Raw genomic sequence first — 72,089 nt, 5'->3', positions numbered from 1 at the left:
TAACAAGCATTCTATTCTAACGCAACCGTATACAACCCGATTAGCATTTACATGTTTCTAAATCAATATGCAAGCTGAATTATATGGTCATCATCACATCGAGAACCATTCAGTATTCATACAAGTACACTAGTTATCACATAACATCATAGCAACAATACTCACATATAACAGCCGATTCATCAACAACATTCAAAATAACAACCAACATCTCAGGTACTAACCGGATTAGAGAAGAAACAAGAGTGATCCGAATAGAGGTCTTGTGCCGTCGGGTTCCAAGCAAACGAGAGAGAGAGGAGTAGCAACTAGGGTTCTTGTGTGAGTTATGTGTTTGTAACAAATGAGAAACAAAACCCCTCCCAAGGTTGTTTGTTCACGAGAAAGGGAAGTGGGCCGAACCCTCAATGGGCTGCCCTAATGGTCCGCGTACAAGAATGAGGCCCAAACGGCCTTGTGCGAGTGATGTGTATGTTGTGCGGTTTGACTACCTAGTGTTGTGCGATTCGAGTTATTAACATACGTACATACACAAAGCACACAATAATAAAACATTCATTAAATCCAAGCATATAATTTAGTTCACATATGCACATAGCGTTACACAAAGCAAGTCTAAAGTTCGAGTTGTCACATTATCCCCAACTAATTGGAAATTTCGTCCCGAAATTTGGTATGCACTCACTGAGGAAGCTAGATAAACTGTATTGTTCACTGATTTTCCTGGGGTGTCACAGTATGCACCTTTACCTAGGACTTCATGGATGATGTACGGTCCTTCCCATTTAGGTGCTAGTTTCCCTGGTTTTTTTGCGTTGGACGCTTCGTTGTCGCGAAGGACAAAATCTCTTGTAACGAAGGTGCACACGCGTACGCGCGCGTTATAGCATTTCTCTAATTTTGATTTATACCTGGCTTTTGCAATGGCTGCGTTCTCGCGCCTTTCTTGTAGAAGGTCCAGGTCATTTCTTCGTTCTCGTTCGTTATCTTGTTTTTCCATGGCGATCATACGCGGTGATGGGAGGCCAATTTCCGCTGGTATGACTGCTTCCGAACCATATACAAGGCTGTATGTGGTTTCGCATGTACTAGTTTTCGGCATGGTGCGATGGGCCCATAAGATACTAGGGAGTTCGTCTACCCATCCCCTACACGCAGTCCCCAACCTTGCCTTGATGCCATCCACTATTTGTTTATTCACGCTTTCAACCTACCCGTTTGCTTGTGGGTGTGCCACAGAGGCGAAGTTGTGCTCGATGTTCATTTCTTTAACCCATTTCTGGAAGTCTTCCGATGCAAAGTTTGTGCCGTTATCGGAAAGGATGCGTAATGGTAACCCGAATTGACAGATAATATGTTCCCATATGAACTTGCGGATTACCATTGTTGTAGTCGATGCTAATGCCTTAGCCTCCACCCATTTGGTGAAGTAGTCCACTGCTACTACGATGAATTTAACTGCGCCTGGCGCATCGGGGAAAGGACCGACGAGGTCGATACCCTATTATTGAAAAGGCCTGGCCGAGGTGACCGAAACTAGAGCATTTTTAGGACGGAGAGTCTTTGGTGCGTGGACATGCTGCGCATTTGCGTAATAGTTCTACTACGTCCACATGCATTCCTGGCCAATAATAGCCTGCATTCATGATCTTCGCCACTACCATGCGTGGTCCGACGTGAATCCCACATAATCCTTCGTGAATTTCTCTGACTAAGTATTGCGCATTCGTCTTATCAACACAGCGTAGAAGTGTACCCATGAATGATTTCCGGTATAAGATACCGTCCGCCATTTCGTAGTTAAGCGCTTTGTGTTGGATTTTCCTAGCCTCTGCTTTTCCTTTTGGAAGTTTGCCGTGTTGTAAGTATGTAATGATCGGGGACATCCAGGATGGATTCTCGACCTCGATGATGTTCACTTGTCTTAGGGGAACGGATGGGTTAGATAATACCTCAATGCAGACTTCCTTTGCGAGATGTTTGAAGCTGGTGGCGGCCAGTTTGCCCAGTGCGTCTGCATGTTTATTTTCACTTCTATTGATATGGACTATCTTGAATGTTTGGAACTGGTTGATAAGCATTCGTGCTTGCTCCAAATATAAAGCCATGGCTTCGCCTTTAGCTTCGTAATGACCATTGACTTGTTCCGCCACTAGCTTGGAATCGACATGTGCTTCGAGGTTCTTTGCTCCCATTTTAAGTGTCAGACGGAGGCCCGCAAGAAATGCTTCGTATTCTGCCTCATTGTTTGTACTTTTGAAATCTAGGCGTATTGCGTATGTGAGCTCGTGGTTGTCTGGGCTCACCAGCCGAAGGCCTGCGCCTGCCCCATCATCGTTGGAGGCACCGTCTGTGTGTAGCGTCCAAACCCTATCGTCGAAGACAGGAGTAGGGTTTTGAATTGCCTCGCATTCTTGTATTTTGTCAACAGGAACTTCGGTGGCAAAGTCTGCTAATACTTGCCCTGTAATTGCTGGTCGAGGTTTATACAGGATGTTGTATCCTCCTAGCTCGATAGCCCATTTGGCCAAACGCCCCGCGACATTGGGTTTGGAGAGAATTTGTTCTAGATGATAATTTGTGAGTACTGTGATAACGTGGCCAGAGAAATATCGGCGCAGTCTTCGTGATGCGTGTACCAGTGCGAGGACGAGTTTTTCTATCATAGAGTAGCCTGTCTCTGGGCCAATTAGCATCTTACTGATGTTGTATACCGGAGTTTGAAAGCCATCTCTTTCTACCATTAATACCGCGCCAACTGCTACTTCTGCTACGGATAGATATAAGATTAGCGGTTCCTCCTTTCGTCGTGCTGTTAAAGTTGGTAACTGGATCAGACACTCCTTCATTTGTTTGAAGGCTTTCTCCGCTTCTGGTGTCCATTGAAAATGGCTCTTCTTGGCGCAGTTGCGCAACATGTTAATGAACGGATAAGACTTCGCGGCGTGATTTGCCAAGAATCTGTTTACTGCTGCTAATTGACCCGCGAGTCGTTGCATTTCTTTAACTGTCGCTGGTGACGGCATTAGTTGGATGGCCTCTACTTTCTCTGGATTGACCTTGAAGCCGTCTCTGGTTACTATGAACCCTAGAAATTTGCCTTCCTCCATTCCGAAGGAGCACTTTGTTGGATTTAGTTTTAGATTGACGCTGCGCAAAGAGTCAAAGGTGCGCTGCATGTTCGCAAGCATGGTCTCTTCTTCTTGGCTCATGATGACGAGGTCATCCATGTAAACTTCCACTGTTACGCCAATGTCTTCCCCGAAAACTCTATCCATCAAGCGTTGGTAAGTAGCCCCTGCGTTGCGGAGACCAAAAGGCATTTTCGTATAGCAAAAGATACCTTTATCTGTACGGAAGGCCGTTTTGTCTTCATCTTCTTCTTTCATCTGTACTTGATGGTAGCCTCTATAGCAATCTAGAAAACACTTCCAGCGGAAGGATCCTAGAGAATCGACTTTCATGTCTATTTCCGGGAGTGCGTAACAGTCTTTCGGGCAGGCTTTGTTGAGGTCTTTGAAGTCGACACACATGCGCCACCCGCCATTGTGTTTTTGTACCATTACTGGGTTGGCTACCCAGGTTTGGTACTGTACTTCACGCAGGATCTCAGCGTTAACCAATTCTGTTACTTGTTCATTCATTGCTTCTGCTTTTTCTGCGCTGAGACTGCACCTTCCTTGCGTGACAGGTTTTGCTGAAGGTCGAACGTTTAAACAATGTTGCGCTATGTCGCGTGGTACTCCAGTCATGTCCGCCGGAGACCAGGCGAAGATGTCCATGTTGTTGGAGAGAAGTTCTTTCAACCTTATCCGGATTGCCGGGGAGATGGCGTGCCCTAACAAGATGGTTTGTTCCGGATGCTCCTCGATGAGAACCCATTTTTCTGGTTCATTTGATGTCGAAGGTTTGGCAACCTTTGCTAGTGGTTCATCGTCCTCATACATAACTTTCTTGCTGGAATACAAAATTGCTACCCCGGTTTCCGTCGGAAAACCACAAGCGGCGTGTGGTATGGAGGTAATCATGCTGATTTCTCTCTGGGATCGTCTCCCCAGTAGTAAATCATGATGCGACGTTGCTGGCATAATCATGAAATTAACTGTGACAGTGCGCGAGTGTTCGCCGTCTGAGAGAGTCACAGGAAAAGCGATTTGACCCCAGCGGAAATATAGCTTCGTTGCAGAAACCAGTGAGAGGAAAATCGACTGGTTTTAAGCGTGCCTTATCTTCTGGGTCAAGTTGCTTGAAACATTGTTCATAGATTATATCCATTGAACTTCCTGTATCTATGAACATATAATCAGTCCGGTAATGGCCGAAGATGCCGGTGATAATTACTGGACGTTCTTCTTGAGGACCTATGGGGACAACAGGGAAGATTACATGTTGCTCTCGCCAATGCTGATTATGCCTTCGTTTGTTTGGCCTTCGCGAGGGACCTCCTTATACCGTATTTATCTGTCTTGCTTTGACTTCCTGGTGATTGTTATCTTCTGAATTTTGTGCTATATCTCCTTGGCTACTGAATTGGATGTCCCACTGACGAGCTAACTGTGGGTCCAACGTTGCAGTGCTGCATTTTCCCTTGCTTACTTCTTGAGTATCAGATCTGTTGTATAGTAACTCAGATCTGACGTTTTGTGCAAAAATTTGGTTCATGGCGTTCTGGAACCTGGTGAACCAGTATTCTGGAGTTTCCTCCGAGAGTAGATCTGGACGATTATGAACCCCCGTTTGTACCACGGAGCCCTTTTCCTCTAGATAACTTCTGTTGATGTCCACGTTGCCCATGATTCCGTCGATCTGGATACCACGGGTTTCAGTACCCTTTATTTCAGATCGAGGACTTGATGGGTGAATTGTCGAGTTCTCTGCCATATGAAACAAAGAATGAAGAGAAAACGAATTGAAACGAGAAGAGATGAATAAAAACTGAGAAAACGGTGGGCGCCAATGAAGAAACACTGGTTTAATTGACCGGAATTAACTGAACCTGAATCTGCATAAAAAAGGTTAAATCTTCTCGTCCGATTCGTGGGTGAATGATCTTCTTCCTCTAATAATCACTGCAAAAACAACAGGCATTAGACTCGCCACGGGGAGAATGGAGGTTCTCTCCGTGACCACCCTCCAGCGTGAGAATAAGTACAGGTTTGATGAAGAAGAAGTGAAAGTGAAGTGAATGTAACTTGAGAATTATACCTGAATTATCCTTCTATTTATAGCTGAAGTTTGGGCGGGAAAATTGTGACGCCCAAAATTTTTCTTTTAAATTATTTAAATAACAACGCACTTTTTCTAACGAAATTTGGGCATGACCTATTCGTAATAGGAGCGGTCCCCTGTTTTTCACATTCAAAATATATGTTTAACACGACACTTTTAAAAGGACATAATATATACCATCAAACAACCTTGACACGCATACGAAATTCGTTAAGTTCAAAATACATAACAAGAACTAAGTTTTTAACTACTAGATATAGCCAAGCGACCAAAATATTAAGGGTTATCTTCTTTACATAATTAGCGGAACATGAGGCGGGCCTTGAAGTGTGTTCGAACCAGACGAAGCTTGAAAGCTAAACTTGAGATTTACCTACATAGCCATAACAAAGCAAACTCATTAAAACTAAATTTCTTTCTTTAAACTCAAGAATATAACTTACGGACTTGTAACCATTATGACATCCGCAACTTGTACACTCCTACATACTTTCATTCTTGCTCACAAGTATGTTCCAAATGGAACCTCATACCATTCCTTCTAATCATACAATCTCATCGTTCGACCCGTTTATAAAAGGGTCTACACATATACCATTTTCATACTCGATTCAATTGACACATCTCGTTAAACACAACAATATACTAAAATCATGAATTTTACAAGTAGCGTACCTCGATCTTGAATCCCTTGTTGCTTCGCTTGACTTGAACTCTCTTCCTTAACACCTATACATAACCATTCATACTTTTAATTTATGTCTCATACTCGTTTACACACACCAATGGATAAGACATCATAAACTTACACTTACTTCAAAATACATTCAATTCATATGGAGTTTATAACTAACAAGGCTGAAATCTTTGTTAAGGCATTTCATCAAGCACTTGGTGTGCATTACATCAACAATGCACATAGTACAAATATTCATAACATTATACACCATCTAGCCTAACAAGACTCAATCAAATTCATGTTTTTTTCATTCATCATACATTAGCTCATCTAATTTCTCTATCTCAATTCATGATCATAAAACAATTCTCATCTATTAACATTCATTTAAATCATTATGTTCTTCATACTTGTACAACAAATGGGTGTAGGGCTTAAATCAACTAAACAATCGCAATCAAGCTAATATTTCAACTATTATGAAATCCTAGCTCTGAATCACATAAGATTTCAACGAAAATTCATGATTAGGTTAAAACCCACTTTCTTCAAATCATTAAAATCAGAAATTTTTACTTACCAATCGTTGAGTTTATTCGATTTTTTGAGTTCATGCATCCACTTGGGCTCTTAATTCCCTTTTGATTTGAGAATTTCATGAAGTTAGGGTTCTTCCCTTTGGTCCCTTGCTCTGGTCGATCCACACAAACACACCAGAATGTGTGTTTGTGTTTTCCTTTTTCTTTTATTTGTTTTTATTAAAACATCCATCCTTTTTAACAAGTTTAGTCCCTCTAATTACTTAGATTGTTTATTTGTCATATATCCTTCCTTCTAATCAAGTTTCTAACATAAATACTTAACTAGGTTAAATATAACATGACTAGACATTTTAGGTAACATAAATAATTTGCATATTTTGGGGTGTTACAAAATTTGTTGATGAAAAGTTGACGGAAAGTGCCTTTTCTGTGAGCGGTTATTTTTTTCTCCCATTAATCGCTAACGATTTGTGTATGCACACGGATCGTGATTTTGATCAATGGTTAGGGTGTTGCCACGTGGAAAGCGGGCAAGTGTAGATCTTTATTCAATTTCATGCCATCATCGTGACTTTGAGGGAGCCTGGTATGACGCCACGTGGCCATTCGGTTATAACCGAATGGTGGTGCATGATAGAGTCTTCTAGAAGGATACAGCTGTAATCCTGTGCGACTCTTCCTCACGTTAACTTCGTGGTAACAGAGAAGTTATTTTTATACAAGTCTGGACATTATTTATGCGGAAGTGTTTGCTAGGATTTTTATCCTATCTGCTATGGAGATCAGCGCAAGGATTTGTTAGTTTCCGTTTGGCGCGCAGGTGTTGAACATCGTTTTTCTTTCTAAGTTCTCTTTATAGGACCAGTGCGCGGCCGTGCAAGGTCTATTAAAGAAAGCTTAAAGACGAGGTTGTGGTATGGTCTCAAGTACTTGAAGCAAGGTTTTTGGCACCTTACCCCTTCAACCTCGCACCATATCCGCTGCGGGTCAGGGTGTGACAAAAAGCGTTTATGATTTTTAAATAGACGGGTCATTCCTTAAGAACCAAGTATCTCTCATGTCCATAACCAATATGGGATTTGCCTACGTTAATCCTCTCAGTACTCGGTATCGCTGTAGGACCGGTTTTGACTCCAAAACGATTGCAAAACGAACGTATAACATGCGGAATCCGTAACACGTGATGTAATATAAACGTGATTCTATTAATCAAATCTGAAAACGTACAAGAACCTGAATCACGATGTCACTTTCTCTCTCTAGTTTCTCTCTCTAACTCTAGAAAGCTCCAAATGACAAATGTAGCAAAAGTTTTAATCTAAACGTAAAGCTCCCTATTTATAGTCCAAGGCATTTAATGAGATTTCTCATTAATTACAATTATGCCACCTTGCCTTTTGTCTAGTTATCACTAATATACCGACTTGTTTTCTTCTGTTTCTCGCTACGGCTCGGATTGACGAAAGCTATAGACATGAATGTACTAACAGACTCCCCCTTGGATATTGCCGCAGTCAATCTCGTAGCGTCTTGTCTTTCTCTTTGAGTCTTCTTGAAGCTTTAACACGTCTTCATCAATGTAGACTCTCTTTTGTTTGAACAGAATCCCCGTGGATCTGTTTTCAGCTTCAGCTCCCCCTTTCGGTAAACTCTTCAGGCTCCCCCTTTCGTCAAGCTTCCGTGCTTTGGGATCGACACCTAGCTTTCCAGTTACAAGCTCTTCCAGAAACGATACCTGGCTCTTTGCACGCTTCCGTTTGCGTTGAGCTCGTCTTCAGACTCCCCCTTAGACTCGACTTTCGGGATCGTAGTCTGGTATAACATCTGCAACACTCAGACATTTATAAGTAACAACGTTTTGAACATTCAACTCTCTAAATCACTCCCCCTATCAACAATCTTTACAGATTTGGCAGTGTTAAAGAATCCAACTCCCTCACAGTTAATCGTCCAATTCCAAACTAATGACCTTGGAGATATCACAAACTGTTTTTGAAATTTTTGATTTTAAATCAAGTATCAAATTAATGAACTTGTTTTATTTTCAGAAACACAATCAGCTTATTTAGATTTTGAAACTCAGCCAATCAGACATCGATTTATCGAAAATAAAGCAGAAATCAAAATCTTTTTGTATTTTCTGAAAATATAAAGCAGTAAAGAAATATATACAAACATATTTACAGACAATATTTTTGTTTGAGTATGCGTCAGAGGATCATATCAGTTTTTGACAAGTCACAAGTACCGTTGAGCTTAGTTACACACTAAGAATTAAACAATTCACTTAGATTGTCGATATACTGATCCACTTAAATTTTCATACAAATTTCAACTGATTCAGGATACGAATTAGATGTTTTAAGAACTTAACTCATTCATGTGTCCCACCTCTTGAATATACTCCCGTATCCAGAATCTCAATATTAAGACATACATGTGATTATACTAAAATGATGTTTGTACATAAATTAGGACATACTGAGGGATCTCAGGTCGATACTTCCGTATGCGCAGAGAGATATCGGTTTCGACTTTGGTATGTCCCCTTTAGAGGATCTTTTAGCTACAACAGGTGATTATCAATTTTATTGTCTAATCAACTGAGGGCTATAATGCTATGTTTCAAGTATTTGAGGCAAAGCATTATCCAAGGACTAGGTCAGAACTTCCGTTCAGCAAAAGTCCCGGAATAATACCCCAGACATCATCGAGTATAAAAACCTAATATATCAGAATACGAGACCTTTCAAACGAGATTTCAGGGGTTACCTATATATCCAAGAAGTGTTCCCCACAAAATAAGTAAGTGTTTGAACTTAGGTTTATATCCCGAAAAGTTTACTAAATGTATAAAAACCTATCGACATATCATCAGTGAGACTGTTTAATGCTATTTAATCATTTCAATTCTTTAGCATACTGTAACTGTCTACTGATGTACTATCATTTCCTCTTTTTACACAACAACTCGAATTTTTGAATTTTATCATGTTTTTGTATTTTTCAAATTTTCTAATGTTTCTGTATTTTCTGACAATTTTTCTCCCCCTAAAATGCAAAACCATTAAAAGAAATTTGACAAACCGATACTGATAGCTTTGTCTCGCTATCCATGTTCTACTAACTGTGCACTGAATTTCACTAAAAACAGTAATTACCCCCATGATTTACAACACATTGATTTTTACAGTTTGAAAACCGTTTTTCAATCTGGTGAATGTAATCATGTTTGTTCAGCCGTGAGGGTTTCGGCGTATTCAATCAACACATATTTTTGGTTTTTAATTTTCTAATTTTTAGAGTTTTTGAAATATTGTTTATTTATGTACAAAAAACACATAAACTCCCTGTTTCAACCAACACAGGGTCCAGCAGCCTCTGCTTCCTCTTCATGTGCCAGGCTGCTCCAACTTTCAATCTCACAATCTTCAGTATTCTTGAGCACCTGCACATTCAACTAATTGAATTACTTGAACAATTTAGCCCAGGTCTGTTGGACCTTAGGCATTTCAACACAATATTCATTCAATGCTGGAAATTCATTGTCATTTTTCATAAATACTTTCTCAATTTTAACGTTAACTCTCTCATCTTTTACCGAATCAACATGTTTCTTAACACTCCATGTTTGACCTTTTGGTGTTCCTCGTTTGTAAAAGTGTGAATCTTTTTGAACACTTTGGTTTTGAACAACAACTTTTAGTTTCCAAAACTCTTGGGGTTTTGTCATATCAACTGATGTTTTCCAACTTTGTGTTGTTCTGAATCTGGGTGTGTGAGAATTCCAGGTCTGTCTTAAATTGAACCTGTTAGGATTTGATTTCCAATTTTGATTTGAAGCAAACTTATTTGTGTTATACCTCCAAGTTTGGTTCGAATCAAATTTGGTTGACCTTTGTCTGACATTCTCAGATTGTTGTTTCTCAGCATCAATCTTCTTTTGAACAACATCCACAGGTATTAGATTTGGAACTTGCGTGCAAGATGTCCTTTTTTGATCACATTTGAAACATGTTCTCATGGACACAGCTTTGACCTGTGGTTGTTGCTTTATCTTTTGTGCCTCAAACTCAACATTACACTGTCGTCCAATTTTAAGTTCTTTTTCTTTTGCTAAACTATCTCCGTGAACAAAACTCATTTTTTCTTGATAATTTGGCGTCACATTTTTCTTCCAATTTTGTTTCCTTTTATAACCCAACCCAGCCTTCATGTTTTTCTTTTTGACACCCGGTTTGTTATAAAAAGTTTTGTGACCTTTACCAGCAAACTTTGAAATCTCAGATTTTTCAATCTCAACCATTTTGAAAACCTGATCAACCTTTTCTGAAATCACATTCTGAATCGGGAATACAACATCTAAGAACAATTTGTCTGATCCAATCATGGTATAAACCAATCCCTTTGAATCATCATTCAAATTTTTCTCGGATTTTGTGTTTTTCAGATATCCATCATGAAAATTTCCCTCATTTTCATATTGTGATTCAGTTTTACCTGTATCAACCGACTCTTCTTTGAAAACACTTTCAACAACCTTACCTACCACCTCTGAATCACTGATATCATCAGATTTGGTATAAGTCACATCGATGTTATCGGGTAACTGATCAACCATGTTGATTACTTTTTCCACTTTTTTGCCATCATAGAATGTATAATTATTCTCCAACGGTGGTGGAACTTGATGGTATTCAGACCCTATTCCCTTTTTGTTCTTTTCAGACTCTTTCTCATCGGGTGTGATATTGAAAATACGTTCCAGAATATATGAAGATGCATGATAGCTTTGCAATTTATTGACCAACTTTTCTTTGTCTGCCAATTCTTGTTTAAGCTTAGCAACATCATCAATATATTGGTTTAACACTCTTTGTTTATCTTCAAACCTAGCTTCAAGAAATTTAGTGTTTCTTTGACAAGCACACAATCTATCATCTAGACTTTTGACTTTACTTTTTAAAGTTTCATATGCTTCTTTTACAGTATCATATGACAATTTCATTACATCATATTCTTTTTGCAACTCTTGAATTTTGATGTCTTTTGGAACACATTCGTTGCAATCAGCTGAACACTTTTCTTTTAATTTCTTGTTTTCTGTTTCAAGATCATCACATTTTAATTTCAATTTTTCAATTTCTTGTTTCAAAAACTTTTCATTTTCAATCATCTCATGACATTTTTCTTTGAAAATTTTTTCTATTTTAGCGAATTCAATGTCTCTGTTGTTGAGTTTTTCATCTTTCTCAATACAAGAACTGCACGTTTCCATGCATTTCTGGCATTGTTGTTCAGCTTCATTATCAATTTTAATAGAAGTATCAGTTTGACTCATTACCTCAGTGACTGGCACTGTGGTTTCTTCTGCTTTCTGAATCTGATCTTCCTCAGTCACTTGCGTTTTCTCTTCAACAACTTCCTTGGCTTTCTCTTCAACCTTCTTCACTTCATTCACCATCTTCTCACTCTCAGTCACAATTTCTTCAGCTGTCTTCTTCTTTTTCTTCCCCAGACTTGCAAATATTACCTTCCGAATACCTTCTTCAACTGTCTTCGGATCAACCGTTGGAATCTCCCTAAGGCCTTTGCACCAAACACTCATAGTAGGTATAGCAGCAACTAATGCATCAAGATCAACTGTCTTCGGATCAACCGTTGGGTTTCCTTGAGGATCAACATAGCATTCTTTTTCTTTGCTCCACCTTCCTGCTCGTGTTGCTTCTTTGTAAGCATCATATACATCATCCAATCTCAGACGTGCATGTCTTTCTTCACGAGTAAGTGTTACTTCAGCAGTCATTGCTTTAGTCTTCAAACCTTGAATATCTCGAATTACCTTGAATCAAACACACAAACAAACACTTATCAGTTCAAACACTATCAAATAACTGAATCAAAATAATACTCGAACTAGTGAATATTCTGTGCGGACTGAAGGTTAACAGACTGTGTGGACTGAATTTGATGCGAACTGAGATTTAAGTTGTCAAACCGTATGAAGTGCTATGACCCGGATCAATATTCAAATGACCTTTTCCAATGACATGACAAGGTTCAAATGAACTGGACCACCTCTTTTGAACTGATATGCTTTGAACTTGGGCCAAAAACTGTTTATTTATTAATAAATGGGCCGCTTGTTAAGAGTTCACACACTATAGCATATTAGCACCTCATTGGATCGATGACTTTGACCAAAAAGTATTATTTGGTAGATAACACCTCTGAAACTTTAACAACAAGTATTATTGGGCCGCCAATTTATGTTGTAAAAATATGATAGGGTCGTTCACATGTTATTAATGATCACATATTTTGACAACTTTTAAGCATAACAACTGATTGGACCAAACAATCCACCCACTTTGACTTTTGTGAATCAATCAAGTAACTGAGCCATGGGACTGAGCCGCAATGTGATTAATGTACAATTTGTTCAATAAAAATGTGACTGTGCAGCAATGTAACTGGGCCTTCAAGAAATTTGATCAGTGTGCAACACAATGTAATTGGACCACCAAATTTAATCACATGGGCTAACTGACACCTTGTGACCTGTTCACATGCAATCTTGCAATCTTCTTCAACAATTGGACCAATTATGTCTGATGTCACTTGGGCTCACATGCAAACAAAATGGCAGTATTATTTGATTAGGCCGTATGTTATAAGATCACTGATTGGGCCGTTAAACCAAATGAACTGACATCCTTTTAAAGTTCAATTGTGATTTAATTGGACCAATATATTTTTGAACAACTAAAACCACAGAACCAACAACATTTATCACATTTAACTCTTGATTGGGCCTCTATGATCACTAAACCGACATCAAATATTCACAAGTCAGCTGATTTGGCCTCACTTCACGTGCAAAAGAAACAATAACCTAACAACTTTACTTGTTTTGATTTTTGATTGGATCACAAACTCACAACAAGTTCTGCTGATTGGGCCGAATAAGCGAACCTATTTATTGAAAGTATGAGCGGACCTTCAACTATTCTATAAGCGGACCTCACAAAGTGGTCGAATAAGCGGACCAACAATTGTTCATTCAAGCGGACTTAAACATATATACATGAGCGGACCATCAGTTGTTCACAAAAGCGGACCACGAATAATGTCACAATAAGCGAACCTAGCATGCAATATGGAGCGGACCTTTATTGAACCATAAAAGCGGACCTTACTGACAATGTTACTATGCGCGAACCATCCAGGTTCGTTTGAGCGGATCTCGCTTGTTCGTAAAAGCGAACCTGCAACTATGTCGCGAATTCGAACGGAAAAACTTCGATTTCTCCTAAACGGCTAGGAGTTTCGATCTGAAACTTGGTAGGGTTGTAGATCAGATGTTTACGCACAACATATCCAAAACTCAGCTGAAAGGGACCGTAAAAACCTGTTCGATTTGACGAAAATCAGTAAAAACCGTGAAAAATAGGTAGAAGATGAAGAAATAGATGAAATCGGATCTGAATCTGGCTGAAATCTGGTACGAATCAATGTGTTTGATCGTGCAATCGAGCTCCTAGCTTTGCTACCACTTGTAGGACCGGTTTTGACTCCGAAACAATTGCAAAACGAACGTATAACGTGCGGAATCCGTACACGAACGCGACCTAACACACATGATGTAATATAAACGTGATTCTATTAATCAAATCTGAAAACGTACAAGAACCTGAATCACGATGTCACTTTCTCTCTCTAGTTTCTCTCTCTAACTCTAGAAAGCTCCAAATGACAAATGTAGCAAAAGTTTTAATCTAAACATAAAGCTCCCTATTTATAGTCCAAGGCATTTAATGAGATTTCTCATTAATTACAATTATGCCACCTTGCCTTTTGTCTAGTTATCACTAATATAACGACTTGTTTTCTTCTGTTTCTCGCTACGGCTCGGATTGACGAAGGCTATAGACATGAATGTACTAACAATCGCTACATGTACAATTGCACGCTGAGTTGGAGGACACCATAGGCCCTCTTACCATTCTTTCTTGTATTCTCACATTAGTGTATAAATTCTAGCATAATGGGCTTTGTGGTATGTAAACTTTTTATCAGTGTAGCTCATTCAAGATATATATATACACCCATGATATGCAAGATAGTATTCTTTTATGTATTGTGTCTAGTTCGAAGTAATGTATGCGCATATAATGTATATATGTGTGGGTGTTCGGGGGGCAAAAGTGAAAGTGCACTAATTTTAACGTTATTTTACTAATTTTGTGAAAATAACGTTAAAAGAAGGGATGGTTAATCATGCATCATGTGGTGGCGTTGATAGCCGAAAGACAAGGGGGTACATGCACTAATCAGCAGTTGTCTCAATTGCGTATCTCAATTGCTGAGTGTTATGTGCCTTATGTCCAAGGCTTGATGCAAAACTACTATCGAGCCGGGGGTCTCACTGGAAGCAGCCTCTCTATTCCTACGGAGTAGAGGTAAGGCTGTCTACATCTTACTCTTCTCAGACCCTACCTTAGCTTTGCTGTTGGTGTGATTTATTGAGTATGATGATGATGATGTCTAGTTCGCAGTAAAATTGTAAGCACACGAACTACCATCTAAGACACGGAAGATTGATTGAGCATGTTGGTTGATGTTGTATTAATTATAATTCAATACTTTAATAGGGGATGGTTCAAATGTGTTTTTGCATCCGTCTGTCGAGTTCGTCTTGTATCGAGTCTTGTATAGAAATAGGTTGTTTAGGGCTCAGAATCCAAGAAAATGATATTAGCAGGTGATTCCGCTTGAAATGACAGTTGGTCATTTCAAGCGAAATATCATATCATGCTGATTCCGCTCGAGAGTGTAAGTAGTTGTTTTCGCTTGAGTTGAAACATTGTGATTCCGCTTGAAATGTGTTCAAGCGGAATAAGGACGCCTATAAATAGGTACTGTTGGAGCGAAATCAGGAGTGAAGTCTTCCGGTTTGCCACGAAGTGCTGCCGAAGTGTCGTCGTGATTGTAAAAGGCTTTTATATCAATAAAATCGACAAGTTAAAGTGAATACAGCTGAAATAACACCGAAACACTTGTTTCCGCCTCTTGTTTTGGTGAAAAACTCTTCTGATCGACTCGTTCGGGTCTGAAAACGATCCTACTAGTGGTATCAGAGCACAGGAGGAAGAGTTCTTGCCATTTCAGCTGTGTTTTCTATTTTCTACACCTTCTTCTTTAAAATTGAAAATTTTTCCACGGTAAAATTGGCTCAATTTTTCACATAACTCGCGCAATCATGTTTTGATAAATCCTTGAAAGTTTCAGAATTAAAATCGAAGTAAAACTTGATATTTTTGCTATTCCGCTTGAAATATGGTTCGAAATGATGACGTCATTGTGATTCCGCTTAGAATTTGCCTTGGTTCCGCTTGAAAATATCATTTCGCTTGAGTGATTTCGCTTGAGTGATTTCGCTTGAAACCAGGGTTCCGCTTGAGATTGTGACTGATTTCGCTTGAATCAACTTGATTCTGCTTCAAAGATTGATTCCACTTGAACTTACTTTGTGATTCCGCTTCAAGTGCATATTCCGCTTGAAAGTGTGGTTGTTGATTCCGCTTCAAAAAGAGATCTCGCTTGAAAGTGTACTCTTGCTATTTCGCTTGAACTTGGCAGTTTGTGAACTTTTGAAAATTGAATCATGGAGAACGAGTTTTATAACGCCTTTGCTGGTCCAATGAACATTACTCAGAGTACATTGCTTGAGAATGAAACGGGGACATCACAGAAACCACCTAAGCTTTTGGATATTGATGATTATAACGGTTGGTCCAAACGTTTTGGCAATTGGGTTGAAGCTTATCATTTAGATGCAGGGGAGCATACTGAAGTTCCATATGAAAGGCCAACAAAGAACGGTAATCAGTTAATGTCAATCAGAGAAATGAGTGCTGATGAGAAAAAGAAGTATAGAGATGAGAAATTGATGGTGAGTCTGTTACAGCAAGCGATTAAGGAGGACATCTTGGTTTTGCTTCAGCATGATGGAAGTGCATATTCGATTTGGAATGAATTGGAAGCAAAATTTCTGGGAAGTGATGATATGCTCAAGAACAAGATGTCTCTTATGAAGAAAGAATTTGATCTATTTCGGGGTTTGAAATCAGAAAACACCAAGCAAATTATTGAAAGATATTGTAACTTGGTGAGAAATATGACGAAATTAGGCATAAAAAAGGATACAGATGAGATGATTGAGAAACTAGCTGATGCTTTACCACATGATATTTGGGGAACTTATCTGATGATGTTGAGGAATAATAGAAAAGAATATAAAAAGTTGACACTGGGTGAGTTCATCAAACATCTGGAAGCTCAAGAGATGGAGCAAAGAAAGATTGCCAGGATGAAGAACTATGATGGAGAACAAGATATCGGTTTGTATTTTAAAAGTTGTGTTAGTGAAAAGACAAATTTCTCTCCCAAGGTTGAAACTGCTTTTAATGCAAAAGGTTCTTCTGAAAGTTCATCTCAGGGATCAAGCAGCACAACAGGATTTTCTTCATTTCCAACATATGATCCACAGTTTTCTACAAGAAAGAGTGGCAAAGTTCTTCAATGCAACATTGCCTTAAAACGTGAAAATGATCAGAATTATACTGAGGAAGTTGCTAAAAGTCACATGTCTTTGTTAGTGACAGTGCTTGAATCCTATGGAGGCTTAGTTGCAGGGAGGATCGGGAATCCAATGCTCACGAAAGAGGATTACGATCAAATTGATGCTGAGGAAATGGAATTGATGGATATAAAATGGTGCATGGATAGTGTGTTGAGACGGGCTGAAAAGTTCAAACAAATTACAGGCAGAGATGATTTTCGTGAGGCACATGTTTCAACTTTAGGCTTTGATAAGTCTAAAGTTACGTGTTTTCGTTGCAGGGAAAAAGGGCATTTCAAAAGAGAGTGTACAAATCGAGAAGCGAGTGGAGCTCAAAATCCTTTCGGAAACAACGACTACTACAAAAAGGCAATTTATCATCAAGTTACACAACAGCCATATCAACAACAACAGGCTCAAAACCAGGCACAAACTGCACATGATAGAAAAGAAATTGAAGACTCAAAGAGAGCATATCTGGTTAATCAGGGCAAGGATAGTGATTTCAGTTGGGATAAATACATTCCAAAGGATAGTTAAGTATGCTTGGCAGATCAAGAAGATGAAAAATTGCCAGAAGGTTTCAGTTGGGACAATTATTGTCCAGACAAAGAATTCATGGCGAAAGAGCTGTTAAATGCTAAAGCTTTTGTTGCTAATGCTTCTGATATATATTGGCAGAAAAATACAGAAAAACTAGGGAAGCTGAAGAGGAGAAATGGAGAAAAATTGAAGAAGAAGAAGAAGAAAGGAGAGAAGCTGAAGCTGAGAAGAAGAAAAGAACAGAAGAAGTTCCAGTGAGAATAATCAAAGAAGTCCCAGAATTTGAGATCAAAGCTGATACTGAAGCAGTCAAAGTTCCTGAGAAGTGTTTGAATTGTGATTCTTTGATCAAGCAAAACAACGAGTTGCTACATAACATAAAAAGGTTGAAAGAATCATATGATACATTGAACAGAGAAATGAACAAGTACAACGTTTCAAGTAGTGAACAAGCTGTAGCGATGAATACACTTAAAGGAGCATACATGAGACAGCTTGACAATGTCAACTACTACACAGAAAAGTGTGCTGAACTAGAATTGAAGTTGGTAACACAAAGAATTGAAACTGAAAGAGTTAACAATTTATTGAAAAACTACTCATGTTCTACTTTTGTTGTTGACAGGATTTATCCTATTGTGGAAAGAATGAAGACTTTTGAAGAAGAGAAGACTTTGGAAGAAAAGAAGTCCGAGACAAAAAAATAGGATGAAGTGAAAATTTGCAGTAAGAAACCAAGTGTTGTCTACAATAGATGTCCGCCCCCGGTCGAAAATGGATACTCTCCTCGAAATCCAAATTTCGAAAGAGTAAAAAAGGCAACTAATTTACAGTGGGAGTCAGGGTCGTCAGATAATTTGCCAGAAAATATTGATGTTGCGTTCACATCGTCTGACACTGATCATGAGTCCAAGTTGATAAAAAGTGTGGTCGATCAGGTGTTAGATAGAGATGACATTGAAGAGTCAAAAACAGAATCTAAATCCGAGTCAAAGTCTGAGTCCGATACGTCAAAGACAACAATCAAAAAGGACAAACGGGTTTATGATAAGGAATTTTTGCTATCAAAATCTAATTTGAATGACGAACCAGTCAAAGTAGCATATACTTTGAAAGATTCTGACAAATTATATTCTGATGAGATTTTTCCAATAAGGAGTGTTAAAATTGAAAAGATTCAAAAGGTTTTCAAAATCACAGAAATTAATATTTCTGAAATAAAAGATTTAAATCTTTCTGGAAAACCTAAACAATACACTTCAAGAGTTCAACAAAGAATTAACAAGAAAATGGGTTACAATTGTGGTTATAGTTTCCAAAAGAAACCAAACCATAATGATAATTTCAAAAAGAAAAGTCTTGGTTTTAATCAACCGAAAAATTATAAAAATGAAAAAGTTTATAAGCCAAAAACTGTGTTTGTTTCAGGAAAAACGACAGAGGCTGAAAAGGAGCAAGCATTCAGAAAGCAGACGAACAAAGAATTCCTTGCAAAGAAGCAAGAGGATATGAAGAAAAGTGTTGCTCAGAAGACTACAGAGACAAGAACCTGTTTTCAATGTAAAACAGTCGGTCATATTGCCAGGAATTGTCCAAAGGCAATACAGACAAAACAGGGAGTCTCTGGTAAACTAAAAGAAAAAGTTGTTGAGAAAACTGAACTTTCAACTAGAAAATTTACAGGCTTTGAAAATTCAACCTTTGAGGTTGGTGAATGTTCAAAGAATGTGATGAAAAGAAAAGAAAATCTGAAAAACCAAAAATGGGTGGTTAAGGGTTCAGGAAACAGTTATGGTAATGAATCTGATTCCACAAAATCAGAAGAGCCACGTGTTGAAGAAAAAGTTGAGAAATCAGTTCCAACTGTGAATGATGAAAATTTTCCACCTACAAGGGCTGAAAATTTTAGAAAGAAAATTGGGAAAGTTGAAACTTCAAATCAATTTTATTCTGAAAAGAATAAGTTTGATGTTGAAAAAGCTTTCAACGGAAATGTGAAACACATTTTCGGAAAAATGGTCAATGGTAAGGCCAAAGGAGTGAAAGAATTCCATGCTTCCAAAATGAATGTTCACAAGTCTGTTGAAAGTAATGGTGTAGAAGATGTTGTTACACCCAAGGATGGTCAGGCTTGGGTGGATATATTTTTCAAAGAGTAAAGACCTGAATTGCCGGAGCTCCCAAGTTGGTAATCGTGGAGCATGAATCGGCATCATTCTTGAAAATGTTTTTGAAAATTTAAAATTGAGAAGTTTGAATTGCCGGAACTCCCAGGTTGGTAAGTGTGGAGTAGGAATCGGCATCTTGAGAATTCAACCAACAAGTGGTAATTGGTTGAAAAGCATGTTTTCAAGTGTTTGATTTTTGATCTTACAAGTGGTTAATCAAGGTCATTAATTTTGAACTTGATTTAACTATCATTCAAAAGATTGGTAAAACAATGTGATGATTTGATCCCCATTTACTACAAGTGGTAAAATCAACAAAACTAATTTTTTGGAAAAACCATTTTGATTAAAACAAACTTAAGTGTTTTGAAATCATAATGGGAAAATAGTTTGTTGTGAGGGGGAGTTCTGATTGTTTATGCCAAGTGGATGGAGAATTGAGGTGATTCACATCAAGTTGTCATGTTCTTGTACAGTTTGTTTTAATTTTTTTTAAATGTGTTTGAATTTTAGGGGGAGTAAAAAATTTTCAGAAAATCCAAAAACATTAGAAAATTTGTAAAAGCCAAAAACATGATAAAATGAAAAATGAGTTTTTGTTGCATAAAAGAGGAAATGATAGTACATCAGTGGACTATCACAACATGCTAAAGAAATGTAAAGTAAAAATATGATAAACAATCTCACTACGGATGTGTCAGTAGGTTTTTATACATTTAGTAGATTGTGACGAGATATAAACCTAAATTTTAAACTTGCTTATCTCGTGGGGAACATTTCTTGGATATATGGGTAACCCCCGAAATCTTGTTTGAAAGGTCCCTTTTTTCTGAGATACTAGGTCTTTATACTCAGTATTATCTGGGGTATTATTCCGGGACTTCTGCTGAATGGAAATTCTGACCTAGTCCCCGTATAATACTTTCTGCAAATGCTTGAAACATAGCACAACCCTCAGCTTAAAAAAATGATGAAACATTGAAAAATGCTAATCATGGGCTGTTGAAGAAAAGATCCTCTAAAGGGGACACACCTAAAGTCGGGCCGTCATCTCTCTGCTGAACGGAAGTTCTGACCTGAGCTCTCACGGTTTCGCATCTAACCCCTTTTCAGATATCATCTGTGGTATACTCACCTGTAAGACTGAATATTGGGATCTGGATACGGGAGTATATTCAAGTGATGGGACACGCGAATAAGTTTAAGTTCTTAAGACATTAATCTCATATCTCGGAACAGTTGAAGTTTGTGTTAAAATTTAAGTGGACAAGTATACTGACAATCTAGGTGAAATGTTTAGAACTTAAAATGAAATCAAGCTTAACGGTGTTAGTGATTTGTCTCAAAAACTGATATGATTCTCTTGCACGAACTCACAAAAATATTGTCTGTAAATATTTCTTTATTGCGTTTTTAAATTCAAAAATCCAAAAAGATTTTCAGTGTGTTTTAGCATAAATTTTGAAAAATCCAAAAATATTTTAGACAACTGATGTTGAAAAGGTGGCTTTCAAAATCCCAAGTGCTAAACATGAAGTTTGGATAAAAAAAAGTGTGTGAAAATGATTGTATTTTTCAAATGGTTTTCAAAGAATAAATCATTTTTGAATGTTTTTTTGCAAATGGTTTCTAAATTTTAAAAGATTTAAACTTTGAGAAACTTATATGTGTTGTAGAGAGTTTGCAGGAATGAAGATTGACTTAAGCAAGATTTCGATATCTGAGCAGATGGTGATTTCCAGACTACGATCCCAGCACATTGAGAGGGGAAGTCTGAAGACATCAAGATAGAGATTGAGTAAGGATGCTTACAATGGAGAATACTTCGAAGAGAAGCACGAAGACTGATAAAGACTGAAGGTTTGACAACCGAAAACTCGACACTGAAGACTCCGTCAACATCCGAGGGGGAGTTTGTTGGTGCATCCGTCTGTCGACTTCGTCTTGTATCGAGTCTTGTATAGAAATAGGTTGTTTAGGGCTCGGAATCCAAGAAAATGATATTAGCAGGTGATTCCGCTTGAGAGTGTAAGTAGCTGTTTTCGCTTGAGTTGAAACATTGTGATTCCGCTTGAAATGTGTTCAAGCGGAATAAGGACGCCTATAAATAGGTACTGTTGGAGCGAAATCAGGAGTGAAGTCTTCCGGTTTGCCACGAAGTGCTGCCGAAGTGTCGTCGTGATTGTAAAAGGCTTTTATATCAATAAAATCGACAAGTTAAAGTGAATACAGCTGAAATAACACCGAAACACTTGTTTCCGCCTCTTGTTTTGGTGAAAAACTCTTCTGATCGACTCGTTCGGGTCTGAAAACGATCCTACAAAATGAAAACCACTTTTATTGTGAAAACTCGAAAACTAACTAAAAAAGCCTAAAAAACAAACCATTTTTTTTTTCAATTTTTTTTATAAAAATCGCTGGTTTTTTTATATAAAAAAAACTTTTTTTCAAATTTTTTTTTTGTAGTACACATGTGTAGTACACATACACATGTGTAGTATTACACATGTGCACTACAAAATAAATTTTTTTTTGAATTTTCTTTTTATATATTAAAAATGGCGAAAATTGGTATGCAAAAAAAAATATATATTTGGTATGTTTTTTTGGCTTTTTTAATTAGTTTTCGAGTTTTCACAATAACTAGTGGTTTTCATTTGAAACTTCCCCTACTTTAATATATTATAAATACTAGGTTATAACCCCGTGTATTACACGGGTTGAATAAATATAATTTTATATATTATGGGGTAACTTTGTAGAATATTAACCAAATTTTAAAAGTGTTCCAGTTAAGTAACTCAAGTTTCAAAAGTGTTCCAATCAGATCATTTAACATTCATTTTTCATTAAAATTAAAGGTTTTTTTTCATCTATTTCATAGGTAACCGTGGTGATATGAATTTTTATTTTCTTTTTTCCCTACATCTTTAAAAACGTGTATTGCAAGGGTTAAATAAACACGTGTATTACACGGTTTGATTAAATATAATATAATCGGTTAACACATATGGTCGTCAATATATGTTTTTGAAAAAAAAATGAACTTTGATGTATTATAACATTTTACTTTGTTTTTTATTTACTTATTATTAGGTTAGAAACTTGTGTATTACACAAGTTAACATTTTACTTTATTTTTTATTTATTTATTATAGGTTAGAAACTTAAGTATTACACATGGTTAAATCAATGAAATTTTAAATTAAATAGTTATTAATAAGCGGAAAAAGTAAAAGAAAACATTAAAAGAAAAAAATGTTATTTTTTTAATTTTCATTACCCGTCGGTTATTAGATAGTAAATAAAGATAAAGATTATAAATTTTTATATAAACAATTAAAACTATCTTTATCTTTATAAATAATATAAAAACGTTTCTTGTCATCAAAATCTTTTAACTTTAATAATTAATATATGGTTATCACTTATCTAAATCTTTATCATCAAATCTCTTCTAAAAATTTTAATTAAGACCACCTTATAAAGCGACATATGTCCCCAAAGTGGTTTCTTTTATTAGTTATATATATATATATATATATATATATCATGTTAGATGAGAGGCAAATATTTCTCACATGACCACGAGCGAGTGTGTAAAACCCAGGAAAAAAATAACTAAGTCAATCTCTAACTCGCGCATTGCGACAGACCTATCAAATGGGGAAAAATAGACGCACTGCGACGGGTCTGTCAAACGTGAAAAAAATAGACGAAAAAACGTTGAACCCCACACGCACGTTACGGCGCGTTAACTCGGAAATTTAGAATGACACGTTAAACGGAGAACTTGTGAAAGATGAAAAGTATAGGGACCAAAGTTGAAAGTAAAAAAAGGGTTGAGATTAAATTGCAATAGGTGAAAAGCTTTGGGTTAAAAAAAAATTAAAAGGGTTAAACTGAAAAAGATGAAAAATTTTGAATTAGAAGTTAAAAATCAAATTAATCAAAGGGATTAAATTACCAAAGATTGAAACTTTAGACTTAAATTGCCAAAAATTGAAACTTTAGAGTTAAAAAAGAAATCAATTTCAGATGTAGACTTAAATTGCCAAAGATTGAAACTTTAGAGTGGAAAAGAAAATCAATTTCAGATTATGAAAATAAAAGAGATAAATAGATTTAGTTAAATTGATGTTTATTATTATTATTATTATTATTATTATTATTATTATTATTATTATTATTATTATTATTATTATTTAACAGAAGAGATAAATAGAAAAATAAAGGTGAGAAATTACCAGATAATGACATGTTTTCAAAAAGGATTTTTGTTTATTAGTATAGGAAGATTTATAAATTTATTTTTATACATTAAATATATGTGTGTATAAAAATATTTAAAAAATCAAAACCCAATCCGACCCCATCCAACCCATCTCACCTCCCCCTCACCATGAACATGAGCCCTGCGTTCATCAACCCAGCACCCACAAATGCCGATGGAGTCTAATACTGCACAAACATGTTTCATGGATGCCCATTATGATATCCTTGATGTATAGTTCCTAGTTTCCATTATTGGTGTTACATATTTATAGTTTTTAATATATCCTTGATGCATAGTTTCCTAGTTTCCATTATTGGTGTTACATATTTATAGTTTTTAATATAAGTATAATTGTTGTTGGTGAGATGTTATATTTAGTTTTTATCATCTAAACACATTTTTCACTAATTCAAATTTCAACAAATTAATTTGAAATCATTAAAAAACTACTTACGAAATAATTTACATACGCCACATGTCACTTTGAATAAGTAGTGAATGTACATGCCATCTTTTAAGACTGTGAGGTGTAGTTTGATGTTCCCCAACCATCCTAAACGTCACATCACCTTCACTTCACACGACCTTGCCCTCTACAAGGGAGGTGGTGTTCCCGGTCGGCCATACTCCTTCCCATCCAATAAACAACTTCCAACTCATCATCATAGACGCACACAATCTTCATCGGGGAGATCGGTGCAATTTCCCCGTGGGTACCAAAATCACAGCAGCGGGGGGGGGGGGGGGGGCGTCGGGGAAGGAGGCCACGTCGGGTCCCTGCTCCCATACCCCACCGCCTAACTGATAAACTAAATATTATTTTTTAAGCTTGATTATTTTTTAAAAAAAAAGTATCATTTGTTTTTAAAATATCATTTATTTAGAAAAATGAACATTGCTATAGAATATCATTCTTTTTTTATATAAAAATGAATACTTTTTATAAAAAAAAAAACAATTTTCCTTAAATAAAACCATTTCTTGTATAATTTAAATTTGTATTTATTTTTTGTAGCAGGTACTCTTTTAGAAGTAAATTATCTGATTATAAAAAAAGTTACTTTTCAACTTTAAATTTCTAGATGTTTTATTAGTATTATTATTCAATAAATATCATTATCTATAATTTTCTTTGAATAGCATTTTCACACCAAAAATTGTAATAGCATGTAACTAATAGAACTTTTTGTCCCCCAACTTCTGATTTCTGGTAGGAGGTTTGGGTTTTTCAATAGAGACTCAAGTTCAATTTCTATTTGTGTCATATTCGGATGGATATAGGCAATGAAGGATTTGGACTAGGCCTTGGGTGAAGTTGTCAGTTCGATTCCCGAGCCCAGCCGGGTTTACGTCCCACTGTGTGTTACGCCAGAGAGTTCTGCTCTTGTGGTGGCACAACGTCTGTCAAGTGGCAACCGACGGTATGGTTTCACAGAGGAATGTCCAATAAAACCAAACTTTGAAGCCAGCGTGAGCCTGATTAAAACAACATGGTCTGGCCAGATTAGTGCAATACGAAGCTCTCAAATTTAAAGAGTGTGATAACCTTATACATTAATTTCACCGTTAAAAAAAACTAATAGAACTTTTGACAAATTTAATTGACTAATAATTTTTTTAATTATTTTTTTCTAACCGCCGACTTGCTATCATTATTTAAAAGTATTGTATTGTTTCCAATACCATCAATCAACCAGTGAATGCATATGCTTCTTGACAGACCTATAGAAGTGCTTTTCTCGGTTCCGTCTTCAATTAGTTCTCTGTGTATATATTATATACTAGGTTTTTACCTGGGATTGCTTCCTGAGCTCGGGAAATTTAGTTATATTAATTACTATTTGTTATTAATACGACCACATTACATCAACCATCTCATTTGATTCAACAACAATGTCTTCAAATCACCGGATTAGATCATGAACCCATATTAGAGGTAAAACAAAAGCACAACAGGATCACATGAATAATATCATTTTCACTTTTACTTCAATGCACTTACATGATAGGGTGATTTGGGATTTTGTAAAAATGTTTGTTTTTGTACTTTCTTTACAAAATAAGATGTTGACCAAAATTCAAACAGATGTTGACCAAAAGTCAATCAGATGTTGACCAATAGTCAAACAGATGTTGACCTTAAACAGATGTTTGGTTTATGGCCAAACATCTGTTTAAGTTCAAACATCTGTTTAAGTCCAAATATCTGATATAGAATGTGAAACATCTGTTTAAGGCAAAACATCTGTTTAAGGTCAAACATCTGTTTATGGCCAAACATCTATTTATGGCCAAACAACTGTTTAAGTCTAAACCTCTGATATAAAAGGCCAAACATCTGTTTAAGCCTGAACAGATGGGTTTCCATTAACCAAAACACTGTTCAACCTAACATGGGTTTCCATTAACTATTGACCAAAAGGCAAACAGATGTTCAAACCACTGTTTGTTATTGTACTTCTTTACAAAATTACATAGAATTCAAGAAAATGAAACAATGACTTAAAGAACTATAATTTAACACATAATCTAATCGGGCAAAGCAATCTATTATCTCACAATTCCCTGGTTTTTACAACATGAAACACAACATCATCATGCCAAATACAGTCATATATATCCATCTATTATTCTGAATTCATAAACCCATAAATGCAGAAGAATGTCACATTTGCAATTAATAAACCAAGTTTCTACTAATTGCAGTTACTATTAGCAAAAATAAACATCACATCATCTATATATAAAACATAAAGTGCTAATAACAGTGTTCTATCATGTTGCCATACATAGCAACAAACCATCAAGTTAATAATTAAAAAAAAACATACAACATCACCATCAAAAAATTCATAGTTATAGTATCTGATATCAGAACATACTTAAATGTCTTTGTTAAACTGACGTAACTTGATTTAATACGATCTTCTGTTGCGAAGACACGTATGTGATGTGCAACATATCACCAAACCTCAAGTTATTGTCAGTCATAAACTTTCGCCAACCGTCCAACGCATAACGTGGGTTCAATTCATTCAACTCCGACTTAACATCATAAACCTCTACAACTCCAACCATGTTTTGAACTTTCAAAGGATGAAGATCAAGAGAAAGACCTGCTCGTCTGGCAACTTCAGCAGGAAGACGCTACATGTATTGTGTGGAAAAAAATAATAGTCAGACAAATAAACATAAATCATTAGTTTGTTATAAAAAATGGTATACCAGCCTATAGTCTCCTTTGCGATCAAATGAAAGAACTCAGGGTCGAGAAGATGTGCAGAATGTTTTTTTGCAGTCTTTGCAATCTTATTTCTACGGTTAAGCTTTTTCTGAACGTTGGCGGCTCTCTTCCCCTTGATGAAAAAGTAAACATATACATGTGAATTAAAAGAATGTTGTATATGCACAAAAAAACAGTTTATATAACATATACTAATTAACTGGCAAGTATAGATACCTTAACTTTATGAGCAGATGAAGAACATCCAATATGATTACTTGTGTCGACAGGTAAAGCAGCATTTCCCTTAGTCCTATTCTTGACCACCTCCTTTCTCTCAGAAGTAACTTTACCTTTCTTCTTAACCTGTTTTCATAGAGTAACTTTAATAACAATAGTAATATAACAATCTTTAAGATGGTAAACTTACATCTTGGGTTTTGTTCAATCGTGAAGACATGCGTCTCTTTGATGTGCATTCGGCATTGGTTGGTAACTTCTTCTAAATAATACATTATTAGATAAATATAACATCAGTAAATAGCATTACTAATAGTTGTAAAAACATTAAATTCTTATATGTGTTAAATTAAAAATAAATAATTTTAATAATTTAGTAAGTACCTGAGTAACAGTTCTACCTTCACCTACAGACACAACTTCTTCATCCTCATAGATGTCCTGGTCAACATTAATGAATAATTAATATAATGCTAAAAAATTAAAACTTTTACTGCTAATGCTAAATACTTACGTACCTTGAATGCATTCTCAACATAATCAGCCTTCGATATCTTAAGTACATTATCATCGTCAGATTCAGGTTTCTTCAAAAAGCAAATCTCAGTCTAATCTCTATAAACTACTACCTCAAAAACAACATCATCAATTCTGCTAAACACAAGCAAATCATCCTCCAGTATCCCAACATCGTTGCACATTTCCGGCCATCCTCTAGCAAATACAAAGTTGGTATCAACCTTAGAAGCCTCAACATTGTCACACCCCCAAAATCCACCATGCGGAGTACCACCGCTTGGAGGCGTGACGTGACCAGGATCGAGCCACCAATCATATCGAACAACATAATTAAGTAAATAAAACCAAACACAATACGATTGGTGACCAAAAGGAAGTAAACCGATTTTAGTTTAACAGCGGAAGCATAAAACATAAGTTCAAAACATAGTCCATAGTTCATAAGTTTAAAGTCCAAAACGTAGGTTTAATAAGTTCATAAAGTTTATTTATTAAATACGGGACATATCAGTTCGCATCCCACAACGACCACCTCCATATGCAAGCTCCAAGCATTTAACGACCTGTAAAGCATGTAACAACGAGTCAACAACAAAGTTGAGTGAGTTCACATTTAGTTGTTTAGTTTTGAGTTGTTTCTGCAAACGTGGTTTGTCTTTCGTTGGCGTAATTGCCGTGGGGGTTACCCCGTAGTTGAAAGTAAGATTAACCAGTTCATTCTTTATTACCCAAACCATTTCCATGATTAGTGGGGGCTTCCCCATGTGAACCACTAGACCGTATGATATCGACTACTACGCAAGTAAGTTGTGCCCTACATCAGTGTCTAACATCACTGATGGTTTGCCATAGTCCATTAGTACATGCCCGTCCGACTGGCACGGTGTGAGGTTTGTTAAACCTAATAGCGCTATTAACTAATGACCCGCTCGCCATTGGCCTCGGCGATTAAGTCGATATAAAATGAGGGACTTATGATAGAGTTTTGTCTAGTAAGTTTTAAAGTTGTTGTCCTACCCAAGGAGGACGAACGTACGTAGTTCTACCCAAGGAGAATACGCAGGAATAATATTGGCATCCTACCCAAGGAGGATGGCCGTACATATCCTACCCAAGGAGGATATGTAGATTCAATTTTAAGTTCTTTAACCCATTCCCAAACCACCGGGAATCCCATGCCTTAGAAAGTGTGTGAACTCACCTCGGTTTGCTCGGTTAGATTCTCAAATATAGCTAACAGTCAAGGTCGGCCAATCACGTCCTAATATAATTTACCAGTTAGTCATTTAGTGGCTTTCAAATAGAACACAAAGTTCCTACACGTATCTATCACACAACATGCATCGTTTTAACGGTTTATGCCCATCTAAGTTTCCCATACATTCCCCACTCAAAATCAAACATACGATAATGCACATAACATATATAACATGTTAGATCATTCACGGATAGCATACTCGACATTTAGACACGCAAGTCACAACTTATCTCAATTTAGCATTTATATTCAAAACCGGCTGTTTTCGAACGTTTTAATAAAATAGTTAAATTATTCCAAAAATTCCCAAATGTTTACAGAATGTCTTAAACGTTCCATATTTTATTGTGTAAAAATATCGGGGTCCGGTTCACTACCAATATTTTATAAAAAATCATATTCCGGACTGAACTCAGATTTATGAATTTCTGACCACAGTCCACGGAACAATTTATTAAAAATTCATCGAGTGTCCGATTTACGAAATTCCAGTGGGGTAATTACACGTGCATCAGTTGTCATCTACTGTACAAATTTCATGGTCCGATTCATCACAAAACTCAGGTTATGCCCGAAAGTATAACACCCATTTATTGCTGTCAAAATTCAGCTTAAGTTGCTGTTACAAATTAACACTTTAAAAATAGTAAACGAAGTTCAAAAATTACGATTCCGGTGCCATTAGAACCGTATTTCATAATGAAATATTTTAGATTCAAAATATCGGTTTTTCGTTGAGTTTATGACCTGTTTACAGCCAACTGAAGTTGGCTGTAAAGTATGGACAGATTGCTGTTTTTGGTCTCTAGCTTACTAGTTTGTGTTCGGTTGATCCCGTTAATCATATTTAGTGATCGTAACAACATCCCACATCAATATCAACAAGTAAATCAGCAAATACTCAGTACATATCAAAACAACTTCATACTAACACAAGTACATCATGTTTCATCTTCTTGGTTAAACCCTTTTTAGTGTTCTTGTGAAATAAACGTCATTCTACAAATATTAGCCATAAAAGTAAGATAATCAAGGGTTAAAAGAGAGCTTACTACTAGCTTATAGCTAGGGTAGAATCTATTGAGAATATGATGGTGAAAAAGACTAGAACAAGCTCCTTAGAAAGTCCTTCAGTTGCACCTTCCATGGATGAACTTCAAGCTTAGAATGAACTTGTTAATGGAAGAGATAGATGATTGGAAGTGGTGGTGATGGGTTTCGGTTATGGAGGAACCGAATTGAGAGAGAGAGAGTGGGAGTTTGAGTGTGTAATCTAGAGAATGATGGTTGTGATCTCAAGACTTACTTATAATCATCATTCACATATCTTGGACACTTACACAAGCAAGTAATCCAATAACAAATAAGATAAAATCTTCTCAAATATGTGGAGTATGTTGGATGGACGGTTCATGAGGGAAGAGAGAGAGAGATGTTGAGTGTTGTAAGAAATGTGATCTTAGAAGATTATGTAGAGATTTAAAGAGATATGTAAGAGATATGGTGGGTCCCCCATGGACATGGCCGAAATTTCAAAGGGGGGAAGGGGTCTTGATGTAAAATTTCAACTAGATGGTAAATACTAGTTACTTCCAAGTATAATTTTCCATATATTAGTTTGTAGGGAAATTTAGCAGGTGTTATGATATACGGGGATCATAACTAGTCAAGAAATAATAACACAGTGTGTTAGACAAATATTTGGTGTCCCGGGTAATGTCCGGTTGTTCGGTCGGATACTGTTCTGTTAAAGTGTTTAGTTATTCCGCAAGGCGTCTTATTCATATATCTTTGTAACACAATTTATTCCTAACACATAGGAAAATATTCAGGACCATTTAGTCAAGTTTTCTGCATACTACTAGTATGCTAACACGCACATGTAAGTATAACACAGTAATCAGAGAGCAGCTAAATAATTCAGGACAGTCATCAAACACTTTAATTTTTATTAAATAATCGTACGGATACATGTAATTACGAGGGTTGTCACATTCTCCCCCTGTTAAGAAAATTTCGTCCCGAAATTTAGTGCGCGGTTACTGAGGAAGCTAGTTATGTTGCGTTGGTTTCCTGGTTTTCCTGGGGTGTCACATCATCCCCCCGTTGATTTGGAATTTCGTCCCGAAATTCTGCGGTAGCTTCAACCTCAGTAGTGGTTGCATTTTTCTTAAACAGCTGGGGATACTTGAGTTTCATCTGGTCTTCCCATTCCCAGGTATACTCTGGGCCACGACGGGAATTCCAACGAACTCGGACGAGAGGTATTCTGGTGTGTTTGAGAATCTTAACGTCTTGATCCGTAATTTCTACTGATTCCTCGACGAATCGCAGCTGGTCGTCGATAGTGAGCTCCTTGAGAGGAACTATGAGGGTCTCATCTGACAGACACTTCTTCAGATTTGACACATGGAAAACATTGTGAACTCCGCTGAGTTCTTCAGGTAGATTCAACCTGTAAGCGACTTTTCCATTTCTCTCAATGATCTCGAACGGTCCGACATAACGCGGGTTGAGCTTGCCCCGTTTTCCAAATCGGACGACACCTTTCCAAGGTGAGACTTTGAGCAGCACTCGATCCCCAACCTGGAACTCAAGTGGTTTTCTTCGCTTATCGGCATAGCTTTTCTGATGGTCACGAGCTGCCGCCATTCGTTGTCGTATCTGAGCAATCTTTTCTGTTGTATCTACTACTAGTTCTGGGCCAGTGATTTGACTGTCACCAACTTCTGCCCAACAAAGAGGTGATCGGCACTTGCGTCCATACAATGCCTCGAACGGAGCAGCCTGGATGCTGGTGTGGTAGCTGTTGTTATACGAAAATTCCACTAACGGGAGATGCTTTTCCCAGCCGTTGCCGAAGTCGATCACGCATGCCCTAAGCATGTCTTCGAGAGTCTGAATGGTGCGTTCAGATTGCCCATCCGTCTGTGGGTGATAAGCGGTGCTCATATCTAAACGTGAGCCAAAAGACTTATGCATAGCTTGCCACAGTTCAGAGGTAAAACGAGTGTCACGATTAGAAATGATGGAGGTTGGCACTCCGTGCCTTGATACCACTTCTTTTAAGTAGATGTCTGCTAGAGTAGAAAACTTATCCGTTTCTTTGATAGGCAGAAAATGTGCAGACTTGGTCAATCGATCCACGATCACCCAAATGGTATCATTTCCGCGTTGAGATCTGGGCAGGCCAGTAACGAAATCCATGGATATTTGCTCCCATTTCCATTTCGGGATCTCTGGTTGTTGAAGTGGGCCTGATGGTTTCTGGTATTCGACCTTGACTCTAGCACAAGTCAAGCATTTACTGACGTAGGTCGCTATGCTGGCTTTCATACCAGGCCACCGGTATGTAGTCTTTAGATCGTGGTACATCTTATCCGAACCAGGATGTACTGAATAACGAGACTTATGTGCTTCATACATCACAAGCTCGCGTAAGTCTCCATACAGTGGAACCCAGATGCGTCCGTTAACATAGTAGGCGCCGTTTTCTTTTTGTTCTAGCCGTTGCCTCGATCCTCTTAGGGACTCAGCTCTGATGTTCTCTGCCTTCAATGCTTCAACCTGAGCATCGCGAATCTGAGCGGGAAGGTTAGATTGGATGGTAAGCTGTAACGCACGTACCCGCCTAGGTATAGTATCCTTTCGACTGAGGGCGTCGGCCACAACATTGGCTTTGCCCGGATGATACTTGATTGCGCATTCATAATTGTTCAAGAGCTCGACCCATCGGCGTTGTCGCATATTCAATTCCTTTTGCTTGAAGATATGCTCGAGACTCCTGTGATCGGTGTAAATGGTGCACTTGGTACCGTACAGGTAATGTCTCCATATCTTAAGCGCGAAAACAACTGCTCCCAATTCCAGATCGTGGGTAGTGTAGTTCCTTTCGTGAACTTTAAGTTGACGTGATGCGTAGGCAATGACCTTGTCACGTTGCATCAACACGCAACCAAGTCCTTGGATGGAAGCATCGCAATAAACCACAATATCGTCTGTGCCTTCAGGCAATGAGAGGATAGGCGCGCTACAAAGTCTATCCTTCAAGTGCTAAAATGCGGACTCCTGTGCATCACCCCAATGATAAGTGACACCTTTCTGAGTCAGTGAAGTGAGAGGTTGCGCAATCTTTGAGAAATCTTTGATAAACCTTCTGTAATATCCTGCCAAACCCAAGAATTGGCGGATTTCTGTTGGTGTACGGGGTGCAGGCCAGTTCTTGATCGTGTCAACCTTGGATGGATCAACATGAATCCCATCCTTGTTTGCCACATGGCCCAGAAAATGGACTTCGCGAAGCCAGAAGTCACATTTCGAAAACTTGGCATATAGCTGCTCTTTACGAAGCAGTTCCAGAATAAGCCTCAGGTGTTGCTCGTGTTCCTCCTGACTCTTAGAATAGATCAGGATGTCGTCGATGAAGACTATGACAAATTTATCCAAGTAAGGCTTGCACACTCGGTTCATGAGGTCCATGAAGACCGCTGGTGCATTCGTCAGCCCGAATGTCATAACCAGAAACTCGTAATGGCGGTAACGAGTTCTGAATGCAGTTTTGGAGACGTCCTCATCTCAGACTCTCAGCTGATGGTATCCCGATCTCAAATCAATCTTGGAGTAATAGCTCGACCCTTGCAACTGGTCGAACAAGTCGTCAATACGTGGAAGAGGATAACGATTCTTCACAGTCACCTTGTTAAGCTCACGATAGTCAATACACATCCTGAAGGTACCGTCTTTCTTCTTCACGAATAACACTGGGGCTCCCCATGGCGAAGAGCTAGGACGTATAAAACCCTTTTCCAGAAGTTCTTGTAGTTGCGTAGACAGTTCTTCGAGTTCTGATGGAGCAAGTCGATAAGGCGCACGAGCTATTGGTGCTGCTCCAGGAGCTAGCTCGATTTGAAACTCGACTTGTCGATGAGGCGGAAGGCCAGGTAATTCCTCAGGAAATACCTCGGGAAAGTCGCGTACAATAGGAATGTCTTCTATCTTCCTTTCTTCCGCGGATGCCTCAGTAACGAGGGCCAGGATAGCGGTGTGGCCCTTTCGTAAACACTTCTGGGCTTTAAGGAAAGAGATGATCCCTACAACAGCACCACTCTTGTCGCCACGAATCACGAGGGGTTCTTTACCAGGGCGAGGGATGCGGACGATTTTCTCCTTGTAAATAATCTCCACTTGGTGTTGAGATAACCAATCCATCCCAATGACAACGTCGAAACTACCCAGAACAATAGGAATGAGGTCGATAGAAAAGGTCTGATCGGCAAGGACAAGCTTGCAACCCTTAACTATATGTGTAGCCTCTAAACTTTTGCCATTTGCTAACTCTATGATGTGCTTGGTGTTCAAAAGTGTTGGAGTACGCTTAAGCATTTGGCTAACTTCTAAGGACACGTAGCTAGTATCGGCACCCGAATCAAATAAAACAGTAACAAAGAAATCATCCAGAAGAAACTTACCCATCACAACGTTGGGGTCGTTCCTTGCTTCTCCCTGACCAATCACGAATACACGACCCTGGGCGCCATTGCCATTATTGTTACCCCCGTTGTTGCCTCCATTGTTGTTCCCATTATGATTCCCGTTTCTTGGGTTGTTCTGATTCTGGTTTTGGTTCAGCTGGGGGCAGTTCCTTTTAAAGTGGCCTTCAGCGCCACACTGAAAGCAACCTTTATTTCCCTGCTGAGGCTGCTGGTGGTGGTTCTGTGGAGCCTGTTGTTGTTGTTGGCGATTCTGATTCACAGGACGTGGGCTCCTGCAATCTTTGGCTTTGTGACCCAGCTTGTGACATCTCTGACAACGACCCTTGTTGCACTGGCCGCTGTGGTGCAGATTACATCGATTGCACTTAGGGTGATTTCCCTTGTACCCACCCTGACCTTGATTTCCAGATGACTGCTGACTGGGGCTCCTGTACTCATCTGTCTTTCGCTGCTGAGATTGAGCTGAAGTAGAACCCTTGCCCAGATTTCCATCCCACTTGCGCTTATTGTCGTTGGGAGCATCAGAAGTAGTGGCGCTAATACGTTTGGGCAGTTTGTTCTGCTCAACTGCCTGATCAGTGAGACGATGAGCCAACTTGACGATTTGCTGTATAGTGCCAAGGTTAGCTGAGGTTACGTGGCTTTGAATTTCTGGCACCAAGCCCTTAAGGTACAGCTCAATGCGTTTGTAGGGAGGGTCCACCATAGTGGGGCACAGGATGGCCAGCTCGTTTGACCTCTTCGTGTATGCCTCGATTTCAGACCCAGTCATCTTCAGATTGAAAAATTCTACCTCCAGCTTATGGATGTCGTCACGACTGCAGTACTCTTCTCTAATCAGTTCTTTGAAACCGTTCCATGGTGTGGCATTAGCAACTGCCAGTCCTAGTAGTTGAACCTGCGCCTTCCACCAGGTTAACGCAGCTCCTTCAAGTGTTCCGGTAGCATATTTCACCCTACGGTCTTCGGGGCATTCGCACATCTCGAAAACTGACTCAAGTTTTTCAAACCAGTGAAGAAGGCCTACAGCACCTTCTGTGCCGCTGAAAGTGCTAGGTCGGCAATCCATGAAGGTTTTGAATGTGCACACAGGAGGCTGAGCATGTTGACCTGTGGTGCGAGAATAAATGACAAGGTTAAGCACGAGGGTAGGTTTGCGAAGGTAAGATCTAAACGTCCTAAGATAGGTCGAAGTAGCAGGTTATACCTCCTGCAGGAACAGCTGCGAGTGCCTCAGCAACTCGTTCGTTGATCAGAGCCGTCAACTGGGCTTGAGTGAGGTTGATACGTCCTCCGCGTCCGCTCATGATCTTCATCACGAAGCAACGTAAGTGAGAAAAGTGTCGTGAAAGTGCGTAAGTGTGGGACGACAGTAGAGAGTAAGCACACAAGGTTCAAGTAGCAGTTATCACGTTAACTAATACACAGTGTGAGCTATCTAACCGACAATACAACATAATTCATACCACCTATTGTGTCGGGTCTTGCACGTGGAGCAAAGCATCGTGGTGGATCGTTGAGCACTGTACAGGTTATAGTCTGGTTTTATCAAAAATCTTTTCCCTTTTTAAAACCAAGTTCACTATAACCAATGGCTCTGATACCAATCTGTCACACCCCCAAAATCCACCATGCGGAGTACCACCGCTTGGAGGCGTGACGTGACCAGGATCGAGCCACCAATCATATCGAACAACATAATTAAGTAAATAAAACCAAACACAATACGATTGGTGACCAAAAGGAAGTAAACCGATTTTAGTTTAACAGCGGAAGCATAAAACATAAGTTCAAAACATAGTCCATAGTTCATAAGTTTAAAGTCCAAAACGTAGGTTTAATAAGTTCATAAAGTTTATTTATTAAATACGGGACATATCAGTTCGCATCCCACAACGACCACCTCCATATGCAAGCTCCAAGCATTTAACGACCTGTAAAGCATGTAACAACGAGTCAACAACAAAGTTGAGTGAGTTCACATTTAGTTGTTTAGTTTTGAGTTGTTTCTGCAAACGTGGTTTGTCTCTCGTTGGCGTAATTGCCGTGGGGCTTACCCCGTAGTTGAAAGTAAGATTAACCAGTTCATTCTTTATTACCCAAACCATTTCCATGATTAGTGGGGCTTCCCCATGTGAACCACTAGACCGTATGATATCGACTACTACGCAAGTAAGTTGTGCCCTACATCAGTGTCTATCATCACTGATGGTTTACCATAGTCCATTAGTACACGCCCGTCCGACTGGCACGGTGTGAGGTTTGTTAAACCTAATAGCGCTATTAACTAATGACCCGCTCGCCATTGGCCTCGGCGATTAAGTCGATATAAAATGAGGGACTTATGATAGAGTTTTGTCTAGTAAGTTTTAAAGTTGTTGTCCTACCCAAGGAGGACGAACGTACGTAGTTCTACCCAACGAGAATACGCAGGAATAATATTGGCATCCTACCCAAGGAGGATGGCCGTACATATCCTACCCAAGGAGGATATGTAGATTCAATTTTAAGTTCTTTAACCCATTCCCAAACCACCGGGAATCCCATGCCTTAGAAAGTGTGTGAACTCACCTCGGTTTGCTTGGTTAGATTCTCAAATATAGCTAACAGTCAAGGTCGGCCAATCACGTCCTAATATAATTTACCAGTTAGTCATTTAGTGGCTTTCAAATAGAACACAAAGTTCCTGCACGTATCTATCACACAACATGCATCGTTTTAACGGTTTATGCCCATCTAAGTTTCCCATCCATTCCCCACTCAAAATCAAACATACGATAATGCACATAACATATATAACATGTTAGATCATTCACGGATAGCATACTCGACATTTAGACACGCAAGTCACAACTTATCTCAATTCAGCATTTATATTCAAAACCGGCTGTTTTCGGACGTTTTAATAAAATAGTTAAATTATTCCAAAAATTCCCAAATTTTTACAGAATGTCTGAAACGTTCCATATTTTATTGTGTAAAAATATCGGGGTCCGGTTCACTACCAATATTTTATAAAAAATCATATTCCGGACTGAACTCAGATTTATGAATTTCTGACCACAGTCCACAGAACAATTTATTAAAAATTCATCGGGTGTCCGATTTACGAAATTCCAGTGGAGTAATTACACATGCATCGGTTGTCATCTACTGTACAAATTTCATGGTCCGATTCATCACAAAACTCAGGTTATGGCCGAAAGTATAACACCCATTTATTGCTGTTAAAATTCAGCTTAAGTTGCTGTTACAAATTAACACTTTAAAAATAGTAAACGAAGTCCAAAAATTACGATTCCGGTGCCATTAGAACCGTATTTCATAATGAAATATTTTAGATTCAAAATATCGGTTTTTCGTTGAGTTTATGACCTGTTTACAGCCAACTGAAGTTGGCTGTAAAGTATGGACAAATTGCTGTTTTTGGTCTCTAGCTTACTAGTTTGTGTTCGGTTGATCCCGTTAATCATATTTAGTGATCGTAACAACATCCCACATCAATATCAACAAGTAAATCAGCAAATACTCAGTACATATCAAAACAACTTCATACTAACACAAGTACATCATGTTTCATCTTCTTGGTTAAACCTTTTTTAGTGTTCTTGTGAAATAAACGTCATTCTACAAATATTAGCCATAAAAGTAAGATAATCAAGGGTTAAACGAGAGCTTACTACTAGCTTATAGCTAGGGTAGAATCTATTGAGAATATGATGGTGAAAAAGACTAGAACAAGCTCCTTAGAAAGTCCTTCATGTTGCACCTTCCATGGATGAACTTCAAGCTTAGAATGAACTTGTTAATGGAAGAGATAGATGATTGGAAGTGGTGGTGATGGGTTTCGGTTATGGAGGAACCGAATTAAGAGAGAGAGAGAGTGGGAGTTTGAGTGTGTAATCTAGAGAATGATGGTTGTGATCTCAAGACTTACTTATAATCATCATTCACATATCTTGGACACTTACACAAGCAAGTAATCCAATAACAAATAAGATAAAATCTTCTCAAATATGTGGAGTATGGTGGATGGACGGTTCATGAGGGAGGAGAGAGAGATGTTGAGTGTTGTAAGAAATGTGATCTTAGAAGATTATGTAGAGATTTAAAGAGATATGTAAGAGATATGGAAAGATTTATAAGGGATTCTTGTACATACAATCTAGCCAAGATCAAAATAAATATATGGTGGGTCCCCCATGGATATGACCGAAATTTCAAAGGGGGGAGGGGGTCTTGATGTAAAATTTCAACTAGATGGTAAATACTAGTTACTTCCAAGTATAATATTCCATATATTAGTTTGTAGGGAAATTTAGCGGGTGTTATGATATACGGGGATCATAACTAGTCAAGAAATAATAACACAGTGTGTTAGACAAATATTTGGTGTCCCGGGTAATGTCCAGTTGTTCGGTCGGATACTGTTCTGTTAAAGTGTTTAGTTATTCCGCAAGGCGTCTTATTCATATATTTTTGTAACACAATTTATTCCTAACACATAGGAAAATATTCAGGACCATTTAGTCAAGTTTTTTGCATACTACTAGTATGCTAACACGCACATGTAAGTATAACACAGTAATCAGAGAGCACTAAATAATTCAGCACAGTCATCAAACACTTTAATTTTTATTAAATAATCGTACGGATACATGTAATTACGAGGGTTGTCACAAACATTCCAATAGGAACCCTTATAACAGATTTGAAATTTGCCACTTGGTGGGCTGTTTACGTAAAATTGTTTAATGAAGTAGTCTTCAATTACCTGTATAAAATTAAAAATAATGAATACTATACGTGAAGTATGTAACTTATGAGAATAAGTGTTGACCCGTTAAAGATGCAAAAGAATTCAAGTTAAGATCAATACTCTTACCGTAAAACCAAATCCTGCATAACGATTAAACGTGAAATAAGATTCACCACACATGCCATCAACAAAACATGAAATTTCAAGCCCAAAATCACCTAACGGTATGAAAACCGACAAAGTATCCCTCGGCAGATTGAGATCTTTAACAACATTGTCCCAACCGTCAGTTATTATTGGCGTTGAATTTTCTTTTATGACCCTCACAACCCATTTTTTACCAGACTCATGATAGATTCGCAACCTATTTTTTTTGCCAACAATCTCCTCACTTTTGATTAGCGAAGGCTATAGGTACCTCCTGTATATAATTTTTAAGTAGTGTAAGAAAATATAAACAATAAGAACTGTTAAATATATATCTCAATAAAAATAAATTATGTATGTAAAAACATGTCATACCAGTTTCAAAGATTCTGGGTTATCAAGAAACTTGACAAATGTGGTATACATCATAAAACCTGAATCAGTAAAGATGTTAAAAGATTGTAATTAAAAAGTTGGCTTCGAAGATGAACATTAACTTTTTGTATTAACAGAGTATCTACTGAAATTAATCATAGAAACAGAGTATGAGTTAAATTTTTTCTGCAAATAATAACTATTTTAACATGTTCTCAACAAATGATTTAAACACCTAACTAAACCTTTCTTGAATGTATAGCAATAAACATTTAAAATCGTATTTGTAGCAAGATAGGATTTGAATTAAGATCGGTTAAACAATATAAAGTTCATTACAATATGAATGTACATACCAGTTGCTGAAGAAAAAACAATAAAACCTCAGGTGATTGAAGTGTAGAAGACGGAGAATAAGAAAGTTGAAACCCTAGAAAATGACTGGGAAGAAGAGATTTTTGAAAGAAGAGATGATAGATGTTTGATGTGTAATGATGATGAAGAAATAATGATGGTTGTGTTTTTGTCTTCCCATATTTTCAACTGATGAAAAATATTTATACATACACCCCTTATTGAATTTGTTATTTACATTTACATTGAGATACAATAGTAAAGTGGATGATTAGTTGAATTGATTTGGTATTCAAATTAACAAAGAAAAATAATTTTTCTTATAGCAAAGCCATTAACATATCATATTTTTTCTATGCTTTAAATCATGTATTAATCATAATTAGCTTTTAACATAAGTAAGTTTCATGAGCTCGGGAAGCAATGCCGGGTGAAAATCTAGTTTTATCTATTATAAGTAGCTTTTAACACAAGTAGTTTGACTTTGGTCAAACAGCGTTTTAACATTGCTCAAACAATGTTTTATCTATTATAATTAGCTTTTAACATAAGTAGTTTGACTTTGGTCAAACAGCGTTTTAACATTGCTCAAACAGTGTTTTAACTTTGGTACAACAGACTTTCGAACCACTAAAAATCATATTTTTGCAAACAGTTGTTTGACATTGGTCAAACAGTGGTTTGACTTTGGTCAAACAGTATTTTGGCTGGTGTAGGTTTGAAATTGATCAGTTTGTAGCCTCTTATGCGGTCCAAATCCGATATAATTTTCTTCCATATTGATAGTGAACACGGGGATCTTTAGAATTATCTGCGTTGTAAATTACTTATGAATAAATTTATCACACATTGTTCTGAGATGCAAAACACAATAGAGTTTATAAAGTTTAAACCAAATAAAATTTAAACAAAATAGTAATTAAGAAAATATATATACAACTATACTTAGAACGGTGGAAGCTAAAACTCAGAAAAAACAATGATTACAAGCCAGTAAAAACTTCTTTGTAAACAACATTAGAAGTCTTATTTGTTGGTTTTCCATCAGCGTCGAATATTAGTATTTTAACGCCTTCACTGGTCTTGACCCTTGATAATGCAACGCACAATTGACCATGAGTGAAGACAGGATCTTTCAAATAAAGACCAACCTTTGATAACGATTGTCCTTAACTCTTGTTAATTGTCATGGCAAAACAAACTGATAAAGGAAATTGTCTTCGTTGAAATTGAAAAGGTATTTTTTTTTTGTCAGACGGGATCATATTAATCCTTGGAATAAAAACTCTCGTGCCAATGTTACCACCAGATATTACTTCAGCTTCTATAACTCGTTTACCAAGAAAAGTAATTTGAAGCCTTGTACCATTACATAACCCTTTCTGTTGATCAATGTTTCGAAGAAGCATCACAGGAACACCAACTTTAAGAACTAATCTGTGATTAGGCAAGACAGAAATCTTAAGAGCATTCAGATTTTCTGTTGAGTATAAGCTTTCTTGAAAAGAATAAAGAATTTGTTCAGTTTGACATATACTATCAGAACTCAGATACTCTTTCGCATCACCAGGAAATAACGAAAGCAATCGATCATTAATTTCATGAACTACCTCATTTTTGGGTGCTAGAATTGCTCGCTCCGGAAAAAATCCAGGAATCCTAGATTGTTCAATAATTGAAGGATATACAAAGTCAATTAAACTTTGTATCGGGTCACAAATATCGGTGATTAGTAGATCATCTGGTATCTCTATAATGGCGTCACCATCATTATCATCTCCAACGGTTCCTTCACCAATATCAATAAGCCATTTTGCAAATTCTCTGATAGACTCCATATTTGAACTTTCAGCTCCAATAGTTAGACGCATGTTTTTAGTCAGCCGTAACAGTCTGCATTTTGACCATATGTATGAAGAGCTTAAAAATGCACTGATAATTTCTTGTCTAGTACCATTAGGAATAACAGGTAGGATTTGTCTAAAGTCACCACCAAATACAATAACTTTACCTCCAAAAGGAATATCCGAACGAATACTCCTACCTTCCGAAAATACGTCGGTCATCGTCCTATCTAAAGCTTCAAAGGCATGTTTGTGTACCATCGGTGCTTTGTCCCATATGATTAATTGGGTTTCTTTTAATAATCTGGCAATATCACTATTTTGCTTAATATTGCACATTGAATCTTCTGTTAGATTAATGGGGATATGGAACCGAAAATGAGCTGTCCTTCCACGGGAAAGTAATAACGAAGCAATACCACTTGAAGCCACATTTAAAACTATTCCATTTCTACATCGAACAGCTGAAGCCAAAGTCTTCCATAAAAAGGTTTTTCCAGTTCCACCGTAACCATAGACAAAAAAAGGCCTCCTTTACGCCCTACAACTACTTCCATTATTTCGTCAAAAACCGCTCGTTGTTCTTCTGTAAGAGATTGATGCAACCTGTTAAACTCAGCTTGTACTTCATCTAGGTCATGTGACAGCTCTTCATTGATCATACGATTAGAAGCATCACGTAAGGAATCGTCATCAGGGTACGGCATAGTGACAAACCTTCGTAATGATGAACCATTGGAAATTAAATAGTTTTTAATTTTCAACAAAGTAAGGTTCTTAATCTGATATTCAGGAAGCACTAAACCTAACAAATCAAAAAATTAACATTATTAATTAAAAAATCAAAATGTAGTATGTGAAATAAAAAAAGATAGATCAGAACCTGAAATATTTGTTTCTTTTTGACGTCTATAAACAATATCATCAGCTAAGTATTTCCACGTGTTCTCCCAAACAAATTCTGGCCGTGAAAGAGTATTTGACAAAAGCAAGGTAGCAAATAACGCTCGAAGATACCCAGCATGTCCTTCAAAACTTGCTTCTTTAATGGCCTCAACGTATTCATTGTCATCATCTAAGAGTCCCATCGCATAGCAAGCATCTCTAAAAGTCGGGAATAATTGACCGTTAACTCTACGTATCTCCTCGAATCATCTAGCCCCTTTAACTTTATTGAGTAGTATCCTCAAAAAATAAGGTTCGCCCAAGGCAGAAGATACAGAATGAATCCAGCCAACACACTGGTACGACTTACGTACCTGCCAACATCTATCTTTAAGTATCCAAACAAATTTGGAAGGAAACTCAACATAAGTCAGCTTTCTAGCATCATCATTTGTCTCGTTCAACTTCATCCATTGCACAAATATTGAAGAAGCAACAGAAGGCTTGCTTAAAATATTATCAATATCGTCATCCGCACCATACACAACATTCTGTTGGCCCGGCAAATGAAAGGGAAGCCTCATAACAGCAGGATACCTATAATGAACCTCATTAGAGAATATTCTCCAGGATGCCTCACACGCTGAAATATATCTACAATCATAATACTCCTTGATCTCGTCTTTTGGCTTTTCCTTGATGGTTGAATTTGTATCACCAGAAACTACCACAGTAGCCATATCAGGGCCTTTGTTAATGTACTTGAACAAATATTTCACTGAACCGGCTTGATTACACCATTCAACATTAATGTGTGCTTGATATCTTTTCAAAAGCCTTTTGTTATAAGGAACAACATTTCTGTTGTCTAATCTAACACTAGATTTTATAACTGTATGACCTGAATCTCTTCTTCTGTATACAGGAAAACCACTTGAATCAACAGTTGTATGTGGTGTGAATTTCTTCGGAAAGTATTTTGAACATCTTTTATCAACCATGCAAGGACAATTCAAATTAGCATTCCCACACAGACCATGAATCATATAATCAGTCACAAGTGAATAAAGTTCAGGATCTTCTTTTTTATCGGGAATCTCAGCAGAAATAAATGGATCTATGTGATCTATGGTTGGAAGTTTGTGATCGACCTTCATGAATAAGCATATATGTGCATGAGGAAGGCCACACTTTTGAAATTCTACTGTATAAACAACTAAATAAAAAGGAAAAATAAATAGATTTAGTAGTTGATAACCTTGATTACAAAATATATATCAGAGGATAAGATGTGAAAACGAAATAACATACCAGCGTTAATCTCACCGAAATACTTAGAATCCTTCAAATCTTTGAGTAAGGAATCAAGCTTCATTTTAAACAATCGACACAATATGTCAGGCCTGTCTTCGGCTTTGATGGTTGAATCTTTTAGAAATCTTTTTACTTCAGGCCACCTAGGATTACACGTTATAGTTATAAAGAAATCAGGGTACCCATACCACTTACATAAGTCCATTGCATCGAGGTAATTTTGTTGCATGAATCTTGCACCACCATTAAATGAAGAAGGAAGTATAGCAGGCTTTCCAGTATCTGTTAAAACTTCCTTACCTTTAGATTTATACTTTTGAAGATTCTCAAATGTTTCAGAGCGATGGTTCGCCTGTTGCCTACGGATGTACTTTAGTCTTTCGCTCTCAATCATTGTGTACGCATCAACCAAAAACTGTTGTAACAACCTTCGCCCATTTAAAATTAAGGAAAATCCATAAGTTCTATCTTGGATCCTATATGAAAAAAATTCTCTCATTGTGCACTTTGGTTTTATTTTCTTTTGTGTTGACATAAAATCTCTATGAGGAATATCAACTCTATAATCATCATCACCATATGGGAAAAGTAACGGATATTGCTGAGCAAGATACAATGGGTGTAATTCGCTAATACGCTGCAGCATTCCTGACTGAGTCTCGACAACAATATCACGATGGTCTATAGCTTTATCTATGTCTCCGACAACCAAAGCAGCAACTTCAGATGTGGTGGGTAAGTTATATGTCCTGCCGTCTTTTTCTCTTCTATAAATAAGTCGCAGACTAAGGTTGGCCTCTGGAGATTGGTGAAAATGGTCTCTGACCATCCTATATGTCTTAACCAACATATTTTGTGAATCTAATAAAGCCCTCAAATACTCTATCATTTCAACATTAAGTTCTTTATCAGTAGGCGATGAAGGTTTGGTTCCTTTGCTGTTAAATGAAAAAAAAAACAACAAAACATTAACATAACATAACTATAATAGTATCTCGTTTTATAAAAACTTATAGAATATGTTGAGAAAAAGTAAGATTTTAGTTTACCTACAACCACTGATGAGTTTAGATTGAATAAACCAAACTACTGTATAGTACTAAGTCAAACAGCTGATGGAAACCTTGTAAGCACTGCTAGTGATTAAAACACTGATGGTACTTAACAACTGATAGTGAACTACATATGGTTAACAACTGCTATTGTAATAAGCAGTGGATAGAGAATCAGTGATTAATAATTAATTGTTAAGGAAGAGCAGTTGTTAACAACTGCTGATACCAGCCCAAAACTTTTAGAGTATGTTGAGAAAAAGTAACATTTCAGTTTACCTACAACCACTGATGAATTTAGAATGAATAAAGCAAACTACTGTTAAGTCAAACAGCTGATGAAAACCTTGTAAGCACTGCTAGTGATTAAAACACTGATGGTACTTAACAACTGATAGTGAACTACTAATGGTTAACAACTACTGTTGTAGTAATCAGTGGATAGAGAACCAGTGATTAAGGATTAAGTGATGGTACTTAACAACTGATAGTGAACTACAAATGCTTCAATTTCTAGTTATTCTTTAATAGAATAAAAATGTAACTTAGAAATCACTCGTACCTGAATAATGCCTGTCTGTTTGTTATTTCATTTTCGGTATCATGTATGTATAGTTGACAAAACTTAGCTTCATTTCCATCTGGAGGTTTGAGACTCCCCATGCAATGATAGTTTTGGCCACTGATACGATATATAAATGGAGCATTGCCCTTGTTGATATTAGAATCAACCTTTCCACCCATAGATGTAAAAGAGAACATAGAGTTGTATCGTCTTATGTTCTTCAGGAAGAACTTGCTTTTTGCATTTGAGGAAGAAAACGAATTTTGATAAGACGGATGTGCATCCTTTAAAGGCGGTAGCTGAACTTTACCATACCCATAACACATACTATAACATAGCTTATTTATAGTTAAACGACCTTTTCCACCTTCTGATGTCCATAACTTTGCACTACAAACCTGACATGTAAGCACTTGGTCACCATGGTCCAAATAATCTGTTCAAAAATGATTGATAGTTATATTACAGGTGGAACACAACAAATGTCCTAAAACAGTAAAATAGATTAAAACCTTTAGATATCCCTTTATAAGGATCTTCATCAGTGCACAAAAACACATCGTCTTCATCTGAATCCAAAGTCAGCATAGGTACAGGAGTATTATCACGTTTCTTGCGCTCGAGGTTACATTTACCAGAAGACAGCCGTGTAAGGGTAGAGGTACTACCCAATATCGGCTGATTGTTACTGCTAATGATGCTAGAAGTAATGGAATATCGACAGTTGCTATCTAGAGGTGTACCTATGTTTATGCCGTTATATGAACATTCAATATTAAAACATACATGTTAGTACCGGTATGTTGTTTAGTAATGTATTTATCAAAAGAAATAATAAAGAAACAAAATACAAACCTGGTGTAGTTGAAATTAAAGAACCAGTAGCATTTCTAACTGCTCGACATGCAATGGAGTACATATGTTGATCCGTAGTATTAGAACATTCCAGCAAATTTGCATTGTCAGAAAAGATGTTACGAACATTCGTTGATGATGACGATGAATTCTTTGATTTCTTATTATCAAGTATTAATTTTCAAAGCTTACGCCTTTCATTCGGTGAAGTAACTAAATAACAGAGAAAGTATAATATGTACGAAACACAAGAATCAGTCCACTTGGAAACATAAAACGGAAAAAAGTATACTTATAATCAAATTCCAGAGCTATTACCATTTGTTATATCTGAAAGATGAGATCTATTTGAGATATCTGAAAGAGGAGTTCTCATAAGAGGACTTACAAAAAACCCAAGTAGAATTATGATTTCAATCTGAAAGCTGATTTTGATTTGGGAAATGATGAGTTAAGAAGTTATAATTTCACTTACTGTGTAAATTTCGTTGAGATGAATTAGCAGCTGTAGAAGATGAACGTGAATTCTTTGACATTGCATACATGAGAGAAGGAGAAGGATTCAAAAGAAGAAAGAGTAAAAGATCAGGAACATTAAAAAAATAGAACCAAATAGTGGTTTTAAAATTTTGAATTACAATATGTCATACCTAGGGATTAACATATCCTCAATAAATTATAATATTCCATTTTATCATTTTGTAATTAAAAATTATTTCATGAAAAGCAAAATAGAATTGTTTCAAATTATTGAATTAATTATTTCAAGCAATCTATTACATTGACAAAAAACTTAACAACAAATTTTGTAATCTTTGTGGAATGTAAATCGAGTGTTCATCTGTTAGGTTTATGGTTTATTTATATATGATTTTTAAAATAAAATATTATTATCTTTATTTAATAAATAATTAAGTTAAACGGTTTTTTATTCAGTTATCCAAATAAACCAAACAAAACAAATAAAATAAAACGTGGATCCATAAACCGAACAAAAAACCGAATAAAATGGGTTTGCGTTTACGCTTCTTACTTGGTTACGGTTTTTCTAAACACCCTACTTTGAATGACTTAGACAAAAGTTGAAGTATATAAATAAGCTATTGAATGAGATTACTTAAATAAATTAATGGGAGAAACAAGCACAAATTAAATATTTTATATAAACTGTAATATATGACGGATACTTATTAAACCTTAGTGGGCAGGGATAACGGTAAAAACCAATAAAGAACAAACACATCCACTGATAATCCTATATAAATTATGAGATAAGATACTAAAATTAAACTTGCTTAAAGATTATAAATTTTTGTAGATCAAAAAGTTGTTATTTGGGTTTATACAATATATATTATAAATTGTTGCTCCTATTCATACACATAAATTTTAAACATAAATATTGAATATTGAACATCTCAATATTTATTTAACATATAGAGTATAATATGCAAAGAAAGGTCATACTCATTATAATATTAGAACATAACAGTATAATAGGCAGATAAGTTTTTAGGAATTCAAAACCACACAATCAGTCCAAAACATAACAACTCCAAAAACCCAAAACCAACAAAACGAAAACCATAAGTTCAACGTGGCAACAACATATGAAATCAACACGTAAATGTATTTGAAAGTACAGAGAAAACTATTTCTCAATCTTGGGAATCAAAAGCGTCGAAACACCAGCATCTTCATCCTGAGACAGTTCATCACTCATGCGGCGCTTTGTCGAGGAGCAACCTAACGCATCATCTACGTCGCACACTTCACGAATATTACGTTTGGTTTCATCAGAAGAGGGATTCTTATTGCCTACAAGTGCTTTGGATGCAGGTGTAACATTGTCACCGCTGCATGACATCTCATCCTGATATAAAAAGACAATAAGTATTAACATTTCAAAAAATTTAGTACAGATAACCAAATTCTTATATTACATTCATAAGGTCAATAGGAGTAGACATATTGCAGGAATCTGGAACATCCAACGATTCGGACTGCTCATGCTTTAAGTACATAATACACAGTAACATAAAATACACACAATGGTATAAATCTATTTCAAAACGATATGACTATGAAATGAAAAGAATGACATAATGAAGATTTAAACTTGGTTAAGATTGAATTTGGCGCAGAGCGCGGCAAGGATCTTATCATCGTTAGTGGCCATTGAAATACCATAGTTTTCAACCTGATGCTCAATGTTATAGTCTTTAACATTTATGATGAACGCATACCTCTTTCCAATCAACGTGTCAAAAATCTCAGGATATCGGTTCGGTATCTCTCCAAAATTAACAACCTATGATTTTATAAAAATTAATATAAATTACAATGAGCACATTGATTCCATAATTGAGAACCCACAATTTTATAAAAATTAATTTTAAATTATATTTACTACATGGCCAAATAACTGAATGCATGTATTTGTCACCCGACCTTGGATTGCAAGTAACTCTTTCGCAGTTTTCTTAAGAATCTTGTAAGCTTCGAAATCAAACAGTGTCAAAGACACAGTACCGGAAGAGTCTTGCACCCTAATAGGTATCTTGAAGCTATCAAAGTTAAAAACAAATGAAAACATTAGTATTACTAATAACAGAAGTGTGGTTCATATTAGTATTTAGTATAAGGAAATAAAACTGTAATCTCAAACCGCAGAATAGAATAGATGTCGACTCCTTCACATTTATCATTTGTACACACCAAAGATTTTGCATGATCAACATCAAATGAACCATCCACATTTTCTTTCGTTACAAATCTTTCCTCCACACTCGACTTACAGTGGTTACAACCATTGTAATACCAAAGTTTATCAGTGTATATAGCTGTGATTGTGCCAAGAACCAAAACCTTCTTTGTCTATCAATATCAAACAAAAATAATAATACTTAGAAAAGACTATAAAAAAACTCAGCATGTAAAGTACTTATAAGAAAATACACACCGTTGATATGGTTCCAAGGAAACCAATAAGCATGTATTCAGGGTTATTAAGAAACTCATCTTCAACACTTGAGATAACGTTTGAACCAACATACTTCCACATAACCAATCCAATCTATAAACAAAAATATATTGTTAAAAGAAAATAGCATTAAGAAGCGATAACATGAAAAAAAAATAATAAGACAAAACAGTACATATATATCATGTAGTGATTTACATACCAATAACTATATTAACTTCAATTTTATTTTGAACAACATCCTTGAGGTTAACGAAATTAAAACGGTATTTCGGTCCAGACCAGTCAAGGCATTTCTCAACAGAAGTATAGAAATACAGTGATATTTTGTCATTTCTCTTGGTATACTTAGCAGAGGACTTATTAGCAGCAAGAGACGGTTTGGTGATAAGAAGACATTCATCCAACTGAAGGAAGTCTTTGAATTTTCCTAGCATCTTATGCAGACAACTGGCTTGTATCATAGTTCCCTAAGAATATAAAAATCCGATTAAATAAAAAACGTGTTATATAACATTTGGGTATTCATATGTCCAAAAAAATTATAAGACAAATATATACGGTACCATCTCATCCATGAAGATCATATCAAGACGATATATTTCATTTTTGTTTTCATTCATCATCTTCTTCGACATGCTAACAATCTTCACTCTAATCGAATAGTTGTTTGAGAATGTATTAAGATCGTTAAGCATGCTAACCTTTGCAACCTCCATTTGAAGACTGTACATAAAAAAAGAATAAGAAAAATATATCTATTGCTAAACGTAATATGATAATTCAATAAGCATGGATGTTCTTAAAAAATATCAAGGTTGGAATTCAAGCTTACAGATTCTCGATTCAAAATTTTAATTGAATGCGGTGGCAAATGTAATTTGAAAGGTAAGTAGTGTATATCCTTATATCCTGCTTTATTAAAGTAATTAAATATTAGAAATGATATGCAAAGTAGGAAAAAAAGAGAGAGAACGTCAATTTTAAATTACCATTTTGAATATTTTGAATTTCAAAATTACTGATATTATCAGTAATTACTGAATTGATTTGAAAGCAATTGTCATGATGACTTTTCTAATTTTTATTTTAACTTTAATTAAGAGATAACATTTTGCAAATTTTCAATATCCAAAGCTCAAGAAATTAGCATTAATTACTGATTTGATTTGCAACAAATAGTCATCAAGAATTTTTTTTTTATTTTTTAATTTAACTTTAAATTTTATCATGAAAAGAATGTTGGAGGAACTCTTATCTCATTGGAATGTAACGATTAGGTAAAATAGTAATTTCATTGTAATTCTAGTTTTCATTTAATAATTTCAATCTATCACTAATTAACACCATCAATAATAAAAATGTGAGCAGTGACTGTTTTTTAGAGAAACCGCTGATGGTCAATATCAGTGGATGTTAACAATAAAAAAGTGAGCAGTGGCTATTTTTTCCTATCAGTGGATACCCACCAGTTTTTGAAACACTGATGTTTGGTCAGTCAGTGGTCAACACGAAGATTGAAGAAATAGAGGTTGTATTTCAGAAGTGGATAACTTTTAACAATCAAATGTTTGAACCAATACAGTGGTTGTAACAGGCTTTTAAACAGATGTTGGGGCTTAAACAGATGTTTCGCCTTATCTATCAGTTGTCTGGACTTAAACAGAAGTTTGACCTTAAACAGATGTTTGCCCATAAACAAAAGTTTGGCCATAAACAGATGTTTGGCCTTAAACAAATGTTTGAGCTTAAACAAATGTTTGCCCATAAACATCTGTTTGCAAAAAAAAAAGACCAATTTCAAGAATACTATACCCAAACAATCAAAAGAGTGCAAACTCTGAAATCGAAGAACAAAAGAGTGCAAACTCTGTGGCTTCTGTGCGTGCAGACTCTGTGAGTTCTTCGTCGAACCAGGTTTGTCTCCTACTCTCCTGCTATACGGTGTTTCAATATCCACAGGGCACTAGTTGCCGCCTAACATGGACTAGTTGGTTTTTTTATTAGTTTTTAAGATCATTTGGGTATTGGGCTCACTAACCTAATCCTAATGGGCTAACTAATCTAAACAATATAATTTTCTTTGTAAGTGTGTCTATGTTATGTTAGTATTTGTTTAGCTATACCATATTAATTTTTTACAGATATAATATCGGATTTTTTTTTAAAAAATTACGTGCCCTACAAAATCACGGGCCATGGCCAGTGGTCCTCCCCGCCCACCTCCAGGGCCGGCCCTGGTTTTCCTCGATTCGAAGACGAATGTATCCCAATGTGATGAATTTCGCCAATAACCCATTTGAAGGATTCATTGGCTGTTCAAAAAAAATAGTATATATTTCCCGTTTTATATATATTTATTAATTATCAATTACTATACTATGATAAACTCTTTTTTTTTCTCGACACAAAATCGAAAACAAACAATTGATGTCCTCTTTCAACAATAAATAAACCGAAAATACTTGGGTACTTCTTCCATCTATTTTAAAACAACTATATGGCATCTCAAATGGGAAGATAACATCCTCTGTGTACTTTAGGATGGCATACATCAAGTCCTATAAACTCACTATCCTCTTATGTAAACACATTCTCAAAATAGACGTTGTTAAACCTACGACTAGCATTCAAAAATTTGTTATGACAAACTTATGGTATGCTAAAAGCAATGTTGATTTTCATGCGCAGGGGCGGACCTATAGTGTTATAAGAGGTAACCCCCGTTGCCCCTTAAAGCTCCGGTGACGCTCAAACAATAGTGTAAATATTGGAAAAATTTGACGTTTTTTCGATTTCGTTATCTTTTTTTTTTGAAACGTTACCCCTATACGAATTTTCTAGATCCACCACTGTTATGCGTCTATTGGTATACACATATATACAAGATAAGGAGTTGGTACAACCCTTGGTGCTCAGGTAGTGACATTCACATTGATGACCTTCAAACATCGTTATAAAAATCGCGCCTAGCCTCCGATTAACTGCTAGTCCGAGGTTCACTGAGTAATCATTATATACTCAACCAATTAATCATTAGGCAGCCAACAATGATCAAATCCAATCCTAATTGGCCAAAAATCGATGGTAGTATAGCTTTTCTGGCCAAATTCCGGTCAAAATCTATAAATTTCAGCCAGATTCCCGGCCAAAACCTTTAAATTCTAGCAATTACTCTTGTCTACTTCAAAATATGAGTCGAAGGTGTTAAAACATGTCTACTTAAGAAGATACATATAAAAATGTGTGTATATACATATAAAAGTTAAGATTGCATATAAAATCCCTATCCAATTAATTCCGATTAATCGTTAGTCGGTACCCCATCGGCCGACTAACACCTAGCAATTCTTGCAACACTACCTTCAAGCCTTCTTGCGGGTCATTACTTATTTCAAGAAAGGTCTAAAACCATGGTCGGCCCTAAGGGTGGGCGGGGAGGTCCACCGGCCATGGCCGGATATTTCGAAGGGCACGTTATTTAAAAAAAATTGATACGCATATGTAAAAATAAACAAATTAATAGGGTATACTCACACAAACACCAACATAAGCCCACTTACAAGACTATTTTTATGTTTTAGATTAGTTATTAGCCTATTGGCATCAGGTTTAGACCTTTAGTGAGCCTAATACCCAATTTCGTTAGACCTAAGGGCACGTTTTTTCGAGCTCGAACAAGGTACACGAATTCTCAGGGCCGCCCTGTCTAAATCAAGTATTTATAATGTCTATTACGGGTGTACCATGTTTTTACAGTATATCAAGAAGGACATGGGCGCAACTTGTCAAATGGTGCCGATGGTGCTAATCGATGGGTTCGTAGTCATGGACATAATTTGTATTCAACTTCTACTTAGAACACCCTTTAGGCTCAAGTAAAAATCTTACACCACACATATCATTTCGGTTTTCAAACATTTTACATATTTTTCACTAATGTTTATTGGAAACATGTTGGGATATCAAGAGGATTTGGTGCTGGTTAATGTATATGCACCAAATATAGCAACAGGGAGTAGGGCTTTAGGCCGGACGGTATGGGGACCGTCCAGCAGTCGTCGCCGTCCCCCTCTCCATGCCCCCCGGTCGCCGTCCAGTCATCTTCCTCTCCGTCGGAATTTCGACGTCCAGGACGGAGCAAAACATGTGGGCCCCCCTCTTTCTTCTCGGCGCCGCTCCGTCACCCCATCCCGCCACCCCCGTCACCGTCCATCCCTCCGTCACCATACCGTTCAGCCTTATGGGATGAATTGTTAAGTTTAAAGGAAACTATCCTCTTATGTAAACACATTCTGAAAATAGACGTTGTTAAACCTACGACTAGCATTCAAAAATTTGTTATGACAAACTTATGGTATGCTAAAAGCAATGTTGATTTTCATGCGCAGGGGCGGACCTATAGTGTTATAAGAGGTAACCCCCGTTGCCCCTTAAAGCTCCGGTGACGCTCCGACAATAGTGTAAATATTGGAAAAATTTGACGTTTTTTCGATTTCGTTATCTTTTTTTTTTTTTTTGAAACGTTACCCCTATACGAATTTTCTAGATCCGCCACTGTTTATGCGTCTATTGGTATACACATATATACAAGATAAGGAGTTGGTACAACCCTTGGTGCTCAGGTAGTGACATTCACATTGATGACCTTCAAACATCGTTATAAAAATCGCGCCTAGCCTCCGATTAACTGCTAGTCCGAGGTTCACTGAGTAATCATTATATACTCAACCATGGTTGCAAAAGTCGCTAGGCGCTCACTAGTCGGTCGACCGGGGAGTTGAGAGTACTCGGCATAGGCGGAGAGTACTTGGGGAGTACTCAGACATGTTGAATTATAAAGAAATTAGTTTTCGGAAATTAAATATAAGTCTAATAGCATAAATTTACTAATATTTAGAACAAAATACGTAAAAATGATATTCATTATTTAATATGATAGTCATATAAATTATGTTTTATTATTTTTAAGTCAAACTCGGCCCAAATTGACCTACTAGATCTGATTTTGGCCGAGGTTGACCACGTTTGATCGATTCCGAGTAATTAGGCGGAGTTAGAGAAAGTCGCCTCGGCAGCCTACCTTGTAGCGACTGCTCGGGGAGTACTCGGCCTTGGAAACCTTGTTTTACAACCAAGTACTCAACCAATTAATCATTAGGCGGCCAACAATGATCAAATCCAATCCTAATTGGCCAAAAATCGGTGGTAGTCTAGCTTTTCTTGCCAAATTCCGGCCAAAATCTATAAATTTCAGCCAGATTCCCGGCCAAAACCTTTAAATTCTAGCAATTACTCTTGTCTACTTCAAAATATGAGTCGAAGGTGTTAAAACATGTCTACTTAAGAAGATACATATAAAAATGTGTGTATATACATATAAAAGTTAAGATTGCATATAAAATCCATATCCAATTAATCCCGATTAATCGTTAGTCGTTACCCCATCGGCCGACTAACACCTAGCAATTCTTGCAACACTACCTTCAAGCCTTCTTGCGGGTCATTACTTATTTCAAGAAAGGTCTAAAACCATGGTCGGCCCTAAGGGTGGGCGGGGAGGACCACCATCCATGACCCGATATTTCGAAGGGCATGTTATTTAAACAAAATTGATACGCATATGTAAAAATAAACAAATTAATAGGGTATACTCACACAAACACCAACATAAGCCCACTTACAAAACTATTTTTATGTTTTAGATTAGTTATTAGCCTATTGGCATTAGGTTTAGACCTTTAGTGAGCCCAATACCCAATTTCCTTTGACCTAAGGGCACGTTTTTTCGAGCTCGAACAAGGTACACGAATTCTCAGGGCCGGCCCTGTCTAAATCAAGTATTTATAATGCCTATTACGGGTGCACCATGTTTTTACAGTATATCAAGAAGGACATGGGCGCAACTTGTCAAATGGTGCCGATGGTGCTAATCGATGGGTTCGTAGTCGTATTAAACTTCTACTTAGAACACCCTTTAGGCTCAAGTAAAAATCTTACACCACACATATCATTTCGGTTTTCAAACATTTTACATATTTTTCACTAATGTTTATTGGAAATATGTTGGGATATCAAGAGGATTTGGTGCTGGTTAACGTATATGCACCAAATATAGCAACAGGGAGAAGGGCTTTATGGGATGAATTTTTAAGTTTAAAGGAAACTATACTGGGTTTGTGGTTAATAATTGGGGATCTTAACGTGGTAAGGGTTCCAGAGGATAGATAAAATTCTATTTTTGAACCACTTAACGCAATGCATTTTAATAACTTCATCAGAGACGGTGGCTTTTTAGAGTATGTTATGGCAGGTAGAAAATATACGTATATGACATGCGATGGCAAAAGGACGTGGATTTTATGAATAAATGGCCGGATGTAACATTGAGGGTATTGGATAGGGATGTATCTGACCATAGCCCGTTGGTATTGTCAACGGTAAAAACCAGCTATGGTCCATCCCCATTCAGATTCTTTAACAGTTGGTTAGACATAGTCGGGATGGAGGAAGCGGTAATGAAAGGCATGGATCATACATGTGAATCCAAGTTCAAAGACGCTATCCTTGGGGAAAAATTAAAGGCAATAAGAACAGAAAAAAAAATGGCGTGGAGAGTGTAAAGACGAAGAAGAAAGGAGTTATAAAGAAGCATTAAACGATGTAGTGTTGTTGGAATCTTTGGCGAAAAAAAAAACATTAACGGAGTCAGAACTAGAAGATTGGAAAAATAAAAAAACAGATCATTCGCGAGTGGCTCATGAGGGAAGCTTCGAATCTGAGGCAAAGAGCGAGGGTCAGATGGATATCGGCGGGGGACGAAAATTCGGCATACTTTCTCGCTACTATGAATAGCCATAGAGCTAGGAGCAGGATCAGCAGTTTATGGGTGGACGGGTCATGGGTTTCGGAGCCGAAACTTGTCAAAGAACAGTTTCGAAAGGCTTTTGAGAATAAGTTTAAGGAACCAAAAGCTTTGAGACCCAGATTGTCTTCACAAGGTTTCAATAAGCTAAATGAGCAGCAAGCAAGTGGATTAATCGAGCAGTTTAAGGCAGAGGAAATCAAAGACGCAGTGTGGGACTGCGGCAGCGACAAGGCACCAGGCCTGGATGGAATGGCATTCACGGTAATAAAGAGATTTTGGAAGGAGCTGAAACCGTTTGTAGAAGATTTAATGTGGCAATTTCATACTCATGGGTCCATCCAGCCATCGGTAAGTTCGTCTTTTGTTTCATTATTACGTTAAACAACTGATCCGGTATCTATGTCGGACTTCTGGCCAATATCATTGATCGGAGTCGTGAATAAAATAATTTCTAAGGTTCTAGATAATAGAATAAAAAAGTTATAAATTGTGTTGTGTCGATAGAACAATCAGCGTTCATGTCGGGTAGGAACATAGTAGACGGACCACTGATCTTGAATGAGGTGGTGAATTGGGCAAAGAAAGGCAAAAAAACCAGTATTTTTATTCAAAGCTGACATTGAGAAAGCATACGATACACTAAACTGGAAATTTTTAATAACAATACTAACACACATGGGTTTCCCACAAAAATGGAGAAACTGGATCATGGGAATTTTATTCTCCGGGAGGGCATCGGTTTTGGTAAATGGGTCTACATCGGGGGAGTTTCAATACGAAAGGGGATTAAGGCAAGGAGATCCTTTGTCTCCTTTTCTATTTGTAATAGCGATGGAAGCACTGCATGTCCTTATGGTGAAAGCCATGGAGGAAAATGTGTTTTCAGGGGTGCCACTACCAAATGACGGTCCAGTTGTGTCGCACATATTGTTTGCGGATGATGCAATGTTCTTGCGTAAGTGGGATGGAGAAAATTTAAATAACCTTAGGAGATTTTTGAGGGTATTTTATATCATATCTGGTCTTAAAATTAATAAAAAAAAGTGCTTCTTGTACGGGGTTGGAAAAAACGAGGAGGAGATTGTAAACATGGCTAACATGTTGAGATGCAAGGCGGGATGCTTTCCATTCGGGTACTTAGGTCTAAAGGTGGGGGCAAATATGAATAGGATAGCAAATTGGAAAGAGACTATTGACGTTTTAAACAAAAGATTATCATCTTGGAAAGCAAAATTATTATCGTTCGCCGGAAGACTAACTTTGGTTAAAGCAGTACTTAGTAGTTTACCGAACTATTATCTATCACTTTACAAAGCTCCAGTTGCGGTAATCAAAACTTTAGAGGGGATTCGAAGAAAATTTTTATGGGGGGGGGGGTGTTGGGTCGAATAAAAAGTTAAGGAGGGTAAAATGGGAAAAAATTGTAGTTTCGAAAAAGTTAGGAGGGTTAAGGGTAGGGGGTATAAAGGAATTAAATATGGTTTTTGATATGTGTAAAATGCAACATATAAATTACATCAAATGAGGCATAAAACTAACCCTTTTTTAGTACTAATGTTGGAGAAAGAGTGCTTTTGTCTTTCTTTTGTATTTTCAGGAACAAATGAGCTTAAATGAACAAAAAGAACAAATATGCAGCAAAAACTAACATAAATACAAAGAAAAGGAATAAACGTAGCATGCCCGACCCCTCGACGACATCTTCCCAAGCAAAAACAAGAAACAGAAGGCTGACCACGGCCCCGTGCCCAGTGGACACGGGGGCGTGGCCAGGTGTCTGCAGAAAATGACAAAGTTGTACAAGCTTCTATTCCCAGCACGGGGGCGTGCCTAGCTCAGCACGGGGCGTGGTCAACGCTATTCACAGAATCTTTCAAATCTTGATAGTACAGATACGCTTCTGCACACGGGGCCGTGCCCAGCGAACACGGGGCGTGTAGAGCCTAATACAGACAATTGCAATTAATGAAGAAAGAGAAGAGGATGGCCACGGGGCCGTGTCCGGGCTTCTGTTCTGGCTATAAATAGGGGTGCTTGGTTCACTTCAAAGGCATCCCTTGGCAAACCACCCCTCTCCCACTTCACCACCAATCCACCACCACTACAACACCCACATCCACCACCATCATCCATCATCCACCTTAGAGTGTGTGTAGTAGTCTCGGGATCCAAGGTTGATAGTAAGAGTTCTTGTCAATCAAAGGACATGTTTGGCTAAGTCTCTTAAATCACTTGGTGAGGACAATCATTTAATGTAATACTTTTGATTTTTAATCTTTTCGCACTTTTTATTTGGTTTTGTATTAATGACTTTAATAACTAGTTTCTTATGTTGAAGGTGAAACTTCTTTATCATTTGTTCGTGGTGTCTTGGCATTACATTACTGTCTATATAAAGTAAAAGATTTTCACCATTTATATCTCTACGGTCTATATAGAGATATGTTGGCTACCTGGTCGGGGGTTAAGGGAATGGTTTAGTAAGGTTCTTGCCTTGTTCAGTGTATAGATCCTGCAAGGACCTGGGTTAAGCTTACTAGGACCTCCTTCAATACCCACTGGTATTGGATGCCGGGGGTTCGAATGGCTTGATCCCCTCATATGTAAACTACTATTAATACATTAACCCGGCTACTTGGGATTGTATCCCTGCTGACTCAAACCACTTAGCCGAGGGTAACGTCGCCTTCAAAAGAGTGGCCTACCACTTTACGCATTAATAACTTAATTAATTATCTTTCAATATTCCGACCCTTTGGGATTGTATCCTTGCTGACTCAAACCACTGGGTTGAGGGTAATGTCACCTTCAAAAGAGGGGCCTACTACTATAACTAAGATAATCTCTTAAAATCATCAAAGGTTACATTAAAGGCGAGTCGGATCCAAGTGATTCATCTTGTCTATCTGTTTTTATTTTATTTTTATTTTCAGCATTTTAGTTTTTATTTTTCAAGTTTAAAACCTTTTCTAAAATTTTTTGATTTGATTAGACGTTGAGGATAAACCGGTATTAAAAGCTCTGGTGTCCTTGGACAACTTCGGTATCTTACCAACGCTATACTACACTCACGATGGGTGCACTTGCCCATATGTGTGTTTAGTGTTAGTAAAATATCGTGTTTTATAAATTTAAAACTTGACTAATGTGTAAAATGGGTTTAAAATATTAATAAAAATATATAACACTTCACACGCATCAGCTTTGCTAGTAAAATGGTGGTGGAGATTTAAAACGGAAACAAATCAATTATGGGTGAAAGTAATTAAATCACTGCATTATAATTCGAGGTATGTAGTATTGTTTCCGTTAAAAAAAGCAACAGCGGGGGTTTGGAAAGAAATAATGGGTATTGATAAAGAGTGTTTAAAATATGGGGTCAATATAAATGCAAACTTGAAAAGCAAGGTTGGGGTGGGGGACAAAACAATGTTCTGGTGTGATAATTGGATTGCAGGTGGAACAATACGAGACCGTTTCTCTTTATTATATCAGTTGGCTGGCGGCAGATAAAAGATGCAAGGTAAAAGATTGTTACAGCAGAACGAGTGAGGGTATGGCGGGAGGGGAAATTATAGGGAACTGGAGATGGAATAGGATCCCCATCGAAGAAGAAGAAGAAGAAGAAAAGAATGAAATGGAGCAATTAAAAAATTTGCTGGTACAACAAGTCATTGGTACAATAAGTGACACGTGGTGCTGGAAAGAAGAACCAGGGCCGGGCTTCACAGTCAAATCGGTGAAGCAGCAATTGGCGGATCGATTGGATCTGAATGTGGCAGTTAATACATTTAGGTGGAACAAGATTGCAACTCAAAAATCTTGCCTATTCGTATGGAGAGCTGCGGCTCGTCGAATTCTGACAGTAGATGCGTTGGGATCAAGGGGTATCTTCGTGCAAAATGATAGGTGCGTTATGTGTGAACACGATGCCGAGACAGCCGACCATGTTCTCTTGAATCGCGAAGTTGCGGTGGAAGTGTGGCAGCGTATGGATAACTGGATGAAAGTGTCGCGGGGACAATCCCAACAAACAGTCAAAGAGAAATTGCGAAGAGTCGACGAGATGAATGCTTCAAAGAATATGAAGCACATTATTCATGCGGTTTATGTTTTGACAATGTGGAGTATATGGAAAGCTAGAAACAGGAAGAGATTCAAGGCGGAATTATAAACAAACAGAGATTAATCGAAGAAATCAAAGAAATGGCGTACGATTGCATGGTGTATCGATCAAAGTTTAAAAATATAACATGGGAGGAATGGCGTAGTTTTAAAGTACAAATGTAATAGTTTTTTGGAGTATGCGTTATGCGTTTTCTTTCGGGTGTAGTAATGTAAATTGTATTCGGGACGGTTGCTGCTCGTTTTGAGCGAATCGTCGGATGTTTATATAAGTTGCGTTATCTTTCAAAAAAAAAGTTTGTTTACTCATGCGACCTTTATCAATGGTTTGAGCGTAATGGCATTTTGAAACTCAAAAGTCATATATAAAGATAAAGAGGGTTGATAATAAGCCATCAACAAGAAAACCCTTTTCTATTTCTAAACCATCTGAAGCACCACAGGTTCCTAGTGATCAACCCTCAACAATGATCAAAGGACCTCAACTACAATATGAGACATCTAAATATGTTTCTTTTGATTGTACACCTAATACCTATCGGCAAAACTTTTAAACACCTTGGGAGGGAAGGTTTTGGATTCAAGTTTCACAGACAATATGAATAAAAGAATTTGACGTTAAAAAAAAAAAAAAAAAAAAAAAAAAAAAAAAAAAAAAAAAAAAAAACTAATTGTTGGTTTGTGTGTGCATGGAACTTCCAACAATGACAACACTTGGTACCTAGATAGTGGATGCTCCCAACCACATACCAAGGAATATGACACTTCTAGATTTCAGAGAGTACAATTGTGAAATTATTAGTTGAGAGGGAGCATGAGTATGTAAACATGATGATTCAATGATATGAGAATCTATGATGACTTCATTGTTATTTACTTGTGTTTATGATTAATTACGATTCCGTTTTAATTGATTCTGATGATTATGATGTACTATTGTTTGATTGATCAAAACACACCCTCAAATTCCAACAATATCACTTAAAACCTAACTTCTAGTTTAAAACAATTGATCCACATTTTCTTGAGATGATTTTTTAAGCATGAAAATGCATGTGAAAAAACGTTATATTATATTATTTTGCATGGTCTTGAGAAACTTGTTCCGCCAATGTCACTAGGAACTCATTATCCGAATCTAAAACCTTATGAGGCATAAGATATTGCTTAAAAACTAATTCATGATGATTCTAACTTCTAAGAGAGCTTAACTAGTTATGGAAATATATCTTCAATTCCCTTGGGCGACTAATGCATGCCTAGACTACGGATTTTGATAGTGATATATATCTTCAACTCTTGTGTTGCTTCATCATGCATAACAATTTCTTTATGAATTAAGAATCATCATTCTTAATAGGGAGTTTCATAAATTGTTTGATGTCAAAATTAATAGCTAGCTTACTTACTACAAATGTCTACTAAACATGAAAATTTGTTAGGAAAAGACTTCCTAACATGAGTTGCTTGTTCTCAATTCCTTTTGTGTACATTATTGGCGTATGAACTAACTATACCATCATTCGTGTGGACAAAGGTTCCCCTAGATGTAGCTTAATGTAGAGTATGGAATGCTAACATCTAGGCCTACAACTTCATGACTAATTGTTATCATCTAAAAGGCATGGAACAAAAAAGTGCACATTTAAGGTAAAGTTGGGTTAAAGAGAAATCATGCTAAAGGATGCATGCACATATGGAAGCTTGCTAAAAATTATGTGCATTAGAGGGCCTCTTATATACAAAATAATAAATAATTGATAATGACTTAAAAAGTTATCCATGTGAAAATAAATAGAATTAAATGCATTGTGCATGTGAAAGTAAAGAATGCATAACTTAAGCATTTAAAAAACAAAATATTAATCATATATTATATATGATGTATTTGGTCAACTTAATTATAGTTATAGCTACAATTGCTTGGTTTTTTTTTAAGTTATAGCTACAATGGTTAGTTTTTTTTAAAGGTGAATTTCTAATGGTGATTATTGTTACATCCGTATATTGCGGACCCTCTTCAAGAATGTGGGCTCAGATAGCGGGGCCAGCGTTGGGTTAATCAGTCTTGGGTCGAAGGCTTTCCCCCGGAAACCGTACTACCTTCACACGATTTTACTCGCTGGAGTAACAACCGGATGAAAACCGGAGTGACGCTCAGGATCAAACCCTTCTCGGTAGGTTTTTCACCATCATAACGCACATGTCACACCCATATGCCTTTGCCGGGAATCAAACCAGAGTCTCACAAGGAAATAGCCGGTCCAACAACCAACTGAGCTAGAGGGGTGGACTAGCTACAATGGTTAGTTAATTGATGCATTGGCAAGAGTAGCTACACTTTAATAAAAAATATAGAACTATATAATAACACACACATAAAAGAGCATGTATGGTAAACACGACTAGTTAAAGATAAAAGCGTAATTTTTATACTAGGGAATTGACTTTTAAAAAACGTTAAAGTTAAAACGTCTGCAACAACATCATATGGTTTCTGTTTTTCTAAAAGAATCGGCCTTTATGCAACTTTTAATTTAACAAACTTGGAATGTACTCAATGAATGATGATTTCCTTCAAAAAGACTTCACCTATCTTAAAAAGTATTTTATCTATATATTTTGTTTGTTTATAAAAAAAAAAACATCAAGGATAAATCATTGGAACTTATTTCAATAATGTAATAGTGGGATTATTTCGCGACATGTGGCGGACATTTGGTCGGGAGCAATTCATATAGTAATGGTACTGACACTCTGTTAGTAACCGAAAGAAAAAACTAAAACAATAAAGTCGTTATATGCTCAATAGGATAGCATCATGTGTTATATATCGATCAAAGAATATAAAAACAAACACTAGTACCTGTATTGTCCAGACAGTATCAATTCAGTTCATCACAGTACCATTACGTTACCGACACTTTATTGTGAATACAACTCCGTTTTCAACGAAACTTGTATCAGAACATCGAGAGTTCCGTATATGCACATAAAATAAAAGAACATATACAACTATATAGCCATTGCCAAATAAAAGTGACAAACACAAATTGTGAGTTACAAAGTTATGTTGTAACGTAGTATCGCTTTGGTACATGGAGTGAAAGAATAATAAACAATATCGAAATGAAGAACATTGAAACCAATTAGTTTACGATACAACTTTCTTTATTTACAATGGTTTCATTACACAAAAGTTGTTTGATGTAGCTAAAAATATAACGTCGTCCTTCGGAAAAAAGTAGATTTTATGTCAATCGAACACCATAAAAACATATAGTGATACTGGTTTTAATTATACCGCTATCGATATTGATGTTGTTCAATCGGTGTTGGCTTCATTGGTCACGGTAATGGTACGAGACCGACATTCGATATAAGTTATGATACCAAAAAAAGGATTCTATCTCAAACACAACTTTGTTTTCAACCCAATTTATACCAAAACGTCGAGAAAAAATTTAACACAATTGATTATTATTATAATTTTTTAAGCTAATGAACGCAAGTTATCATGAAAAATATTCAGATTAGTAAAAAAAATTAAACAGGTAAAACACGTATATTATATATTATAAGAAATGATAATGGAAATAAAAATATTAAGTTACTGTAATTTTAAATAAGTATATGCATTTGATAGAATATACACCATAATAATTTAAGTGTTAGACTACCGTTGTGACTCAAGTGAGCATCAGGATTTATCTTATAATATTGCTCTATCTGATGCTAATTAGACACTGGTTAAAGCTACTGCTAAAGCTTCATCATCCTGTTGTGGTCCAGGTGAGCAGTGGCTTCAGCTAACATTTTTTTAAACAAATGTAAATAAAAAATATAAATTAATAAGATAAATTTTATAATAAAACATAGAACATAAAACTTAATAAAGAAAACATCTAACATTTTTTTAAAAAGCCACAAATAAAAAAAAACAAATCTAGTCCCTCGCGCTTTGATCTTTTTCGAGCTTCTTTGTGATATGCTCTTGCTCCTTTTCAAGTATCACTCAGCGACTCGGTGATAGGTTGCTGAAGTCCTTTGATCTTTTTCGAGCTCCATTGTTTTTTTTTTTTTTAAATGAGGTGGAAGATAAGTATTTTTTAAAAAAAAATAGGTGTGGAGAGAAAAAGAGATAGTGGGTATTTTTATAAACGATTAGAGGGTGTATATAAGGGGAAATAATAAAATCTGATTTTTTTAATGTCCAATGGTTATTTGGTAGTCCCCCCAATGCACAACGGCCACATTCCATCTGCTACGATCCTCGCACTCGGTCACCTGCCAACGTGGCTCGAGCCGGGTGTGCTTGCGGTACGACAAGGCAGTCTTAGGGAGGAGGCGGTACTCCTTTCTCTTATCATAGAGGCTAGAACTCATCAATCATCTATTGACACCTCATTTTTACTCACAACTACCATAATACTGTCACATCCGTAAGATCAGAGTTGGTGTGATCTGACCGGTATCTTCATTGCACAGCGGAAGTATAATGTTCTAAGACTTCTAGAAATTGAACGTCTGCTAAGTACTCGAATCCCCATGGGTTCTTCTATTCCAACCGTTCCATAGTTTTGAAATTGTAACCTGAGATAGAACATGCGAAAAATCAACATAAAGTTGCGAGTTCATATGTGACAACTCGAATTTCCAAGATTCTATTTCGCATTTATTGCACGTTCTTGTATTATTTAGTTGTTTACTTGCACAATTGATTGCCATGGAATTATATATGCTTTAATTGTGTGATTGTGCATGATTGTTTGTTAATTGTGAAATTGGTAAATATATGAACATGGTGGTGGAATTGTGAAATTGTTAGGGAATGGTGTACTTGTGTAAAATATAGAAATTCAGGGTGTATAGTGTAATTAGTGAAAATTAAACAATACTTAACCCTAATCTCTTTTACTAATCATTCACTAATCATCACAAGAATCAAAAACACGTACCCACATTCCCTAATCCTCTCTACAACCACCTTCTTATCATTCTTGGATTCACAAGTCTTTCACATCAAGTTTGATTGCTAATCCATCTAGAATCGTATCAAGGTAATTGTTTAATCATTGTGTGATGTTAATTGTTGATTGATTGATTGATGTTAAAACCCTAGTTTTTCATATGATAATCTCTGCGTGTTTGATTGATTCTGATTAATGAAAAATGATTAGAGTTGTTATCACTGCTTGATGATTTAGATGCAAGATATGTTGAATGATCGATTGATGATTGATTATTGCACTGTAGAAATGTATGAAGTTAGGGTTGTGAGATCGCTTGAACAATAGAAACGTAACTGCTTTGATCGCAATGAACGCATGATTATTTGTTAGTCAGAGGTTTATTGGATGTTAGTTGTCTGAGTTTAATCCATGAGATCTTGTCCGAGCTTTTAATGAACCAAGCATGTCCGACTTATATGCATACAACACTTAGTCTGAGTTTAAATTAATCAAGTATGTCCGAGTTTAATAAGGTGTAACTTAGTCCGACTTTGTTTGTTGGTTGTTATCCGAGTTTGTTGATGTGTTGTGTCCGAAGTTTTAACCCCATCAATTGATGTCCGACATTAAACATCAGCACAAGGGGTCCGAGTTTAGAGGGACTATATGTCCGAGTTTCATGTGACATAAAGGGTCCGAGTTTGTTTGTGTTGTACAAATTCTGTCCGACCTTTAACCTTGAGTGAGGTCCGAGTTTCATGAAGGGGGCTGCCCGACCTTTTTACCCCACCCCTAGTCCGAGTTTCAAGCAAGGAAACCCCCCCCCCCACACACACACATGGTCCGACTTTTAGAGGACTTCCATGTCCGAGTTTCAGTAAGTGGGGGGTTAACTCCGACTTTCTTTGATAATGATGCATGTCCGAGTTTTTTTGGCCACATGTGCATAACCCAAGTTTGTTGTATACTAATTCAACCCTCTTGCTTGATAACCTTGGGTCCGAATTTCTTGACTTGGAACTGTTGCCCGACCTTTAGTTGTGTTGTTGCTCCTGACTTTTATGATTTAAATATAGTGTTACTTTGATTGCATGCTGATAGTCCGAATTTCTTCGCAATGAAACTTGGTGTGACTATTGTTGATGCTATTATAGTTTGAGATATTTATAATGGCTACATTACTGAAATTCAAAACCCTGTTAACTGTTAAGTGTTAACTGTGCTCTGTTCTGCATGATATGATACCATATGTTGCTGCAACTGCTGTATATTACTGTATTTATGTGCAAACCATGTCAGATCAGTATGTAGTCAAATATCACACACAGTCGATCGAACACCAAGACTTGTAAACCCTAATTGATTTCAAGCACTTACATCGAATCATGTGCAATATATCCTAGGTCGTGTGTAACGGACTTAGACGATTAACAACCCTAGAAGCAATAACATACCGAGCAAACCAAGGTGAGTTCACACAGCCAAGGCATGGGGTTCCCGGGTGGGAATGGGATTTGATGATCTATTGTATATACTTCGCTGATAGAACTACGACTAGACTAGTAACACTTATTGAACTGATCTTCGCACACCTGCCAAGGGTTGGCCGCGATATTATGACTGACTTCGCACACCTGCCTTTGGAAGGCCGCGAACTGTAATTTACTAATCTTCGCACACCTGCCAGGTAGGCCGCAATACAGGTAAACCTAGTCTAGAATAACTGGGATGAACATCCCCTAATATCTTCGCATACCTGCCTGGGAGGCCGCGATGGGAACTAATACGATACATGACATAATGAACGAACATACTACTACTCACACTGTACTATTACTGAACTGTTAACTGTGAACTCGCTCAACTAGTTGTTGATCCTCTGTTACATGCCTTGCAGGTCGTTAGATATTTATGGAGCTTGCACAGGGAGGAGCGGGTCGTTGTGGAGCATGGATTATGTTTTGAAACTTATTAAACTCATGTTACACATTTGGGTTTTCGTACTTATGCTTCCGCTATACTTTAAAACTATGATTATGTTTGAACACCTATCATATTGAATGACTGGTTTACATTTATTATATTTGGTATTAATTACATGTTCGATATGATTGGTGGCTTGATCCTGGTCAGTCACGCTCCCAAGCGGTGATACTCCGCAGGTGGATTTTGGGGGTGTGACAGATTGGTATCAGAGCCATTGGTTATAGAGAACTTGGTTTTAATATGGGAAAACGTTTTTATTAAAACCAGACTATAACCAGAACAGTGCTCTCAACGATCCACAACGACGCTTCGCTCCACGTGCCAGACTCGACATCCTAGGTAATAAGGTTTATGTTTATTACCTGCTTGCTAGAACTGCATAGAACTTTGCTCGTAGTATGCTTACATTACTTTGCTCACTACTTGTTATTGCTTGAGAACACTTACGTGCTTACACTCTTCTGTCATCGCGCTATTCGCGAACCTTTCTCACTTATGTTGCCTTTGATGTGAAGATCAATGGCCGGACGAATTAACATGACTCAAGCCCAGCTAGAGGCTCTCGTTCAAGCTCAAGTTGCTGCGGCACTTGCAGCTGCTCAAGCAGGTAGTATACCCTGCAATATAGACACACACTAGGATCTTTAGATCCTACATTAACTCTCGTATTTAACTTTGTCCTATTCGTACACAATAGGTCAACACGCGCAGCAGCCTGTCTGCACTTTCAAGAACTTCATGGACTGTCGTCCAAGCTCATTCAGTGGCACCGAGGGGGCAGTGGGACTCCTCCATTGGTTTGAGAAGCTAGAATCTGTGTTCGAAATGTGTGAATGCCCTGAGGCTCGCAGGGTCAAGTACGCCACTGGCACTTTGGAAGGAATCGCGTTGACATGGTGGAACGCGCAAGTACAGATCCTAGGGTTGGCAGCTGCTAACGCCACCCCTTCGAATGATTTCAAGGAATTGATCAAAAGGGAGTACTGCACTCGTGAAGACATTCACAAGCTGGAAGATGAACTGTATCACTTGAAAATGACTGGGTCAGAAATCGAGGCTTATACCAAGAGGTCGAACGAGTTGGCTGTGCTATGCCCAACTATGGTGGACCCTCCATACAAGCGCATTGAGTTGTATCTCAAGGGGTTAGCGCCAGAGATCCAGAGCCATGTGACATCGGCTAATCTTGATAATATCCAGGCTATTCAGCGCCTTGCTCATCGTATTACAGATCAGGCAGTGGATCAGAACAGGCTGCCAAAACGTGTCAAGGCTACCACTACTGCTGTCACTACTTCTGCTAACCCCAGTGACAACAAGAGAAAATGGGAGGGGGATTCCAGCAAGGGATCAGTTTCTGTTCAGTCTCAGCAGCGCAAGACAAATGACTACCAGAATCCGAGTCAGCAATCATCTGGCAGTCAGGGGCAGGGTGGATATCGGGGAATTCACCCACTGTGTAATAAGTGCAACTGACACCACAGCGGAAGATGTCGCAGGGAACGTTGTCAAAGATGCCTCAAGATGGGTCATGAGGCAAAGGATTGTAGAAGCTCTCGGCCAGCAAATCAGAACCAGCAACTCCCACCGCCAGCTCCACAGAACCAGCACCAGCAGCCACAGCGTGGAAACCGGGGATGTTTCCAGTGTGGGGCTGAAGGCCACTACAAACGTGATTGCCCTCAATTGAACCAGAACCAGAATCGCAACAACAACAATCAGGGCAACGGGAACAACAACAACAACAACAACAACAACGGGGGAAACAACAACAACAATGGCAACGAAGCTCGGGGTCGTGCTTTTGTGTTGGGTCGAGGAGATGCAGTGAATGATCCCAATGTGGTTATGGGTAAGTTTCTTCTCGACGATATGTATGTTACTGTCTTATTTGATTCGGGTGCTGATACAAGTTATATGTCCTTAAAAATGAGTAAATTGTTAAAACGTACCCCAACACCCCTAAACACCAAACATGTCGTAGAGTTAGCAAATGGTAAGAGCGTAGAAGCCGCACACGTAGTCAAGGGTTGTAACATCGTTCTAGCGGGTCAGACCTTCTCGATTGATCTTATACCCATAGTTTTGGGAAGCTTCGACGTTGTCATCGGTATGGATTGGTTATCCCAACATCACGCAGAGATTTTACGCAAGGAAAAGATTATTCGTATTCCTTGCTCTAGTCAAGAACCTCTCGAAGTACAAGGCGACAAGAGTGGTGAAGTGGTTGGAATCATCTCCTTCTTGAAGGCTCATAAATGTTTACGTAAGGGGCACACAGCCATTTTGGCTCTTGTTACTGACGCATCAGTAAAGGAAAAGAAGCTGGAGGATATTCCAGTGGTACGTGACTTTCCTCAGGTGTTTCCTGAAGATTTACCCGGTTTACCGCCTCATCGTCAAGTCGAATTCCAGATTGAGTTAGCTCCTGGAGCAGCACCAATAGCCCGCGCACCGTATCGTTTAGCTCCAACCGAACTGGAAGAACTGTCAAAGCAGTTGCAAGAGCTCTTGGAAAAGGGTTTTATTCGTCCAAGCTCATCGCCTTGGGGAGCTCCAGTACTTTTTGTGAAAAAGAAGGATGGCACGTTCAGAATGTGCATCGACTACCGTGAACTCAACAAGGTGACGGTGAAGAACCGTTATCCTCTTCCACGTATAGATGACTTATTCGACCAGTTGCAAGGGTCGTGTTATTACTCCAAGATAGACTTGAGGTCAGGTTACCATCAGCTGAGAGTCCGGGATGAGGACGTAACCAAGACAGCATTCAGAACTCGCTACGGTCACTACGAGTTTCTAGTCATGCCATTCGGGCTTACGAACGCGCCTGCAGTCTTCATGGATCTTATGAACAGGGTGTGCAAACCTTACCTTGACAAGTTCGTCATTGTCTTCATCGACGACATTCTGATCTACTCCAAGAGTCAGGAGGAGCACGAGCAGCACTTACGTCTTATCCTGGAACTTCTTCGAAAGGAGCAACTGTACGCAAAGTTTTCTAAATGCGACTTCTGGCTTCGTGAAGTCCACTTTCTAGGCCATGTGGTGAACAGGGATGGGATCCATGTCGATCCATCCAAGGTGGATTCGATCAAGAACTGGCCTGCACTGCGTACACCGACAGAAATACGCCAATTCTTGGGTTTGGCGGGGTATTACAGACGATTCATTAAAGACTTTTCGAAGATCGCGCAGCCGCTTACTATGCTGACACAGAAAGGTGTCACCTACCATTGGGGAGATTCCCAGGAAACCGCTTTTCAGTACTTGAAGGATAGGCTTTGCAGTGCACCTATTCTCTCATTGCCAGAGGGCACCGACGATTTCGTGGTCTATTGTGACGCATCGATACAGGGGCTTGGTTGTGTATTGATGCAGCGTGATAAAGTTATTGCCTACGCTTCGCGACAACTCAAGATTCATGAACGGAACTACATGACGCACGATTTAGAGCTGGGAGCTGTTGTTTTCGCGCTTAAGATATGGCGGCACTACCTGTACGGTACCAGGTGCACGATTTACACCGATCACAGGAGTCTCGAGCATATCCTTAAGCAAAAGGATTTGAACATGCGACAACGAAGATGGGTTGAACTACTAAACGACTACGAATGCGCCATCAAGTATCATCCAGGCAAGGCCAATGTTGTGGCCGACGCCCTCAGTCGAAAGGACACCCTACCTAAGCGCGTGCGAGCGCTACAGCTTACTATTCAGTCCAGTCTTCCTGCACAGATACGAGCTGCTCAGATAGAAGCATTGAAACCCGAAAACGTCATGGCTGAAGCCTTACGCGGTTCAAGGCAACGAATGGAACAAAAGGAAGACGGCGCCTACTATGTAACGGGGCGTATTTGGGTCCCACTTTATGGCGGTTTACGAGAGCTTGTGATGGACGAAGCACACAAGTCTCGCTACTCGGTACATCCAGGGTCGGACAAAATGTACCACGACATCAGAACTACTTATTGGTGGCCTAGTATGAAGGCCCACATCGCTACCTATGTTGGCAAGTGTTTGACCTGCGCGAGAGTCAAGGTTGAATATCAGAAACCCGCAGGCCTACTTCAACAACCCAGGATACCACAGTGGAAATGGGAAGAAATTTCCATGGATTTCGTAACGGGCTTACCTAGATCCCAGCGTGGGAATGATACTATATGGGTGATCGTGGATCGACTCACCAAGTCTGCACACTTCCTGGCTATAAAGGAAACGAATAAGTTCTC

The 72,089-nt window shown here is 37.5% G+C and overlaps 2 protein-coding genes and 1 long non-coding RNA gene across 3 annotated transcripts; all 3 read right to left on the bottom strand.

Annotated features, from left to right (window-relative positions):
• Positions 1–27,348: 27,348 nt before the first annotated feature.
• On the bottom strand, positions 27,349–27,700 carry LOC110874353. The gene is made up of 2 exons (XR_004866397.1): positions 27,522–27,700; positions 27,349–27,417 (listed from the first exon to the last, which is right to left on the bottom strand). It is a non-coding gene; the product is annotated as an uncharacterized LOC110874353 (long non-coding RNA).
• An 11,863-nt stretch (positions 27,701–39,563) lies between these two features.
• On the bottom strand, positions 39,564–42,533 carry LOC110875728. Its single transcript, XM_022123933.1, has 5 exons — positions 41,732–42,533; positions 40,075–40,133; positions 39,971–39,973; positions 39,679–39,692; positions 39,564–39,567 (listed from the first exon to the last, which is right to left on the bottom strand). Exons 1-5 carry the CDS (start codon positions 42,531–42,533, stop codon positions 39,564–39,566), a joined length of 882 nt encoding a protein of 293 aa, XP_021979625.1.
• A 179-nt stretch (positions 42,534–42,712) lies between these two features.
• LOC110875727 lies at positions 42,713–47,007 on the bottom strand. Its single transcript, XM_022123932.1, has 7 exons — positions 46,944–47,007; positions 46,601–46,831; positions 46,086–46,524; positions 44,469–45,409; positions 43,532–44,373; positions 43,156–43,414; positions 42,713–43,077 (listed from the first exon to the last, which is right to left on the bottom strand). Exons 1-7 carry the CDS (start codon positions 47,005–47,007, stop codon positions 42,713–42,715), a joined length of 3,141 nt encoding a protein of 1,046 aa, XP_021979624.1.
• Positions 47,008–72,089: the final 25,082 nt, after the last annotated feature.

Source organism: Helianthus annuus, chromosome 9, assembly GCF_002127325.2.
Source record: "Helianthus annuus cultivar XRQ/B chromosome 9, HanXRQr2.0-SUNRISE, whole genome shotgun sequence".
Taxonomy (NCBI): domain Eukaryota; kingdom Viridiplantae; phylum Streptophyta; class Magnoliopsida; order Asterales; family Asteraceae; genus Helianthus; species Helianthus annuus.
This window is presented reverse-complemented; position numbering and strand designations above follow the sequence as displayed.

Coding starts and splice junctions, on each gene's coding strand:
- LOC110875727 (XM_022123932.1), bottom strand. CDS start 47,007: ATGTACTCCATTGCATGTCGAGCAGTTAGAAATGCTACTGGTTCTTTA. Junction 46,525..46,600: donor TTATAAAGGGATATCTAAAG/GTTTTAATCTAT, acceptor ATTTTTGAACAG/ATTATTTGGACCATGGTGAC. Junction 45,410..46,085: donor AACAGACAGGCATTATTCAG/GTACGAGTGATT, acceptor TTCATTTAACAG/CAAAGGAACCAAACCTTCAT.
- LOC110875728 (XM_022123933.1), bottom strand. CDS start 42,533: ATGGTACACAAACATGCCTTTGAAGCTTTAGATAGGACGATGACCGAC. Junction 40,134..41,731: donor AGCTGAAGTAATATCTGGTG/GTAACATTGGCA, acceptor TTACTGATTCAG/GTTTTATGATGTATACCACA.